The following is a 72,089-nucleotide window of genomic DNA, read 5'->3' as shown; positions in this document are numbered from 1 at the left end:
ATCCATAAGCTTCACTGTTGTCTATAAAATTCGAAATACAAAAGCAGGAACATATAACTGGGATGAACCGGACTAACCGTATGAAGGGATTTGTGTGGACTCGGCGTTGGTCAGCGAGGGTGAGATCGTAGAGTGAACTTGGTGAAGGTAATCAATCGAGTGGGAGTTATCCTAGCACTGCTAGCTATAAAGCCGAGTGCACCATAGGAACATACATGGGCTCTGTGAACACAAACGCGAGAGTGGAACTACCTGTGCATACATGATACAGTCAGTTTGGCTAATAACCAGGGAGGCTATCAGTGCTTTTACCGAGCTCCATAAAACACCGAGGGACTACAGGTTTATATCCAACGTTCTTTTGCTTCTACTGAGGTCGAATGAGCTGGTGCAAACATGTTTGGAGCCTGGACGCGCGCCAGGGCACATGGACACCACGTCACAGAGAGCACACAGTAAAGCTGGACCTGGCCGACACCTCCCCTCACGTAGAAACTACTGGACAACGAACCACCGGCTTGGATAACCATTTCCCCCCTTTTCTTTTGTTTTTTTGGGCAGTATTTGTACCACAAATTATCCATTGGTAACACCCAATCACTAGCCATACATATCCTTACGTAAGTTCAAAACAGCTGGAAACCGAATGGGATAATATCCTTTTACTAGATGTTTACAGCAGTGTACTACCAACTAATCAACTCTGGACCTTTCTTTTGTTTTGTCTTGACTGAACCTCTAGTGTTCACGTCCAGTTTCTCAGAAATTTCTAACGGTAGCTGCCCCATCTAGCCGGCTAAACATGTTTCCCTATGTTGACACCTTTTTCGGGCGCCAAACACTCAACAAGAACCGGCGGCGGTGCTCTCTGCACAGGCGCGGACGGTCCGCGACCAGGGACCGGACGGTCCGCGACCTGGAGCAGGGGCAAAGGTTCCCTGCCTGACGGCCGGACGGTCCGCGCCTACAGGCCGGACGGTCCGCGCGTGCGCAGGGGGCGGCGAAGGTCGCCGGCGGCGCCTGGATCTCGCTCCCGGGAGGGACCCCGTCGGGGAGGAGAGATCCTAGATGTTGTCTAGGCTCGGCATGCCGACCTAGACTCCTCTAATCGACGTAGAGTCGAAGAGAGGCGGAGAATTTGGAGATTGAGAGGCTAAACTAGAACTATTCCTAATGCGTAAGGTAAAAACGAGAAATAGACTTGATTTGTTCGATTGTTGGGGGGTTCAATCGGCCGTAGCCCTTCATCTATATAAAGGGGGAGGTCTGGATCCGCTTCCAACTGATTTCCGAGTTAATCCCGTGGTTTTAGGTAACCAATCCCGCGAGAAACTAGGAACCCTAACTGATTCTGCGCACGCGCGGACCGTCCGCGCCACCACCGCGGACAGTCCGGACCGCGGACCGTCCGGCCTCAGGGCCGGACCGTCCGCGAGACACATTTGGTGTCCAACATATGCCCCCCTGCCTTTTGGTGAAGGTTGACGAACCAAAAGCATATGAACTAAACCTGATGTAAGTCACCGGTTTTTCAATATTGAGATTATTTAATAAAGCATCAATGTATAACGGCCGTTTCAGATTTTACCTTTCTCGGCCATGACCGTCTGATCACTGAATCAAAAGGAATAGAATGGAGGTGCCCCCCAGTACGGATAGACAAAGGGACTATACATGTACCATGGATTCATCATCGTACCATTCCATGTTTGAACAGGATAATATACTGACGATGAGTAAACGGGTGGAAAGTACCCTGGTCTCATAGGATGAATAGGCGATGCTTGTTGTGTCGCCTTTCGGGCCGTTTTGTTTACCCGTTTCGTTTTAGTAGGTGACCGAGGTTTCTTCGTTGACCGATCACGTAGAACGGTCTTCTCGCTAGTATTCTTGGAGAGCAACTGATCAACAGTAGAGTCAGCTTTGATCAGCCGACCATTTGTGCTTCGCCGTTGTGTCTCCTTCCCTTTTAAGGTTTTGTGTGGAGGCTGACACCTTTGGGCATAGGCGGACTGTCCGGCAGAGTTAGCCGAACCGTCTATCTGAACACCGGACCGTCCGCACGTAGGTGCCAGATCGTCCGTGATGCTCAGGACAGGCTGTCGTGCTTGACTCATTAATTGTGCCTGCCCCCCGGTGCCTCCGGACTTTTTAGCCTTATCATCCGGAGACTTTCGAACAATCTCCTTTTGTGATATATTCGACGTGCGAGGACTACCAATGATGATGTCTTTGCTTTTGCCTTTATCGGCCATTTCGGGCCGAACTAAGATCTTTTTGCATGCGATATCTATTGTATTAACAGGAAATGGTTGTGTGTCCACTTGCATTTCCTGAAAAGTCAATCGGCCCTCATTTATGGCCGATTGTACCTGTCGACGAAAAACATTACAGTCATTGGTGGCATGAGAAAAAGAATTATGCCACTTACAATAAGCACGTCTCTTTAATTCATCTATAGGAGGGATAGTATGAGTTAATTTAATGTTGCCATTTTTAAGTAGCTCATCAAATATCTTATCGCATTTGGCAACATTAAAGGTAAATTTAATCTCTTCTTGCCGATTCTTTTGAACCGGCTGTAAGGAAGAACATGCTGAAGATTTGGCCTTTGTTGGCCAAATAAACTCAGCGGTATATACATCTGCGGATTCATCATCCGAACTATCACGCTCTATTAGATGTATAGTACGGGCGGCCGATTTTGATGTCTCTTTAAATCGGCTTTCACAGGCTAAAGCCCGCTGATGTAGCTGGGCTATCGAAAAGAACTGGGTCCCATCTAATTTGTCTCTTAAGTAGGATAGCAACCCATTAAAAGCTAACCCTGCTAGTTCTTTGTCTGCGACATGGATCCGAAAGCATCGATTTCTAGTGTCCCGGAACCTCCGGATATAATCATTAACCGATTCTTCGCGTCCTTGTCGAACTGAAGCTAAGTCAGCTAGTCCTAATTCATATTCCCCGGCAAAGAAATGTTCATGAAATTTACTTTCTAACTCATTCCAGGAATTAATGGAATTAGGAGGCAGGGCGGCGTACCATGCAAAAGCGGTACCAGTAAGGGATAGAGAAAATAACCGAACACGAAATGCTTCTCCATCGGCCAATTCACCTAGGTGTGCTAGGAACTGGCCTATGTGTTCGTGTGTGCTCCTCCCATTCTCACCAGAAAACTTGGAAAATTCTGGTATCCTTGCCCCTTGTGGATATGGGACATTGTCAACCCGGTGATTATACGGCTTTTGGTATGATTGCCCTACTCTAGCTACACTAACTCCGAACTTATCTCGAAATAGTTCAGTCATCTCTTCCCTAATTTTTTCCATTGCACCCGGTGGCAGACCACCGGATCCTGGGCTATGGGGCTCATTTGGTCGGGTATTAGTATACCGACCTTCTTGTCGTGACCGATCGATAGTGTTGATCGGTCTGTGGTTGTATGGTACGTTATGGTTTAAATATGTAGAGGGCGAAACATACTGCTGCTGTGGTGTGTAATAATTTGGTGCATGGTGTGCAACAACAGGTTCTGCGTATGCATATCCAGCTTGCCCGGTGGTAAATCCGAACTGACCGGTTGCGTTCGCCATTATCGGGACGCCATGTGGTAGTCCTGGTGCGGGCCCGGACTGTCCGGCAGGGAAAGCCGGACGGTCCGCGTAAGGGCCGGACGGTCCGGGCAGAAGCTCGGATGGTCCGACCGCGTCCAGGGTCACCGGTCTGCCAAGCAGGGATGGCGGTGGTCCTAAGGCGGCCCCAGACTGTTCGGCAGAGCAAGCCGGACGGTCTGCATATGGGCCGGACGGTCCGGGCAGAAGCTCGGACGGTCCGACCGTGTTCATGGGTGCCGATCTACCAAGCAGGGATGGCGGTGGTGGTACTTGTCCTGTATATGAGTTCATCGGCATACCATATAATGGCTGGGGCTGCAAATCCCCATTTGTTGCCGATGTATTATACATAGATATCCTGTTACTAGTCTCATATGATGGAAAACTAGGAGCAACAGTCTTCTCCAACGTACGCGTTAATTTTCTAATTGACTCTTCTAACCCTACAATCTGTTGTTTCATTTGATCCTGCTGCTGATCTACATACTGTTTAATAAATTGGATGTCATCGGGTTTACTTACGTTGGGGACTTGAAGCGAAGATAGAAGAGATGCGATGTCGGTCTCTCCATGTTTGACAACTTTCTGGTGGCGATCCACCGTGTATTGTGATAAGAATTTCTCCCTCGCTTGACGCATGTAGTCCTCGTATTGCTGTTGCTCATCGGCCGTCAGACTTTCAACAGCCGGCTTCAGGATATTGTCCGGGGAGATATCGGTGTGATCTTTAGAACCGGCCATTTGAGGGCCTGATTTTTAATAGATCTAAACACCTTCCCCAGCGGAGTCGCCAAAAAGTATGTTGACACCTTTTTCGGGCGCCAAACACTCAACAAGAACCGGCGGCGGTGCTCTCTGCACAGGCGCGGACGGTCCGCGACCAGGGACCGGACGGTCCGCGACCTGGAGCAGGGGCAAAGGTTCCCTGCCTGACGGCCGGACGGTCCGCGCCTACAGGCCGGACGGTCCGCGCGTGCGCAGGGGGCGGCGAAGGTCGCCGGCGGCGCCTGGATCTCGCTCCCGGGAGGGACCCCGTCGGGGAGGAGAGATCCTAGATGTTGTCTAGGCTCGGCATGCCGACCTAGACTCCTCTAATCGACGTAGAGTCGAAGAGAGGCGGAGAATTTGGAGATTGAGAGGCTAAACTAGAACTATTCCTAATGCGTAAGGTAAAAACGAGAAATAGACTTGATTTGTTCGATTGTTGGGGGGTTCAATCGGCCGTAGCCCTTCATCTATATAAAGGGGGAGGTCTGGATCCGCTTCCAACTGATTTCCGAGTTAATCCCGTGGTTTTAGGTAACCAATCCCGCGAGAAACTAGGAACCCTAACTGATTCTGCGCACGCGCGGACCGTCCGCGCCACCACCGCGGACAGTCCGGACCGCGGACCGTCCGGCCTCAGGGCCGGACCGTCCGCGAGACACATTTGGTGTCCAACATATGCCCCCCTGCCTTTTGGTGAAGGTTGACGAACCAAAAGCATATGAACTAAACCTGATGTAAGTCACCGGTTTTTCAATATTGAGATTATTTAATAAAGCATCAATGTATAACGGCCGTTTCAGATTTTACCTTTCTCGGCCATGACCGTCTGATCACTGAATCAAAAGGAATAGAATGGAGGTGCCCCCCAGTACGGATAGACAAAGGGACTATACATGTACCATGGATTCATCATCGTACCATTCCATGTTTGAACAGGATAATATACTGACGATGAGTAAACGGGTGGAAAGTACCCTGGTCTCATAGGATGAATAGGCGATGCTTGTTGTGTCGCCTTTCGGGCCGTTTTGTTTACCCGTTTCGTTTTAGTAGGTGACCGAGGTTTCTTCGTTGACCGATCACGTAGAACGGTCTTCTCGCTAGTATTCTTGGAGAGCAACTGATCAACAGTAGAGTCAGCTTTGATCAGCCGACCATTTGTGCTTCGCCGTTGTGTCTCCTTCCCTTTTAAGGTTTTGTGTGGAGGCTGACACCTTTGGGCATAGGCGGACTGTCCGGCAGAGTTAGCCGAACCGTCTATCTGAACACCGGACCGTCCGCACGTAGGTGCCAGATCGTCCGTGATGCTCAGGACAGGCTGTCGTGCTTGACTCATTAATTGTGCCTGCCCCCCGGTGCCTCCGGACTTTTTAGCCTTATCATCCGGAGACTTTCGAACAATCTCCTTTTGTGATATATTCGACGTGCGAGGACTACCAATGATGATGTCTTTGCTTTTGCCTTTATCGGCCATTTCGGGCCGAACTAAGATCTTTTTGCATGCGATATCTATTGTATTAACAGGAAATGGTTGTGTGTCCACTTGCATTTCCTGAAAAGTCAATCGGCCCTCATTTATGGCCGATTGTACCTGTCGACGAAAAACATTACAGTCATTGGTGGCATGAGAAAAAGAATTATGCCACTTACAATAAGCACGTCTCTTTAATTCATCTATAGGAGGGATAGTATGAGTTAATTTAATGTTGCCATTTTTAAGTAGCTCATCAAATATCTTATCGCATTTGGCAACATTAAAGGTAAATTTAATCTCTTCTTGCCGATTCTTTTGAACCGGCTGTAAGGAAGAACATGCTGAAGATTTGGCCTTTGTTGGCCAAATAAACTCAGCGGTATATACATCTGCGGATTCATCATCCGAACTATCACGCTCTATTAGATGTATAGTACGGGCGGCCGATTTTGATGTCTCTTTAAATCGGCTTTCACAGGCTAAAGCCCGCTGATGTAGCTGGGCTATCGAAAAGAACTGGGTCCCATCTAATTTGTCTCTTAAGTAGGATAGCAACCCATTAAAAGCTAACCCTGCTAGTTCTTTGTCTGCGACATGGATCCGAAAGCATCGATTTCTAGTGTCCCGGAACCTCCGGATATAATCATTAACCGATTCTTCGCGTCCTTGTCGAACTGAAGCTAAGTCAGCTAGTCCTAATTCATATTCCCCGGCAAAGAAATGTTCATGAAATTTACTTTCTAACTCATTCCAGGAATTAATGGAATTAGGAGGCAGGGCGGCGTACCATGCAAAAGCGGTACCAGTAAGGGATAGAGAAAATAACCGAACACGAAATGCTTCTCCATCGGCCAATTCACCTAGGTGTGCTAGGAACTGGCCTATGTGTTCGTGTGTGCTCCTCCCATTCTCACCAGAAAACTTGGAAAATTCTGGTATCCTTGCCCCTTGTGGATATGGGACATTGTCAACCCGGTGATTATACGGCTTTTGGTATGATTGCCCTACTCTAGCTACACTAACTCCGAACTTATCTCGAAATAGTTCAGTCATCTCTTCCCTAATTTTTTCCATTGCACCCGGTGGCAGACCACCGGATCCTGGGCTATGGGGCTCATTTGGTCGGGTATTAGTATACCGACCTTCTTGTCGTGACCGATCGATAGTGTTGATCGGTCTGTGGTTGTATGGTACGTTATGGTTTAAATATGTAGAGGGCGAAACATACTGCTGCTGTGGTGTGTAATAATTTGGTGCATGGTGTGCAACAACAGGTTCTGCGTATGCATATCCAGCTTGCCCGGTGGTAAATCCGAACTGACCGGTTGCGTTCGCCATTATCGGGACGCCATGTGGTAGTCCTGGTGCGGGCCCGGACTGTCCGGCAGGGAAAGCCGGACGGTCCGCGTAAGGGCCGGACGGTCCGGGCAGAAGCTCGGATGGTCCGACCGCGTCCAGGGTCACCGGTCTGCCAAGCAGGGATGGCGGTGGTCCTAAGGCGGCCCCAGACTGTTCGGCAGAGCAAGCCGGACGGTCTGCATATGGGCCGGACGGTCCGGGCAGAAGCTCGGACGGTCCGACCGTGTTCATGGGTGCCGATCTACCAAGCAGGGATGGCGGTGGTGGTACTTGTCCTGTATATGAGTTCATCGGCATACCATATAATGGCTGGGGCTGCAAATCCCCATTTGTTGCCGATGTATTATACATAGATATCCTGTTACTAGTCTCATATGATGGAAAACTAGGAGCAACAGTCTTCTCCAACGTACGCGTTAATTTTCTAATTGACTCTTCTAACCCTACAATCTGTTGTTTCATTTGATCCTGCTGCTGATCTACATACTGTTTAATAAATTGGATGTCATCGGGTTTACTTACGTTGGGGACTTGAAGCGAAGATAGAAGAGATGCGATGTCGGTCTCTCCATGTTTGACAACTTTCTGGTGGCGATCCACCGTGTATTGTGATAAGAATTTCTCCCTCGCTTGACGCATGTAGTCCTCGTATTGCTGTTGCTCATCGGCCGTCAGACTTTCAACAGCCGGCTTCAGGATATTGTCCGGGGAGATATCGGTGTGATCTTTAGAACCGGCCATTTGAGGGCCTGATTTTTAATAGATCTAAACACCTTCCCCAGCGGAGTCGCCAAAAAGTATGTTGACACCTTTTTCGGGCGCCAAACACTCAACAAGAACCGGCGGTGGTGCTCTCTGCACAGGCGCGGACGGTCCGCGACCAGGGACCGGACGGTCCGCGACCTGGAGCAGGGGCAAAGGTTCCCTGCCTGACGGCCGGACGGTCCGCGCCTACAGGCCGGACGGTCCGCGCGTGCGCAGGGGGCGGCGAAGGTCGCCGGCGGCGCCTGGATCTCGCTCCCGGGAGGGACCCTGTCGGGGAGGAGAGATCCTAGATGTTGTCTAGGCTCGGCAGGCCGACCTAGACTCCTCTAATCGACGTAGAGTCGAAGAGAGGCGGAGAATTTGGAGATTGAGAGGCTAAACTAGAACTATTCCTAATGCGTAAGGTAAAAACGAGAAATAGACTTGATTTGTTCGATTGTTGGGGGGTTCAATCGGCCGTAGCCCTTCATCTATATAAAGGGGGAGGTCTGGATCCGCTTCCAACTGATTTCCGAGTTAATCCCGTGGTTTTAGGTAACCAATCCCGCGAGAAACTAGGAACCCTAACTGATTCTGCGCACGCGCGGACCGTCCGCGCCACCACCGCGGACAGTCCGGACCGCGGACCGTCCGGCCTCAGGGCCGGACCGTCCGCGAGACACATTTGGTGTCCAACACCCTAACTTAAAATTATCAGATTACTACCACAAAACTGAAGTCGACTTTCATGGAACAAAACTACAACCGCTCAAAGTAACCCCGACCTCCTAGCTACCAGCTTCCGCTAAACTAAGTCAGAACAATAATCTGACAGGAAGTAACTTAGGACCAGATTATTTTTCACTTTATACCATACCAGCCCACCCCCTTCAAGGGAACCTGCTCTCTATTCCCTGGGCTAGCCATTTGCTACAAAAGTCTCAACCCGACTATCCATGAATTAGTCGCTACAGTGCCTAAACAGAACAAAACGCTACTAAAATTCAGTACTTAGCCATTGCATTAAGTCTGAATCTGGAACCTGATGATCCACTTTTGGACAACCTGCCCTTCACTTTTCGATGTGGAATCAACGCAAACCCACTGAAGGAATCTTGTTCTCCTATATATGGTTCACCAATTCCCTAAAGATTATCTAGTCCAAAATTGCACGGATTTGCCACAATAACTCTCCGAAGTTGCGCCAAACTCACCAATTTCAATTCAGGGCACTATTCCCCATCTGAAATTTCAGAAGTCCATCTCCTATCTTTAAGCACCATTTACTCCATGTTTTATGTAGTACCAAGTCCACCACCCGTAAAATTATAAGGGTCTAATTACAACTAGATGCTAATAAGTTTAGGGATCGAAATCCTAAGTCAAAACTAACTTGCGAGTCTTTCTCCCCTTTTTCTATCCACGGATTATCCCATCAGGTTTAAATTATTTTTATATTTTTTAGTCCTAGTGATCGCATTCTAGGTGTATTACAACACAACCATGCCAATGCACATGATGTTATGCCAAGTTTTAGTTCTAGTAACACTAGGGGTGTCACATATATCTCCCTTTCAGTCAGCTTTGAGCAAAATTTTGATTTGAAAAGATAGTAAAGGCAGTGTCACACAAACGTGTGGGTGTCAAAACCTGTCCCAATACGTAGATTGATGCTCTTATGGAAAGTACCGATCAGTATATTGCAAGTTTCCATTCAGTTATATTTATAACAAATATTGTATCTAGATCAAACAATTCTCTTCTGGAGGTTGGGTTTCCTTCCCTGTTCGTGCGGAGGTGCTCTTGTTTGTTGGAAAACTTGTTTCGACGGTGCAGCCGCTAGGCACTTGCTACTTACATTTATGTTCGATTTGTGCCGCTATTGATCACCATTTTTGGTTCTGATGTTTACATTGAGTAAACAAATTCTGCTAGGTTCAGTCAGTTTTGGGATGAATCAACAAAGAACCACCACATATTGGAAGATATTTGCATCCATATTTGTAGACTTGTTTGGAGTCTGTCCAACTAGTCTAAGTCATAGTTGTTGATTTTTTAAGATTTCCAACTCAGATTCCCAAACTAGCTCAAACTTGGCACCAAAACGCAACTTTTTCCAAAGTCTGACTTTTCAATCTCTCTTAGGTGCTCAAAAAACATTCTTAAGGGCATTTAAAACTTATTCAAACTTATGAATTACTCATAGTTCAACATATCCAAGTTTTGCCCTTTCTAGCCTTTGTTTGAGCCAATTGTTGCATTGAATCCCTCAATTTGATTCTCAGGAACCTACATTCACATACTTAGCATATTAGTTAAATCACAATGTTGTGTTGGTCATTAATCACCAAAATCAATATAGCAATGACATATAACACATTTCCCTTTCAGCTACCTGGTGTGCATGGGCAGTAGCGGGCGAGCGATGGAGCATGTCACGGTGGTAGGGGCGGGCACAGTGCAACGCGCGGCGGTGATCAGCTCGACGAGTGTGCACCGTGTGGTAGCTGGGAACCAAATGATAATGAGCGGGCACATGGGATGGCCATCTAGAGGGGGAGGAGTTGCGGCGTGACGTCACGATTCCATGGCATGGAGGCAGGGCAACACAACAAGGGCTAGAGATGGGATGGCACGACCGGGGTGAGGGAGGAGGCGAGGTTGCAGCATTGGTGACTGGGTGGCAAGGTGGCAGCGTTAGCAACATGGGGAGTGAGGCTGGGATTGGAGGAAGCGCTAGCAGCATTGGAAAGATGCGAGTAGTCACGAACAAAAAATGTTATATATGCTTTATTTTGGTTACGGGTTGCTACTCTATGTACGCTGAAAGTAAGTGTATTATTGTTTGGCTTCCATGCACAACTGTCAATAATAAAGTGTATTATTTTCTAACAATAGACTAACAGGAAAGCACGTTGTCATTTCAGCCCCTTCATTCTTAATTTTTCCTTCATGTCATACAACATTAGCACTAGGCAAAAAAACACTCTTCATAGATGGATATTGATGCATTATAGTTTGCATGCTTCGTAATAGTAATCCAAATTAGGATTATCTACTATTGTATATATACTTCTACACACTTGACCTTTTTTCATACCCAGATTTAAGGGCAAATCCAGGCGCGAATCAAATGCGTGCTAGGATCAAGTCTCACACATATGATGACTCATGCTACAGAAACGAATGTCACATCTTTACTATATAATAGGAGTTCTGTACAAAATAGCTAAATAATTACATCATATGAAGACAACGATCCCGCAACCATAGTTGATTGGGAGACGACGGCCCAGACCTCTCACGAACTCATCATGACCTCCTTCATGCTCCTTATCTTGCAGTACCTGTCCTTGACCTGGGGATATGAGTACAACATGGGTGAGCTCACATACGTTCATCGCTCAACAAGTTGTGGGGAATAATGTGCATGAGCTCACTTACGGTGGGGGCTCATGTGAAGTGTAAGGCTTACCAAATAAGATGGTTAAAGCTGAGTATTGCTTTTAAAGTTGGTCATAATTTTATTAGCATTTACTAAGTATAAGTAGATATCATCCAAATAAAATAAGATATCACAATTAATAACAAATCCCACAATGCAATGCAAATGACAAATTAAATTTAATTCCAAAAATTAATCATGTAAGGGTTTGAGCCGCTCATGACTGTGAGCACAGCTGATATACCAGTTTTACACTCTGCAGAGGTTGCTGCTGGTCATCTCTGTTTTTTACGATGAAACAGAGATCTAATCAACAAACCGGAAGCACGGTGACGAAGCTCTCACCGAGCTGGTCACGACGATGTTCTGGGGAAGATGAATAGACAGAGAGAAATTCCTCGCTGGAGTTGTCGCTAGAGTTTGGGCGGGAGTCAAACTTCGGCGAGTTGATCATGGAGGCTTATGGCTACGAGCTTAATTGACGGCGGGCTGTTGTGGCTTGGATGGCGGCGGCGCTGCTGCGAGGCTATAGAGGAGATGAGTCTATGGTTGAGGGCTTGAGGTGTTATGGTGACATGTACTTATATAGGTGGGGAGATGGGTGGTTACATGACATATCTAATCAGGTGCTTATTTGTTACAATCTGAACCTATCTGTTAGGAACTTTAACTTATCTCTTTTATTCCAATAATATTGTTGTTAATTTGTACTAATCATATTATACCTTCAATTTAAAAAATCTTAGAATTTATTTTTATTTAATTTTTTTAATTAAGTTTTTGGGTGTTACACGCGAGCTAAAAAGAGTATTTTCTTAAATATCTTATTGCGATATCCTAATTTGTATCGATTTTACCTAATGGACGTCGTGTACAAACCAACCAACCAAACACACATCGATCCATTATATTAGCTTATATTTCTAATTTCTGCTTTATATTTTAAATTTAAAATTTTAGTCTAATTTAGAGCTAAGTTAAATTTTTGATTTCAAGCATATATTGCAACAAACAAAAACTCAACATAAATGCAAAGCATTTTTATTAATTAATTTATCCATTTAAGCAAATGAAAATAAGTAGGAATAATTTATGTAAGATGTTTTATAATAATAATTATTAAAGAAAATAATTCAAACACATAACCACAATTTAGAAGTACAATAAAATAAATCTATAATCTATACTAATCTATTAAAAATTTAATATGGGCACCTAGTGCTACCACGGCTTCACCTTCCGAGCTGACACTCTAGGCCCGTCCTACGTGCCCCAACTGGTTCTCCTACCCCCACGTGTCTCACCTCGGCGTCGTGTCCACGCAACGCTCTCTTAGAGACTGCCCTATGGACCCTAGTGCCCACTTAGCCAGCTACTGCGCCTGCTCAGCACCCGACCCAACCCACGCAAAAAATAGTGTAGCGAGCACTCGAACCCACACCCTCCTGCTCTAGAAATTTAGGGCTAACTACCAGACCACACATACCTTAGTGTTTAGAAATAAACAATAATTATATTTGAATAAATATCTCAATACATATTTATATGATATATAACAACAGTAGCAAAGCACTAGCAACTGGCTAGTCTTCACATATTTATTTAAAATGATATAACTTCTTATGTAAACTCTATTAAGAGATAGTTTAACTTAAATCTTTTTTAGAGAATAGATCTTTAACACAAAGGATAGTTCACATAAAACTATTTTAGGTAAAATATTATTTGAAAACACATTTATTTAAATCACGAAATGAGTTTCCTAATTTATTCAGAATGTGATTTTGGAGTGTTACACCTTTCATAGCATCACAAATGTTGCAAGAGATATATGAACTTTGCATTTTGCAGCTATAAATATATGTTGAGCAAAACTCTAAACTATTGGAGAAAACCAAAACACCATGTTTCGACTTCCACGTGTAATTGATGAGTAACATGATAAGGAATTTCACAATATTAGAACAAAACAACTATATTTGTTTCTCTATCGCCTCCAAAAAACTGAAACTCTATTATGTATACCTTTTCAGTAACGTACTCCTTGGTTTATACTCTTTTAGAGAATGAAGAAGGCGCTGCAGGTGTCGAAGTACCCGAATCCAACGGAGCTAGAAACGACGCTCAAGACGATCCAGGCCTTCTCGCTGATCGTCTTCGCAAGGGAGGCACGACACCTAGAGGAGTGCCTCGTCGATGTCGTCGTGGGTCGTGCCTTCCTCCTCTAGGGCGTCGACTACGCCAAGAGCTTTAAGGAGCTCAACATTGACAACATTTGTGGCAGCATCTGTGTCCTCCTTTAGATGTTCGTCATGCTCACGTTCGAGACCCCAATGCACATGAACTGTGGTCAAGGTACCTCATCTACACCATGATCAGAGACAACATGCAAAATGAGATTCCTTTCGCTTTCGATCAGACAATACGCTAAAACAAATTCACTTCCCTTTGAACTGATGGTGCCACGTGTTTCATAGTGAAAAAATGTGGCCAAGTAATAAAATCCCATGGTTGTCGTGATCAGACAATAAAATTCTAGAATAAATTAACTAAGTGCATGGAAGATTTTATTTCACATGTCGCCCTACTCGCTATGTGAAAGGGAAATGTGCCCTTGGGCCATTCCTATATTGTTTTGGTGATTAGATGCTCAACACATTTTGTTTTGACTAATATGGGCTCAGAGTTAAAGAGAAGCAAATTGGAGAAACAAAGGTATGATTCCAACACTTAGTAAATTGTTTTGGTACTAACTACTTTCTATCAAGTGCTAGGGATCCTCTCAAATCAAGAGAAATTAAATTGGAGAAGTTTGGCTAACTCCAGCCAAACTCGCACAAGCCTGTGCTGCACTGGACTGTTCGGTGCCAGGCTGCACCCTCAGTGAATAGGCCGCTCTCGGGAATAAGCCGCGGTGCCATGACTATAATTCATCAGAATGTCTAGTGTACCAGCCGCGTGCCCAGCCAATGGTCGACCTCGTGATCAGCGGGCCACATGGCTCAGCAGGTGGCACCGAACTGTCCGGTGTGCCACGGGGCCAGTGGCTGGCAACAGTCGGCTTCGCCAAAAAAGGAAGGAAATCAAGCATTGTTCACTGTTTGATGGTGCACGGGACTATCTGGTGTGCCCACGGACAGAAGGCAACCAAAGCCTACCAAATGGAGATCCAACGGCTTGAAGGTCCCTTAGGGCTATAAAAGGGATCCCTTGGCGCATGGAGCAGAAAACCAAGCACCCATTTGAACATCCTACAACGCCGAAACTTTACAAGCACGCAATTGTTTCATTGTGATAGAGATTTGAGCACTTCTTTGAGCTGTGACTCCGCTGTGTTGTTTCGTGTGCATGTTGTTGCTGAACTCTAGTTCTTGTGTGTGTTTCTGCTCCCACTTACTCTTGTGTTCATTTGAGATCATTTGTGTAAGGCGTGAGAGACTCCAAATTCTGGAGATTCCTCACAACGGGATATTGTTGAGATAAAGAGAACCATGGTATTCAAGTTGATATTTGGATCACTTGAAGGGGGTTGAGTGCAACCCTCGTCCGTTGGAACGCCACAACGTGGAGTAGGCAAGTATTCTACTTGACCGAACCACGAGATAAAAATCGTCGTGTTACTTATCTCTATCTTACTGTGATTTTTTTATTCACTTCACCTACAAAATTTCTCTAAGTTTAATACTCAGTGAAGAGCAAATAAGTGAAGAAGTTTACTCCTCATTTGAACTTGGTTCTTGCTTTCACTAATCCAATATTAGTACAAGTTTTTGTTGTTGAGCTGTTTTTACAGGATCACCTATTCACCTCCATTCTCTTTATCAAGGGACTAACCGCCTAAAGAGATGGATCCTAAGGGCAAGGGGATGGTGATCAACGACAAGGAGAAGGAGACTCTCTATGTTGATGAGCCAAAAGGTGACAAGGCCACCGACTCAGGCTCAAACAACAAAAGGAAGGATGGAAAGAAGAAGAGGCGCATCAAGAAGATCATCTACTACAATAGCGACACCTCCTCTTCTTCACCAAGGGATGACGACGATGAAGACTCTTCATTGAAAAAGAAAACAGTTAATCAAAACTATTATTTTGATTATTCATGTATCCCTTATAATTCGAATGCACATTTATTGTCTATTCCACTTGGAAAACCCCCTCACTTCGATGGAGAAGATTATTTTTTCTGGAGTAATAAAATGAGTAGTCATTCATTTTCTCTCCATCCTAGTATTTGGGAGATAGTGGAAAATGGAATGTATTTCGATAGTAGTGATAAGTCTGTACTTATCAATGAACAAATTCATAAAAATGTCCAAGCTACTACTGTTTTGTTAGCATCTCTATGTAGGGATGAGTACAACAAAGTCAGCGGCTTGGATAATGCCAAGCAAATATCGGACACCCTCAAGATTTCTCAAGAGGGAAATGACACCACCATGATCACCAAGATGGAGTTAGTGTAAGGTGAACTGGGAAGGTACGCCATGAAAAGGGGAGAGGAGCCAACTGAAACCTACAATAGGCTCAAGAACCTGGTGAACAAAATCCGAAGCTACGGGAGTACAGGATGGACAGATCATGATGTCGTTCAACTCATGCTAAGGTCATTTACCGTTATTGATCCTTATCTTGTAAACCTCGTTCGTGAAAATCACAGGTACACCAAGATGACGCCTGAGGAAATTCTCGGAAAATTTGTAAGCGGGCGCATGATGGTGAAGGAAGCGAGGTATGTGGATGACATCGCAAATGGACCGCTTCCTCTCTACGAGCCGCAACCCGTTGCTCTCAAAGCGACAAGCAGCAAGGAGGTGCTACCTAACAAGGTGGCACAAGTGGAGGCTGCCAGACTCAACAAGGAGGAAATGACGCTTGTGATCAAGCGCTTCAAGACCGCATTGAGGGGACACAAGGAATATCCCAACAAGAGTAAATCAAGGGGAAAGCGCTACTGCTTCAAATGTGGTAAGTCTGGTCATTTTATAGCACAATGTCCCAATAATGATAATGACCAGGGACAAGAAAAGAAAGGGAAGAAGGAAAGGAAGAATAACTACAGGAAGGCGAAGGGAGATGCGTGCATTGGCAAAGAGTGGGACTCGGACTGCTCTTCATCTGACTTTGACGATGAGGGACTTGCTGCCTCAACCTTCGACAAGTCCTCCCTCTTCCCCAACGAGCATCACACATGCCTCATGGCTAAGGAGAAGAAGGTATGTACTTGAGATACCCCTAAGTACACTTCTTCTAGTGATGAGGAATTTGATGATGATGTAGATTGTATTGATGTCTTTAAGGGTTTAGATGGATCTTAATGAGAAGGATAGGTTGTTAGAAAAACAAGATATTCTTTATGAAGAACATGATAAACTTGTAAGTGTTGAAAAATCTCTTTCTTTAGAGATTAATAAAAATGAAGTATTGTCTTTTGAATTGTCTTCTTGCCATGAGTCTATTTCTAGTCTTAAGAGATCAAATGCTGATTTAAATGCTAGAATAGAAAAATTAGATATTGCTAGTTCATCTGTGGAACATGTTTCTATTTGCAATAGATGTAAAGATTTTGATGTTGATGCTTGCAATAATCATGTTTCCACTATCTCTAAGTTGAATGATGAAATTGTTAATCTTAATGCTAAACTTAAAACTTGCAAAATTGAGTGTGAAAAAATAAAGTTTGCAAGGGATGCCTACACCATTGGTAGACATTCCTCTGTTAAGGATGGACTTGGTTTCCAAAAGGGAACCAAGAACTTAACAAGCCAAAGGACTTCCAATCTCATCAAAGAGAAAGGGAAGGCACCTATGGCTAGTAGCTCTCATTATTTTCATGACAAAAAGAATCATGCCTATTTGTATGCTCATGTTAAGAATGCCTCTGATATTGTGCATCATGATGGTTGTTATGATCATGTTGTTTTTCCTGTACGTCATGATGTTGTCTTTAATTCTCATGCCATGTTTGCATCTTCAAGTTCTTCGCATGTTCATGGTAGTAGTAGATCTAGGCGCCGTGTTCTCCATGTTGTTTTTCATGCGCCTAGAAATGCAACTATGGCTCAACTATGCTTTATCATACTTATGATGCTTCATATGTGCTAGTTTGTAAAAATGATAAAGTTGTTGCTAGAAATGTGGGGCCTAAGTGCAAGGGAGGCAAGACTAATTTTGGTTCCAAAGTCTTATGTGACTAACCTTGTAGGACCCAACAAGAGTTGGGTACCTAAATCCCAAGTTTAAATCACCTTGTAGGTTTATGCATTCGGAGGCACAAACTAGATTATTGATAGCAGATGCACAAACCAAATGATGGGGGAGAAGAAGATGTTCACCTCCTACGTCAAGAACAAGGATTCCCAAGATACAATTATCTTTGGAGATGGGAATCATGGCAAGGTCAAAGGTTTGGGTAAAATAGCCATCACTACCGAGCATTCAATTTCCAATGTATTCTTAGTAGAATCGCTTGGTTACAATTTGCTTTCTGTAAGTCAATTATGTCATACGGGCTATAATTGTTTGTTTACAAATATTGATATATCTGTCTTTAGAAGAAGTGAAGGTTCATTAGCTTTTAAAGGTGTATTAGACGACAAACTTTATTTAGTTGATTTCGCTGAAGAGAATGCCGATCTAGATGCATGTTTAATCGCTAAGACTAATATGGGCTGGCTCTGGCACCAGCATCTAGCACATCTTGGAATGAAGAATCTTCATAAGCTTCTAAAGGGAGAACATGTGTTAGGACTAACCGATGTTTGTTTTGAGAAAGACAGACCTTGTGCAGCGTGCCAGGCAGGGAAGCAGGTGGGAACTACTCATCCAAGCAAGAACGTGATGACAACGTCAAGACCACTGGAACTCCTCCATATTGATCTGTTCAGGTCTGTTTCTTATCTAAGGTCTAAGCATAGAGGAAAGTAAGTATGGTCCTGTAATTGTTGATGATTTTTCCTCTTCACTTAGGTATTCTTTTTGCAGGATAAATCAGAAACCTAAAGTACACTAAAACGCTTCCTAAGGAGAGCCCAAAATGAGTTTGAGCTCAAGGTGAAGAAGATCCGGAGCAACAATGGATCTGAGTCCAAGAATCTTCAAGTGGAAGAGTATCTTATGGAGGAAGGCATCAAGCATGAGTTCTGTAGCATCCCAAAAATTCAAATCCTAAAATTTTCTCAAACTCCCTCTAAATTCAAAATGAATTTCAAATTTTGTTTCAAAATGTTTGTTTGCAAGTTGATATCAACAAATAAATTATAGTGGTCTATATTCTCTCCAAAATCCTCCTCAAAATATCCTACAAATATTTCCCCAATGATCACCTTCAAATTCTTTCCAGAAATACTGCCCAGATATTTCCCTAGTGATCCCCTTCAAGTTCTTTCCAGAAATATTGTCCAAATATTCCACCGATAATTCTCCAAGTATTTTCTTCCTCAAAAATACCTTCCGAATCATTTTTGAAGTCCCCACAAATATTTTCTTCATAACTTTCCTCATGCTCATACGTATACGTATGCCCCCAGTGTCATACGGTGAGCTCTACAAGCAAACCTCACTTATACAAGACAAATCCATGCTAATCTCCCACTAATCCTCTCATCCTCCCACTAATCCTCTCATCCCTCCCCCTAATCCCCCCACCATGGCTATAAATAGAGGGGCAAGGGCATCCTCTCATCCCACCCCAAGCCATTTCATGGCAACTCTCTCCCCCCCACACACACCCACTCCATGTTCCACACAAGCACACACTAGCACAAGGATCGTTCGATCGTTCTTCGATCGTTCGTCCCCTGTTCTTAGTTTGTTCGTTCGTTCGTCCGATCGTTCGATCGTTCGTCCGATCGTTCATGGTTCGTTCGTCCGATCGTTCATGGTTCGTTCGTCCGATCGTTCGATCGTTCGTCCAAATAATCTTTTTCCTACCGTTATGCTGCCGAAATTCCGATCGTTCGTTCATTCGATCATTCGATCGTTCATCGTTCGTTCATAGTTCCTATTCATCGTTCATCGTTCGTTCATAGTCCCTATTCATCGTTCTTCCAGATAATCTTTGTCCTGTCGTTATGCTGCCGAAATTCCGATCGTTCGTTCGTTCGATCATTCGATCGTTCATCGTTCGTTCATAGTCCCTATTCATCGTTCATCGTTCATTCATAGTCCCTATTCATCGTTCTTCCAGATAATCTTTGTCCTGCCGTTATGCTGCCGAAATTCCGATCGTTCGTTCGTACGATCATTCGATCGTTCGTCCGTTCGTTCGTCCAAATAATCTTTTTCCTGCCGTTATGCTGCCGAAATTCCGATCGTTCGTTCGTCCGATCATTCGATCGTTCGTCCGTTCGTTCATAGTTCCTATTCATCGTTCATCGTTCGTTCATACGAACTATTCACTATCACTATTCACCATTACTATTCTCCATTACTATTCATCGTTACTATTCACATACACTATTCATCATCGTTACTACTCATCATCGTTACTATTCATCGATGCTATCTATAATTTCTTTTCCATCGCCACTATTCATCGTTACTAATCATCGTTACTATTCATCGGTCATCTAGTCATCCCAAATTTCAACTACTCATCCATCATGCTGTCCAGTCCACCTAAGACCAGCCAGACCCATGTTCCAATCATACGAACTCCGGTGACTGTGGTTTTCCTTCCAGTGGGAACTTCCCATCTGGTCACCCATCTCAGGTTTCCCCAAGTTGAGCACACTTGACTTTGAGATTCCTTCGAACTAGGCTTCCAAACTCAGATTCCAATAATTCTTGTTTCTAAATTCTTATGAAACTATTCCCTATCCAACCATGTCATCTCTTAAGCATGGTTCATATTCCAGAAGACTCCCAAAATACTCTTGTCCCATATTCTGCCTATAACTCTCTTGTTCATACTAAGTTAGACGATTCATTCATCACTATTCTCACCAACAGTGAACTTCACTGTGCTACACCACATACACCCAGCTATAAATACACCCAACTACCCTCTCCCTCTCCACACACACTCAACACCCTCAACCAAGGCAAATACCCCACCCACTCAGTTACTCCGCTCTGCCGGCTACACGCATAGTGTCGCTTCGCCTCCAGTCCACCCTCCTGGTAAGCACCTCCGCTCCACCACTAGTAGTATCTCAACACCACATGACATAGATTCTACTCAAGACTCTATCCATCCATATATCGCTATTCTGACCACTATACTAAATATTTGTTGGTATACTTGCTGGTTTGTATGTTTGCTTGTTCATGTTGCATAGTTATCGGAGCGTTCGTGCCGTCTCGTGGAGGCCAGATCCGCAAGTCTACGCTAGGCGGTGGAGCCAGAAGCCAGTTCCGCGAGCTCCCCTTCCCTCTTCGCCGAATAAGCACGGCAAGCTCACTGGATCTCTTTGATGCATAAATTACCTATGATTTTTCAACCACAACCCTCAGCCTGTTATTTTATGCATGATATGATTTTGAGACAAGTTATTATGGCCACCCAGCCGCTTGCCGCAATCAATCCCTGATATATATGTTCCAAATGATTTGAGAACAGGTGTGAGTTTTCAAAACAAAATGCTTTTCAAAATGTGTGTGATGAAGGGTTTTCACCCTTATCACCTTTGAGTAGGGATGATCAGGGACTCCCTGGTTTAGGGGAGGGCCTAAGGTGATGGCTCAGCTGGTTTAGGCGTGAGCAGAAGGATTGTCCCCTCGTATAAGGACCGGTTTGTCATCTTTCACTACCTGTACTCATGATAAGTACAACCACTCGAGACTGTGTGGGCAGTCACTCAATCTGAACTCGTACGGTCCAACCCCAGGGTTATGAAGGCTGGGAGCACCGGGAGGATAAGGAGGGGGAAAGTTTTGTCCGGTTTGGACATGGCGGTGGCCTGACTCCTTCCGGATAACCGTTAAGGTTAGGACGTGCGAGGAAAGAAAGAGATTCGGATTCGGATCTCATTGATCATGAGATCGCAGAGCCGAACTAGTGGGTAAAGTGTACACCTCTGCGCAGAGTTTGAAAACCTATTCGAATAGTCTGTGTCCACAGGAATGGATGAGTCTGGTATGGTATGGCAATTAATGTTTTGTTTCCAAAAAAAGGGTGCATTTGAGAAAAGTGGTTTTTAAAAGGTTCGGCGGTTGAGCCATGAGCTATGGTGGACGGGAAGTCCAGTAGCTGTTTTTGAAAAGGAAAACCAGTGGGAAACTGCTGAGACACCTGGATGGTTTAGTCCAGGGGATTTTGTTATAATACTGAAAAACTTCCTGCTCCTTTTGGAGAGGATGCGTTTTGCAAAAATACAAAATGTTTTTCAAAACAACTCTGCATAAAATATTGCTGTTTCTGCAAAATATCCTAAGCTCCACATATTCCATGCATTATATCTGATTTCCCCATTCCGCGGGTGAAGGTGGGCTGCTGAGTACGTTTGTACTCACCCTTGCTTATTTGTTGTTTTTCAGAAAAAGGAGATCGGGTAAGAGTTACGACTGTTCCCAACCTTGCCTGTGGCTGTTGGACCGCTGATTTGCTTCACTGCGTATATCGGGCTGCTTCAGCCCCACTCTGATGATATGTCCCGAGTTGTGGACCAACTCTTAAAGTTGTTCGCCACCTTTGTAGGTTTGTCTCGTTTAAACAGATCTGGAATCATCTGATGTATAAATGTGTTTACTAGCCTCCTGGGACTAGTAATTGTATCACATTTGAGTCCCAGAGGATTGGGACGCTTCAGGTGGTACCAGAACTGTTAGGTTGGCCGCAGGACGTAACCCTTAGCCTGATCAAAAGTTTTTGAGTCCAAACTATTTTCTTAAGAAAAATTCTTGCTCTCATCCCTTCATTTCAAAAATGTTTTCCCCCTTTCCTTCTCTCAGAAGTCAGATGGAGGTTCAGTGTCAGACCGGCTTCTGCCAGAATGAAGATGGTTTCCCCAAGATGCTGAGAGCATGCACAGTCCGCCTCGGAATAAGGAGCCAGCCAGAGTATGATGGTCGTGAGTTCGTCGAGCATGGCACAGAGAAGTGTGTCGTGACTGTATACATTGGATCCAGTCCACACCATGTGGAATGGAGTGTCACTGCTGCTGGGCACAGATTCAAAGACACCTGCCAAGTCGTCGCTCGTAAGGCATTGAGGGCCCTGTGTCAGATCTACGAAGAAGAAGTGGCCGACACTCCGCTCAGATTCTTTCCGCCCTTTCAGAGAGACCGTCCCGCTTGGATGGCCAGGATGCGTGCATTGGAAGGGCAGCGGCTGCTTGAGGATGACCCCACAGTCGTGTACCTCACTGCATACCTGCTCACCCTTGATGCACAGTATGATTTCTTGGCTCGGCACCACCGTCAGATGATTGCCCGAGCAAAAGATGCAGAGAAGCGCAACCGTCAGCTGCATGTGGATCTCACCACAGCTCAAGCCCGTGCAACTGCCTTGGAGAGTCGTGAAGTCATTGCTGTTGAAGCCCTGAAGCAAGCCAAGGATGAGCACGTCCAGAAGTTGATGGAGGCCTACTTGGTAACCCACAACCAACGTAGAGCCCTGCGGATCCAAGAGCCCGCTTCATCCAACCCTATTCAACCCATCAGAGCTGAAGACCCCCAGATTCTTGAAGGTCACCCGGTCTCTATCAGAGGAGATGAGAAGTCTTGGGAACTACCGGAAGGAGCCATAGTCTTGGAAGGAATTCCAGTCTTCCCTCAGACTATGAATAAGCAAGAGCACCCCGAGTCCTCCCAAGATCCCCCACTAGAGTTGTTTGAGCCCCTCACCATGGAGAAGATTCCAGCACCGTCACGTGAGATCAAGGAAGAAGCTGCAAGCATCCCGCCAGCACCGCCGCCCTCTGAGGAGCTACAAGAGCCAGTCCCGCTTGAAGAAGAGTTCGACCCTGTCCTGCCATCTCAGTCACCGCCAGAAGAAGTCATCAACATCAGCTCCCTCTTGACCCATCCAGGAGATGTCTCAGATTGAAGTTGTGTGCAAGCCTCGCTAGAAGAGAAGCTGCCAGATCTGAGTTAGTTATGCCCAGTCCTCTGCATGCATTAGGTAGTGAAGTTTTTCTTCACTTTGGCCAGAGCCCTGCATGTATGAGAGGTAATCGTGTAGACTCGTGTTTTGCAAAACTCTAATTGTGTGGCCCCCTAGGGCATTTCAAAATGAATTTCGCTTGATGTTTTCTCCCCTTTTGAGTGCATATGTGATGCTTTAACGTTAGTGCTCATAAGTCGCATTTAGCATAATTCTCAATTCAGGAGCTGAGCTATAGTAGTTATTCTTAGCCCCCGAATCCAAGTAGTTCGTGATTTGGAAAACTCTATTCCTCCCTTATTCAAAACATTCGATTTGTTTGTGCTTATCATTGTTGAGCTTGTGTGTTTTCTTTCATTTTAGTAAAGGTTTTCTCTAAAAACATAGATCACAAATTAGAGCTAATCCTCATCTTATGCTTCCATTCTCCCCTTAACCCATCTCAAGAAAAAAGTGCCTTACCCAAGAAGATACCGGGAAGCTTACCCTTGAAGCCTGGAATAAGCTACAGAAGAAACCAGTCCAGCCGCTCAGTCAAATGGACCGACCGTGAGAATCAAAGCACTGCCCCTGAGTCAAAGTAAACAGGAAAAGAGGACAGAAGGAGTTATTACCATACAGAGAGGCAAAGATTCTTGGAACCAGAGACCACAAACATCAGGGTCATTGACCCCACCACTCACCCGTGCCCCTCGCACGCGTGCCCGCCTCCATGCGCACTACCGCCACCCACGCCCCCTTTGCAGCGCACTACCGCCACCCACGCCCCCTCTTGCAGCGCACCCACCGCCATCGTCGCCAGCAACAGGCCCCCCTTCCCCTTGTCGCACCTGCTGCCTTGAGTCGCCTGCTCCATCACTACCACTCCACCCCCCCCCCCCCCCCCCCCCCCGAGCACCCCCGCTCGCCTATAAAACCCCCCATCGGCTCCCTCAACTCCCATCTCGCTCAAAGCAAAGCACACTCCAGATAAACCTCCCTGCCAAATAGCAAGCAACTCCATTTTCCCACTCCCTCGCCCCTAAGATCACAATGCTTGGTGATTCTTGGGTTGAAGACTGTTGTACATGGTTCATAGTCTTTGGTTTCCTCTTCTGTATGATGGTAATACTCATCGATAGACTCCTCCAGTGGGAAGAGCAAAGAGAAAGAAAGAGGCAGTGAAAAGTGAGAAGAGAAAAGAAGATAGTGAAGAGAAGATAAGAAGGTTCTCCCAGAATCAACCCTGTGCCAGTCATCCCTCCGCAGCCAGCTCAAGCAGCAACAGCAGCAGAAGGACCCGTAACACCCTTGTTATGTGGTACTTCAAGGAGTTCAAATCCCCAAGATTCAAGAGTTCTACCCTCATTCTTTTTAAGTGGGGTAGTATTCCAGTAAGGTTCCTGCTGTGGAGAAAAAGGGGAAGACTTGTAGCAAGCTTGTGGAGGACCAGATCATCAAAGCATATAAGTTTCTGGATGAGAAGTGGTCACCCAAGTTTTGTTGATGAAGCACCAGAAGACCAATCAAGAAAGGAATCCATGTGGGAGTTCGCAAGAGAAAGGTTTGCGTGTTGGCGTCAATGCTTCTTCAATAAGCTAGCTGCCAAGCGAAAGCCAGAAGCCTGAAGATGATCTTGAGTAGCCAGAATCAGCGTTTGCAATCGGCAACCAGATGCTCCTCAAAGGCCAGATTTTGTTGAAGTTCCATCTCCTCGAATAGTCTGCAAAGTGAAGATATGTAGCTGAAGTAAAGCTATGCCCATAACCCTTCTAAGCCGAATCTCGAGGACAAGATTCATTTTAAGTGGGGTAGATTTGTAGCATCCCAAAAATTCAAATCCTGAAATTTTCTCAAACTCCCTCTAAATTCAAAATGAATTTCAAATTTTGTTTCAAAATGTTTGTTTGCAAGTTGATATCAACAAATAAATTATAGTGGTCTATATTCTCTCCAAAATCCTCCTCAAAATATCCTACAAATATTTCCCCAGTGATCACCTTCAAATTCTTTCCAGAAATACTGCCCAGATATTTCCCTAGTGATCCCCTTCAAGTTCTTTCCAGAAATATTGTCCAAATATTCCACCGATAATTCTCCAAGTATTTTCTTCCTCAAAAATACCTTCCGAATCATTTTTGAAGTCCCCACAAATATTTTCTTCATAACTTTCCTCATGCTCATACGTATACGTATGCCTCCAGTGTCATACGGTGAGCTCTACAAGCAAACCTCACTTATACAAGACAAATCCATGCTAATCTCCCACTAATCCTCTCATCCTCCCACTAATCCTCTCATCCCTCCCCCTAATCCCCCCACCATGGCTATAAATAGAGGGGCAAGGGCCTCCTCTCATCCCACCCCAAGCCATTTCATGGCAACTCTCTCCCCCCCCCCACACACACCCACTCCATGTTCCACACAAGCACACACTAGCACAAGGATCGTTCGATCGTTCTTCGATCGTTCGTCCCCTGTTCTTAGTTTGTTCGTTCGTTCGTCCGATCGTTCGATCGTTCGTCCGATCGTTCATGGTTCGTTCGTCCGATCGTTCATGGTTCGTTCGTCCGATCGTTCGATCGTTCGTCCGTTCGTTCGTCCAAATAATCTTTTTCCTACCGTTATGCTGCCGAAATTCCGATCGTTTGTTCATTCGATCATTCGATCGTTCATCGTTCGTTCATAGTTCCTATTCATCGTTCATCGTTCGTTCATAGTCCCTATTCATCGTTCTTCCAGATAATCTTTGTCCTGTCGTTATGCTGCCGAAATTCCGATCGTTCGTTCGTTCGATCATTCGATCGTTCATCGTTCGTTCATAGTCCCTATTCATCGTTCATCGTTCGTTCATAGTCCCTATTCATCGTTCTTCCAGATAATCTTTGTCCTGCTGTTATGCTGCCGAAATTCCGATCGTTCGTTCGTACGATCATTCGATCGTTCGTCCGTTCGTTCGTCCAAATAATCTTTTCCTGCCGTTATGCTGCCGAAATTCCGATCGTTTGTTTGTCCGATCATTCGATCGTTCGTCCGTTCGTTCATAGTTCCTATTCATCGTTCATCGTTCGTTCATACGAACTATTCACTATCACTATTCACCATTACTATTCTCCATTACTATTCATCGTTACTATTCACATACACTATTCATCACCGTTACTATTCATCGATGATATCTATAATTTCTTTTCCATCGCCACTATTCATCGTTACTAATCATCGTTACTATTCATCGGTCATCTAGTCATCCCAAATTTCAACTACTCATCCATCATGCTGTCCAGTCCACCTAAGACCAGCCAGACCCATGTTCCAATCATACGAACTCCGGTGACTGTGGTTTTCCTTCCAGTGGGAACTTCCCATCTGGTCACCCATCCCAGGTTTCCCCAAGTTGAGCACACTTGACTTTGAGATTCCTTCGAACTAGGCTTCCAAACTCAGATTCCAATAATTCTTGTTTCTAAATTCTTATGAAACTATTCCCTATCCAACCATGTCATCTCTTAAGCATGGTTCATATTCCAGAAGACTCCCAAAATACTCTTGTCCCATATTCTGCCTATAACTCTCTTGTTCATACTAAGTTAGACGATTCATTCATCACTATTCTCACCAACAGTGAACTTCACTGTGCTACACCACATACACCCAGCTATAAATACACCCAACTACCCTCTCCCTCTCCACACACACTCAACACCCTCAACCAAGGCAAATACCCCACCCACTCAGTTACTCCGCTCTGCCGGCTACACGCATAGTGTCGCTTCGCCTCCAGTCCACCCTCCTAGTAAGCACCTCCGCTCCACCACTAGTAGTATCTCAACACCACATGACATAGATTCTACTCAAGACTCTATCCATCCATATATCGCTATTCTGTACTATACTAAATATTTGTTGGTATACTTGCTGGTTTGTATGTTTGCTTGTTCATGTTGCATAGTTATCGGACCGTTCGTGCCGTCTCGTGGAGGCCAGATCCGCAAGTCTACGCTAGGCGGTGGAGCCAGAAGCCAGTTCCGCGAGCTCCCCTTCCCTCTTCGCCGAATAAGCACGACAAGCTCACTGGATCCCTTTGATGCATAAATTACCTATGATTTTTCAACCACAACCCTCAGCCTGTTATTTTATGCATGATATGATTTTGAGACAAGTTATTATGGCCACCCAACCGCTTGCCGCAATCAATCCCTGATATATATGTTCCAAATGATTTGAGAACAGGTGTGAGTTTTCAAAAGAAAATGCTTTTCAAAATGTGTGTGATGAAGGGTTTTCACCCTTATCACCTTTGAGTAGGGATGATCAGGGACTCCCTGGTTTAGGGGAGGGCCTAAGGTGATGGCTCAGCTGGTTTAGGCATGAGCAGAAGGATTGTCCCCTCGTATAAGGACCGGTTTGTCATCTTTCACTACCTGTACTCATGATAAGTACAACCACTCGAGACTGTGTGGGCAGTCACTCAATCTGAACTCGTACGGTCCAACCCCAGGGTTATGAAGGCTGGGGAGCACCGGGAGGATAAGGAGGGGGAAAGTTTTGTCCGGTTTGGACATGGCGGTGGCCTGACTCCTTCCGGATAACCGTTAAGGTTAGGACGTGCGAGGAAAGAAAGAGATTCGGATTCGGATCTCATTGATCATGAGATCGCAGAGCCGGACTAGTGGGTAAAGTGTACACCTCTGCGCAGAGTTTGAAAACCTATTCGAATAGTCTGTGTCCGCAGGAATGGATGAGTCTGGTATGGTATGGCAATTAATGTTTTGTTTCCAAAAAAAGGGTGCATTTGAGAAAAGTGGTTTTTAAAAGGTTCGGCGGTTGAGCCATGAGCTATGGTGGACGGGAAGTCCAGTAGCTGTTTTTGAAAAGGAAAACCAGTGGGAAACTACTGAGACACCTGGATGGTTTAGTCCAGGGGATTTTGTTATAATACTGAAAAACTTCCTGCTCCTTTTGGAGAGGATGCGTTTTGCAAAAATACAAAATGTTTTTCAAAACAACTCTGCATAAAATATTGCTGTTTCTGCAAAATATCCTAAGCTCCACATATTCCATGCATTATATCTGATTTCCCCATTCCGCGGGTGAAGGTGGGCTGCTGAGTACGTTTGTACTCACCCTTGCTTATTTGTTGTTTTTCAGAAAAAGGAGATCGGGTAAGAGTTACGATTGTTCCCAACCTTGCCTGTGGCTGTTGGACCGCTGATTTGCTTCACTGCGTATATCGGGCTGCTTTAGCCCCACTCTGATGATATGTCCCGAGTTGTGGACCAACTCTTAAAGTTGTTCGCCACCTTTGTAGGTTTGTCTCGTTTAAGCAGATCTGGAATCATCTGATGTATAAATGTGTTTACTAGCCTCTTGGGACTAGTAATTGTATCACATTTGAGTCCCAGAGGATTGGGACGCTTCAAGTTCTCCGCTCCCTACACGCCACAACAAAATGGTGTAGTAGAGAGGAAGAACAGGACGCTCATCGACATGGCAAGGACAATGCTTGGAGAGTACAAGACACCGGAGCGGGTTTGGTCAGAAGTTGTAAATACGGCTTGCCATGCCATAAATTGGCTCTGTCTTCATCGCCTCCTCACACTACTAGAAATATACTTATTTAAGACACACATTTTAAGACAGATACATGTGCATTTTATAGAAGCGTCTTTTATCATATGGTGATGAATAAGGTAAGACAGTTTGTTGGAGATCCGTCTTTAATAAAAAAGTGTTTTGAGACGGTTACATCGTAAGAAATGTCTTATGTTGATTTAAGACGGATTGTTATTGAAAACCATCTTAAATAAATATACCTTTTGATTCATTATAATTTTAAGAATTGTCTTAGATTTTGCTTAGTATATTAGACACTTCTATATATAAAACCATCTCAAATAAAGATATTATTAGAGTCGTCTAGACTATAAGAACTGACTTAGATGTTAGTGGGTATACTAGACACTTCTAAATATGAAACTATCTTAGTATGATATTTTTGATAAGTCGTATAGTGAAAAAAACATAGTGAATAATGAATTCGACTTAATTTGATGATATATATGACATGAAATGTAAAACTTATCTATGTAAATAATTCCTTCTAATCTCTTTTATTAAATCCGGGGAGGATTTTTTATACCCGCTCGCCTCCACCTTGTCACGACCGTGGCATGAGTACGGATCCAACTGAGGGACTGTTCAGTTAGTCTGGATTGCAGTTATGAATTGTTCCAGCTTACAGAATTATATAAATTATTCCATTTGTTCTAAAATATAGTTCTTTCTAGCCTACTTTTTCTATCTACATTCATTCAAATGATAATGAATATAAACATACACGCAAACTACATTTATATATTACTTAATAAATATATAATTAGTCTAAAATAAATTATCTATACTACTTTACTACTTATTAAGGCTGCAATAGTAGTTTGCCTCATCTGGTTCTGTCGTTCTGTCGTTCTGCCTCCCCTTAATCCGCACCATCCATCTTATTGCCCGCATCATCCACCATCGTCCATCGCAACCCCACGCTCGATCCTCCCGACCCCACGCTTGATCCTTGCCCTACCGGCCGCCAACCACCCTCGTCCGTTTGCCCGCACAACCCACCTCTGCCACGCCCGTCCAGCCGCCGCCGGCGAGCTCGTCCGTGATGACCACCGCCAGGGCGCCGCCCAAGCGGTGCTCGGTGACCGAGACACCCACATCTCGCCCTACTTGTCGAGAAGCGACCACCCCTCTGCTTCTCTCTTGAGTCTCATTCACCCCCTTCTCCCAAAACCCTAACCCCTAGACTTCCCAATATGGCGTCGCATCCCCCATTAGCCGTCGTGGCATCCGGATCGCAGCCGCCACGGATCCAGTTGGCAGCATCAGCCCCGCGGTCGTGTCCACCACACTGCCGGTGGTCGTCGTCAAGTTCGAGACGCCGTTCATGCTCTTGGCCCAACCTGCCGCGACGCTCCAACTGGGTACGCGACGTACTTGTCCATCTTGGAGAAGCCCCCGCCGTGACCTCTGCCGCACCCTCAACACCCCTCCCCGCGCGTGATAGGATCTGGGAGCGGCAAGAGGTCGCCCCCCATCTTCAGCAACGAGCTCGTACCTTCCCCTTCCTCCCCTCCCCACCACCATCACACCGCCAAGCGTGCCCACTGCTTACTCGTTTGTTTTTTTACAAGTTCAGATCCACAAGCATACTCACATAGTGAACATACCCACATGATTTTGTTATGCACATGTGTAACCAGCATAAGAATTAGGAGCAAGCTTTAATGTTTATGCTCATTTTATCTATGAAATTCTTACACTAAAAATGCATGTGCTATTCTTGCTTGAGAATAACAGAATCTATTTATCTTATACTTTTTTCATAGGTTGTTATTGTCAAACCAAATTATGTGCCTATATAAGTTGCACTTATGGATTATGCGTTCGAGTATAAATTGCACCTGCATTTTGGTATGTCGTTGCTTATTTTGGTAATTTATCATCCTATTCTTTCTCTTTGTGTTCATTATGTGCGCCCTCATTTCTGCTTCTATGACCCTGCATGTTCTCGATGGTGTTCAATAAGGATTTGGTCATCAGCAATGATGTGTTTTAAGTTTCTCTTCTCTTGTATGTCCACGTGCATCGACTCAGGTATCCATTTCACTTGATTGTGCTCCTACCTGCTCTTTTTGGCGGAGATAGGTGCCTTGGAATGCCATTACAAAATGCATTTCCATGGTCTTTCCATGTTCTCATTTGTTTCATGCCTACAAGTGCCTTGTCCGTATACCGTTTCACGCTGATTTGTTGAGCAACCTGTCTTTGTATAGCCAGCCATCTTTCAATGCGTTGTGAGTGGATGCTCATGTCATTCTCCCAATTTTCCTTGTTGAATTTTACCATGCCCTTGTATTACAGTTATTTATACATTCCTATGTCTTGTGACCTGTAAGTAAAGTCTACATATGACAATTTCAGTACATTAGTTCATACTAAAAAGAAACGTTTGGACCATAGAAAGCTTTCTGTTAGCCACATGTTACCTTTTGGTAGATCTACTACGTTCTAGTACTCTGATTTGTCAAACTAACGACATAGAATTTAACAGATTTTAAAGATCATGTGATTGAGCATTTAAGTTATTGCCTTTGAAGAAGATTTAAATTTTGCGACAACAGCCCCATCAGAGGCATGAATCCTAAAGACCATGCCATCAACTCCTGTCGTACTACCGTGTTCTTATAAATTGTGTTTTCTCGATGTAACATTGCTCTGATTTATGTGTACTAACTAACACTAGATTATTTTTTATTCCAATCTATTATATATGGTTATAAATGTAACATAATTATATCTGGTAGATTGGCCTATAGATTTAACACTTGACACACGAACTCGGTGAAAAATATCTGTCTATATGCATTATGAGATGATATAGTGACACTTAAGATATTTTTATGGAACTGAAAATCTAACATTATTATTTATTCATCAACTCATATGTTACATGTATTGATAAATCATTTATGTTGCTTGCTGAAATGTTTATTTAGTAACATGTGCACCTTGTTTTTGCCAAGGTTTTTTGGTAGGATCCATCTTCTATATTTGCATTTTTTGCTTGTATGTGCAATCTATCCAAGTGCGCTGCAACAGCATACAATAGGTTGATGAATAAATATTTCCATTGTTGCATCAGTATAAAGCATAACATTGTTCAAACACCTAAAGTAGTTATATCTTTGCTCAATTGTTCCCATAGCTGTGTGAGTATGCCGGTGCAGGGGCCAAAATCTTTTCGCCGCATAACAACAGTGGCATTCTTGATGTAGGGGATATCGAGTTAATGTCTTTCATTGAAGCATCAGGTAAATTTTCATACCGTGTTGGTAAGAAAACAACAACTCTTTTCTAAGCACAAATGTTACCTTTTAGCCTGGTCCTTTACTCCTTTTACTATTTTTTATTTGTAGTCTGCTCATTCCTACTTTGTGTTGTATCACCTAGGAACTTCTGTCTCGTTCATGCTAGTCTTGTTTCAGATCTAAATGTAGACGGTGAGTAGGTAAATTTATCATGTATAATTGCAATTTGGCTTGTAGGAAAAAAGTTTTAAAATAAAAGAACTCTGTTAATTACTTTCATGTAGTTAACAGCATGTTACATTTGTGTAGAAAACTAAGCCTACTGCTACACAACATATTGTTCGAGGACTTGGGTTAGTACCTGATGTTTTAGCATGTTGCAGCACTGAGGTACACTATATAGTCACCTTCCTCAAGTTCCAGTCCTTCGAAGCCTCCATTTTGTTGTTTGTCGGTGCTGAAAACTGAATCTCCGACGCACATTTTTGTATCCTCTGCAGCCATTGGAGGAACATGTGAAGGCCAAGCTTTCACAATTTTGCCATGTCCCATTAATGATAATGATCGTCCCATTACAAGGCCCCTTTTGAGTTTTTACCCTTGTTCTTGTGTTGACAACACAACTTGTGTAGCAGGTCTCAAATATAGTGAACCTCCATGACGTGACAAACATTTGGCACATCCCCTTACTGCTAAGGGTAGGGTATTTCTTCTCTGATGTAATGTTTACCATAAACTCGAAATTCACATCTTATTTAACCGTCCACAATGGAACTCTTTTATAGGACCAAAAGGCCGATGAAGCTATTCTGGAAGTTTTAGACCGTTGGTAGTATGTACTTTTGCATGATTACATCAAATGTTCATAATGTAGTTTGAACATAACTCAAGAATTTTCAGTAGTATTTTACTGTAATATAAATTGCATCACTGGTGTTGTTTCGTGTGTATCACCAATAACTAAAAGTAGAGCAACAGTTTTGGAGAAGCTGACATCATCATTATCTTCTGATGACCCGTAAACCATTATTCCCCAATCTAGAGTTATCATTGCAGTGGAAAAGTCAATGTGACTACCTTCAAAAGAAGGTATATATTTGCTGTTCGGGTAAACTTTCAGTGCAACAGTAAAATAAAGGACTAAACCTAAAGTTGTTCTCTTTTTGTGTCACTCCTTTTTGTTTGTAGCATACTTGTACATATTCTTCTTGCAATGTTAGGATCTGCATGGAAATCTGCATGAGTGAGTACACCTTTCATTACCTTGTCAATTTGTAGAAACTATTGTTCTCTCACCTGTCAAATCTATATCCCTAAATAAAATATCAGTTCAAATTAATCTAGATCCACCCAACAATTGACCCTCACTGAGATGTGTTTTTTTGTGCACCCCATTTTGTACACATAAGAAATCCTTATCTATCACATTGAATCATCTAGATCTCTTCTCCATTGTTTCTCTCACTCACATCTATTAAGGTATGTAAACATTCACTTTAGTAATGCTAACAAAAGAATAAAATAACAATTAGTGTTTTGTATATCAATGTATTTTGTCATATTGATTTGTAGGTTGTTGAATGGCTTGAATATGTCCCCATCTTTCTTTTAGGCTTTGAATTTGAAAATGCTTGCTTATTCATCGATGGATTCTTAGCCTCCTAGACCTTTCTGGTTGGTCATGGCCTCACAATTGCTGACATTGTAGTTTGGTCAAATCTTGCTGGCGAGGATGGCATCCCACATTGGATGATGCGACAGGCAGGGCGGTACATGGCGAAGTACCAGGCATCGACTAAGGGGAAACCCACATTCGGCCATCGGGTTCGGGGAGCTCCCAGCTGCGAGGTTTTGAGATTTTGACCTCAAGGTCCAAGGAGATGCTTATGGCGTCGATGTCAGACATCAAGACAACAAAACGGGGCAGCATGTGGGAACTGGATCAGAACCTTGATCAGCCCAATGACAAGGATGTCAGTCAACTGAAGGACATGTACAGATAAATGGTCAAGGTGAGATATGACGTCCTTGTATGTTACAATAATCTGTTGGCTCTTATGATTTTTTGGTAATTGCAAAATTGTAATGGTTCTTGTTGCATTTACACATTTGCAAAGTATGAGCTGATAGTTCACAGATATTTTGTTGATTGCTCTATCCAAATGCCATTTCACTTGGTAAAACAAATTAGTTTTCCTTGACCAAATGTCAACCATTGCAGGTCCATGCACTGTGTCACTGTCTGTCTTAGAAAAAGGTAGCCATGTACATCTCCAATAATGCAATATGTCACATAACGAAGGAAACAATGATTATACAACTACTTATGCTAGTTTCAGACACTCATGTATTTAGACATCTCCAATAATGCAATATGTCACATAACTTGATTTTATCTTTTGGTCATGAGGTAGGTTGCACTTGTTCAAATGAGTTTTTGTATTAACAAACAATATGGTTTCAGATGATTACTCTTGGAGGTTCTTCTGAACTGGACTTGTTGATTACATGGACCCATTTTCAGAAGGTGTTGTTTTCAGTGTGAGGCCTACAAAGAAAAGTTGGAAAACATTTCCAATATATCTTGTGGTGAGAAGGTATGTTCCATCCATGTAGTGTTGTGTTATTGTCTTTTTAATGGCCAAGGACATTCCACAAGAATAGTTTCATTCATTATCTGCAAAGTTGTCCCTTATAGCTGTTAATGACCTTATAGCTCGATGGTATGTGTTGGGGACTTGTTCTCAAATGCTAAAAATTAAGAACAAGGCAACATAGAAAATGTTAAGTGTAAAAGTCCTTCGTCCTCCATAACATTATATCCCTTTGGGATATAAAGCATCTCGGACGAAGGTTACGAAGGACGTAGCTTCGTAAGCGTGACAATGAGGAACGAAGCATTCATATAAATCATGAGATATGAAAATACTTAAATGTTATCATAAAATCATCTCCATTTTTATTATTATAAACGAATGTAAATGACTCCAAATTACAAATGTACCTTCGGTCTTGAAGAATACAAGTGTGATGTGAAGGCAAATGACAGGTTCGTGTGAACAGTACGGGGGTACTGTTCATCTATTTATAGACACAGGACGCAGCCTGTGACGAATTACAATTATGCCCTTTACAAAAGTTTACAACATTATCTTAGACCTCTATGGATAAAAAGGTCATTCTATCTTTATGTCGGTTTGTAACGCCGAAGCTCTATAAAAAGGAACCTTCGGCCATTTCCTGGGGACGATTTCAGCCGAAGCTGCTTCTTCACGCAAGACCTTCGGCGCAACGAAGCATGGCCCCAACAGTAGCCCCTTTCGCGGCGCTAGATCGTTTTTCGTAACGAGCTTGAACCGTGAAAAAATCCTCTCAAGCTTCGGGAAGCCGAAGGTCCAAAAAACACCTTCCCTGAGCTCGTTGCCGAGAAACGATTCATTTCCCGAGATCGTGTCGGTCCCACCTTGCAGAGTCACTGTTTGGTCTTTGCGGTCCACTGCGCAGCGAGTACAAGTTACTGCCCGCCTGGTGTAAAAACCCTGCCGCTTCGCCTTCTTACCTGCAGCACTATATAAACAGACGAGTAGGTGTGAAGTTACCACAGCATTTACTGCTATTTGCACTGTTTTGCTGCCAAAATTTTTAACCATCACCGAAGCTTGTTTGTCAGGTTTGAACGAAGCTCCATCTTGAAGCCTGCTTCGGAGAAAAAAGTATTAAAGTTTCACAAGTTCATAATTAAATGGCCAGAGTTCGCTCTACAGCTAGGGTTGAGCGTGAGGGGGACGAAACTGAAGCTTCGGAGACTGTGCCCATCTCCGAAGCGATGCAGCGCTCCGGACTGGTGACTACGGAAGAAATAGCTGCTGCCGGAGCAAACCCGACAGCTGCCGAAGGAGAAGGGAACATTGAAGAAACCGACTCCGAAGATGACTACCGTATTGCCATGCCCAGCAAACCCAGCCACCTAGACTTCGGAAAATCGACTGTTTCAAAGGTTGATCTCGCCAAGATGGTGAAAGCAGGTTTTTTCAGTGAAGATCAGAAGAAGCTACTTCGCTTCGGGGGAGAAGAGACCACCCCGAAGCCAGAGAAGGACGAGGTTGTCATCTTCAAAAGCTTTTTAAAGGCTGGGCTAAGATTCCCTGTTCACGAGATTGTTGCGGAGATATTGAAGAGGTTTGGCATCTACCTTCACCAGTTAACTCCTAACGCTATCGTTAGGCTTAGCGTTTATATTTGGGCCCTCCGAAGCCAAGCAGTGGAGCCTTTTGCTGACAGTTTCTGTCGAGTTCATGAATTGCATTATCAAACAAAGGCCAGAAAAGATGGGCTTCATGAAAACTTCGGTTGCTACAATTTTGCCTACCGGAAAACCGCAAAGTTTCCTGTAATTAGCTACCGAAGCAAATGGCCGGCAGGCTGGAAATCAGAATGGTTCTATGTCAAGGTTGATGAGGACAAGGAGAAGCTTGTGCAAAGTCCACTCGAGCTAACTTTCGGAGAAACCCGACCCCACTGCAACATGACACCAGAGGGTCAAACTCAACGGGCAATGGATGAATTCAGAATCATTGCAGAGCATATTGGTACCAGGGATCTGGTTCAAGAATTCTTAGCATTCAAAGTCTTCCCTACTCTGAAAAAATGGGAAATGCCAAAGTTAAAGGGGGAGAAGAAGGAAGGGGATCTTGTCCGGCTTCCTTACCACTTCAAATTCAAGAAATATTTTAAGAAGCCCTGCCAAGAGTGGCTGGACACAGTTGAGGTGATGTGTAATGAAATTCTTGGAAATTATTCGAAAAAAGAAGATCAACTGATGACAGCAGCCTTCGGTACCCGTCCGAAGCGAAGGCTGAACCGAGTGCTTGATGCACTGGGCTTCGAATATCCTGACTATGCGCAGCTGAACAAGGATGCTGAGGGCCAGAGAAGAAAAAGAGAGGCCGAAGCTTTAAACAAGGATGAAGAACAACCACCAAAAAAGAAGAAAATTGTCAAGAGAAAAATATCAACTCCAAAGCGAAAACTATCCGAAGGAGAGTGGACCCCCACACCACCTTCTACCAGCGACGTGGAGGAAATTCTAAAGGTAATGACTGAACCCATGCCCACGAAGCTAAGTCCATTAGGGCCTCGACTGACGAAGCTTTTTCAAAAGGTGGCGGAGCCGGAAAAAACGAAGATAACCAAAGCAAAAAGGCAAAGAATTATTGCCGTAACAGAAGTTATTGACAAGACGCCACCGAGAGCATCAATTCAGAAAACAGCAGCTGCTGAAGACACAACAAACGTCGAAGTCGCACCTTCGGAGGTCGCGGCTACCGAAGCCGCTACAGCCGAAGATGTGAACTTAGAGACTACCATTGAGAATATCGACAAAATTTTAGAAGACATGGCTGCAGAAGAAGCTGCCGCTGCTGCTAAAAAAGTCATGGCCGCAGTGCCTGAGAAGGGGAAAGAAATAGCCGAAGTCGCTTCGGACGACGAAGCCTACACATTTCAAAATTTAATTGGGCAAAAACTTTCGGAGGACGAAATAGAAGAGCTAAAAGACTATGCCAAATCTTGCGGATACAGGCCAGGAGCTCTTCTATTCGGAGGTGTGGACGATGAAAAATTAGGCTGCATTCGAGACCAAACCGGAGCTAAGGTCATCGGTACTCTGTCAAAGAGTATCGGTTTTCCGAAGCTAGAGATAGATATCAGCCGCTACCGACGACAGCATATCGTCGGCAGCTTATTTTATTCCAATTTCAAGGTAAACAATCTTTTCTCTGTTCCTTATTGCTTTGGATAATGAAAATGTTACTAACGAAAACTGTTTTTGTGCAGAGCATGCTACTGAGCAAAGCTCTGAAGATGCAGCAGGATTTAGAGGACAAAAAACACGAAGCTATAATTGGAAATTTAGAGAGCAAAATAAAAGAACAATCAGTCATCATTGAAAAGAAAGACTTCGAACTTCAATCAACCGAAGGCTTGCTGGCAGAGACCGAAGCTAAAATATCAGAATTGAATTCGAAGCTTATCGGTCAATCAAAACAGTTTGAACAAGAAAAGCTAGAGCTTAATTCTAAACTTGAAGCCGAAGTCCAAGCCAACTCAAATTTGAAGAAATCATTAACAAGCCTTCAGGATAAATGTTTGAATTTTAGCAACAATTGTATCCAACAACTAAAGAAGATCTTTTACTCAGTTGGAGCCAGCAGCGGGAAATTTACCCCTTCGGATGAAGATTTACCAAAAGCCTTCGATCATATCGAAGCTGAAATTGAAGAACTTGACGAAGTTATAGCTGGGCACGGTGACTTCTGTGCCTGGGTAGCTTCTCGGGGTACTGCTGCAGCATTCCTGAAGGCTGGCTGCGAGCATGGAAAGATCGTCAACAGGCCCAACTTCACCCTGTCTCCATCAATCCTGGACGATATACCTGACCTCGCCCGAAGTATCTCAAATAGATTTATAAAAATGATATGGACAAAAGGCGGGCGGGAGAAGGCTGGAGACGAAGCTCGAAGTCATCTTGAACCAGTAAGAAATCCTACTTTGTACTTACCTTCTCCTTCATACTTGATTTTTACTCTGGATACCTGGATTCATGTAGGATGACGAAGCTGAAGGTGATTAAAGAATATGCCGCCGAAGCGGGAGCCTGAAGAAGATTAGTAGTAGTAGGCTAGAAAATTTGTAACAACTTGTTGTAAATACAATTAAACCGTTCTCAAGGAACTTTGTACATACCTTGTAATATATCCTTACCCTTTTATTAAGACGCTTTGATGTGGACGAAATCAATATTTTGAGCCGAAGGCGAAAAACACCTTCCCTTCTTTTCGTACACAACGAAGCATTAAAGACTGCTTCTTCTTTCTGCGGAAGCTTTGCTTTTTTGTACAAAACATAAAAGACTACTTCTTCTTTCTGCCGAAGCTTTTCTTTTTTGTACACTCCAAAACGTAAAAGAATACTTCTCCTTTTTGCCGAAGCAACCACTTAGTAACACAGATGCCATGAATGAATGCTTATGAATGCAAATGCTATGATGTAATGTGATGTGCGAATGAATGTCCAAAACATATAACCGAAGCCACACTCAACCATTATTTCCTTGGAATCAACCACACATCAGCTCTGCATTCCCTTAGGAACGACTTTGGAGCTTCCTCGTCTTTTACTTAGGCGGTATAAACTCTGCATTCCCTTAGGAACGTCTTTGGAGTTTCTTCGCCTTTTACTTAGGCGGTATAAGCTCTGCATTCCCTTAGGAACGTCTTTGGAGCTTCTTCGTCTTTTACTTAGACGGTACCAGCGTTGACTTTTCGCTGAGAGCTCTGCATCCCCTTAGGGACGTCTTTGGAGCTTCTTCTCTTTTTTCTTTTTCAGTTCCTGCACTCGATGGTGCGTTCTCAGCTGTTACATTTACATTTTTTGGGGGATTTTGCTCTTATAAGACTAAAAAAGGAAATTACACATGATGGCCCCATTAAAAACCTTTCTCCCCCTTCGGAAAGGAAAAGGGTGCCATGAAAAAGAAAAGAAAAAACATAAAAAATTACATCATGTTATACATAGTATCGCCGAAGCTCATCCGCATTTCAAGACCTTGGAATTTCGTTGCCATCCATGTCCTTCAATCTGTACGATCCAGGCCTTGACGAAGATACTACTAAGAATGGTCCTTCCCATTTCAACTGTAGCTTACCCACTGTATCTGGGTTAGCCACTCTCCGAAGCACCAAGTGTCCCGGCTCAATATTTTTTAACCGGACTTTTCTATCTCGCCATTTAACTGTTTCAGCCTGATATTTATTGATATTCTCCACGGCCTGAAGCCTGATCCCTTCTAAAGCATCCTTTTCCACAAGGCAAGCATCTTCGGGACCTGATTCTGCCGAAGCTACTACTCTTATTGATCCAGCTTTGGCTTCTTCCGGGGTTATTGCTTCGTCTCCGAATAATAACTTGAATGGGGTAAAGCCTGTAGATCTTGATGCTGTTGTATTGTGGCTCCACACCACTTTGGTTAACTGGTCTGGCCACTTTCCCCTGGGTTGATTGAAGATTAGCTTCATTATTCCTGTCATTATAATGCCGTTGGCCCTTTCAACAAGCCCATTCGACTCCGGATGCCTGACTGATGCAAAATGGATCTTCGTTCCAATTTGATCACAAAAGTTTCTGAAAGCTTCGGAGTCAAACTGCGTTCCATTGTCTACAGTGATGGCCTTCGGTACTCCGAAGCGACAGACAATGTTCTGCCAGAAAAACTTTTGGACAGTGGCCGAAGTTATTGTAGCTAATGGCCTCGCCTCAATCCATTTGGAAAAATACTCCACAGCTACTACAACATATTTTAGATTCCCTTGGGCCGGTGGTAATGGACCCAACAAGTCAAGGCCCCATCTTTGCAATGGCCAGATGGGTTGTATCAGCTGTGTCAAAGACGAAGGTTGCTTTTGATCTCTTGCACATTTTTGACAACCTTCGCACTTTTGGACTAACTCCGCTGCATCCGAAGCTGCCTTCGGCCAATAAAAACCTTGGCGGAACACTTTTCCAAGTAACGGCCTGGATCCGATGTGGGATCCACACAGGCCTGCATGTATCTCTTTCATCAACTCTATACCTTCGGCTCTAGATAAGCACTTGAGCAGCGGAGCGCAAACTCCATGTTTGTATAATTCCCCTTCTATCATGACATATGGACGAGCTCTTGCCTCTACTCTTTTATTGTAAGCTTCGTCATCTGAAAGGAACTTACCCTGAAGGTAAGAGATTATTTCAGTTCTCCAATCTTCGCTATAAACAGGAGATATGTTGAGGACTGCTCTTTCAAGGAGCTCCACTGAAGGTGCCTTTATTGTTTCGAAGAACACATCCGAAGGTAACGGCAGCCCCTGTGCCGCAGACTTAGCTAGCAAATCAGCATGCTCATTTTGTCCTCGAGGGATATTCTTGACAGAGAATCCTTCGAAGGATGCTTCGATCCTTCGGACCGTATCTAGGTATTTTTCAAGCTTCGGATCTTTAGCCTTGCAACTTTTGTCAACATGACCCGAAACCACCTGGGAATCAGTTTTAAGAATTGCCCTTCTGATTCCCATTGCCTTTAATTTCCGAAGGCCCAGAAGCAGGGCTTCGTACTCAGCAATATTGTTTGTGCAGCTAAAATCAAGTCTTGCTGCAAAACAAGTTTTGACCTTGGATGGTGAAACCAACACAGCAGCTGCACCTGCTCCGAAGATTCCCCAAGATCCATCACAAAATACTGTCCACACCTCGGCATCTTTATTTGCTTCTTCATCCTGAGCCCCTGGCGTCCAGTCGGCAATGAAATCTGCCAATGCTTGAGACTGGATCGAAGATCTATGCACATAATCAATGTAAAATTCGTTGAGCTCTGCAGCCCATTTCCCAATCCGTCCAGTAGCTTCTCTATTTCTCATTATATCCTTCAACGGCTGCGAAGAAGGAACAATGATATTGTATGCCTGAAAATAATGCCGAAGCTTCCTGGATGCCATTAAAACGGCATATAATACCTTCTCCAGCTCTGTATAATTTTTCTTTGAGACACTAAGGACCTCAGATACAAAATACACTGGGACTTGCTTCTTGAGCTGGCCATCAAGCTTCTCCTGGACAAGTGCCGCACTTACTGCTGAGTGCGAAGCTGCCACATATAACAACAGAGGAGCCCCTGGCGTTGGTGGAGTTAATGTTGTGAGATCTATCAAGTATTGCTTCAACTCTTCGAAGGCTTTTTGTTGACTTGGGCCCCATTGAAAGACTTCGGCTGACTTCAGCACCTCGAAAAATGGTAAGTTTCTTTCTGCTGATCTGGATATAAATCTGTTGAGAGATGCCAGCCTTCCTGTCAATCTTTGGGCCCCTTTTCTTGTAGTTGGTGGCTCCATTCGAAGTATAGCTTCGATTTTATTTGGATTAGCTTCGATTCCCTTTGTTGAAACCAAGCATCCAAGAAATTTACCCTTCTTTACTCCGAAGACACATTTCTCTGGATTCAGCTTCAAACCAGCTTGTCTGAAGCTGGCGAAGGTCTCCTGCAGATCAGCAATATGATTTTCCTGCTTCGTGCTTTTGACGATAATGTCATCAACATAGGTCAACACATTTCTGCCTATTTGAGACTGAAGAACCTTCGCAGTCATTCTGCTGAAACTTCCTCCAGCGTTTTTGAGCCCTTCAGGCATCCGAAGATAGCAATACGTGCCACTTGGAGTTATGAAGCTAGTTTTCGGCTCATCTTCCTTTTTCATCCAGATTTGATGATATCCTGAGTAACAGTCCAAGAGACTCATGAGCTCTGAAGAAGCTGCTGCATCGACTAGAGAGTCTATCCTTGGCAACGGGAATTCGTCCTTCGGACAAGCCTTGTTGAGATCTGTGAAATCGATACACATTCTCCACTTGCCATTGGCCTTCTTCACCATAACAGTGTTAGCTAGCCACTCTGGATACTTCACTTCTCTGATAACTCCTGCACTGAGGAGTCTTTTTACTTCATTGCGAGCCCCTTCGGCCTTGTCATCAGACATTTTCCGAAGCCTCTGCTTTCGGGGTCTGAAGGATGGGTCAACATTGAGCGAATGTTCAATAACATCCCGATTTACTCCACAGAGATCATTAGCCGACCATGCAAAAACATCTTTGTTGTTGAATAAAAACCTTATCAAGGTTTTCTCCTGGTCTTCAGATAATTGCGAGCCCAACAGCACCTTCTGCTCTGCTATGTCCTCACACAATAGCATGGGCTTCGGCTGATCTGCTGAAGCTGCCTTCTCCCTTCTGAATTTGTACTGTTCACAAGCTTCGGCTCCATCTATATTATGGATTGCTTTGGAGTCAGTCCAGTTACCTTCGGCCCTTCTTGCGGCTTCCTGACTTCCATGGATAGCAATGGGTCCCTGTTCCGAAGGTATCTTCATGCAAAGATAAGCAGGATGAAGGATTGCTTCGAAGGCATTAAGAGTACCACGACCAACAATTGCATTGTAAGGATATTCCATGTCAACAATGTCAAACACAACTTGCTCAGTTCTAGTGTTGTTGATGAATCCGAAGGTCACTGACATGGTGATCTTGCCCAGTGCTACAATCTGTCTTCCTCCGAAGCCACAGAGAGGATGTGTAGCATCATGAATCTTATCTTCTGGCTCTTGCATTTGTCTGAAGGCTTTAGCAAATATGATGTCAGCTGCACTGCCTGTGTCAACCAAGACATTGTGGACCAGAAATCCTTTGATAACACAAGAGATAACCATGGCATCGTTGTGTGGGTAATCTTTGAGCTGAAGGTCCTCTTGGGAGAAGGTAATAGGAATGTGAGACCATCTTGTCTTGATGAAGGGTCCTTGCACCCCAACATGCTGTACCCTCCTCTGTGCTTCCTTCTTCTGTTTCTTGTTAGCTGGCTCTGAGGACGAGCCACCTGTGATCGGTAGCACCAGCTTCGGGTCCGAAGCAGCTCCAGCTCGGTTGTTGAACGAAGCCATCAGCTCAAAAAGTGGAAGTGAGTTCACCGGAGGTGGGCGCCAATGTTGGGGACTTGTTCTCAAATGCTAAAAATTAAGAACAAGGCAACATAGAAAATGTTAAGTGTAAAAGTCCTTCGTCCTCCATAACATTATATCCCTTTGGGATATAAAGCATCTCGGACGAAGGTTACGAAGGACGTAGCTTCGTAAGCGTGACAATGAGGAACGAAGCATTCATATAAATCATGAGATATGAAAATACTTAAATGTTATCATAAAATCATCTCCATTTTTATTATTATAAACGAATGTAAATGACTCCAAATTACAAATGTACCTTCGGTCTTGAAGAATACAAGTGTGATGTGAAGGCAAATGACAGGTTCGTGTGAACAGTACGGGGGTACTGTTCATCTATTTATAGACACAGGACGCAGCCTGTGACGAATTACAATTATGCCCTTTACAAAAGTTTACAACATTATCTTAGACCTCTATGGATAAAAAGGTCATTCTATCTTTATGTCGGTTTGTAACGCCGAAGCTCTATAAAAAGGAACCTTCGGCCATTTCCTGGGGACGATTTCAGCCGAAGCTGCTTCTTCACGCAAGACCTTCGGCGCAACGAAGCATGGCCCCAACAGTATGGCTTCCAGAATCAGTTAGGAATTAGATTAATAAGTGGACACTAATCTATGTCAGAAATTATGGGAAAAATGAATACAGTGAAGACATGGGCACACACGCAAGAACAATTTTCTTTAAAGTTCTTCTCCATCAGTTTTAAACATCACCATTTGGAACCAGTTTGCTACTAAATTTGATCAGTGTGAGTGGTTAACCTGGCAACCTAAATAAGCATTGTTTGTTATTACTGAATACAATATCTTTTGCAACAAAGAACACTAACATAAGCTGTTGTGGCTATTGTGTTGTTGCAGCTACAGCCGAAGCAGTAGCCAGCTGAACATGTTGACATGTTATTGCGGTGGTCAAGGCTCAGGATTCAGAGCAGAAGATGCACATAAATACTGGTGAATGATGCCATCGACGATGATGAATTGATGAAACGATGGATGATGCCATCGATGAAAGATGGAATGGAACTCAAATTTTGGTGGTCGCACAAGTGTGGAGACATGAATTTATATATACTTAGTTAGGCTCAATGTTAGCACAAATAGTTGATGAGCAAGTTTAAATTTAGAGTACACTTATGTATGAGTTATTTGACAATGCTTATTTATGAGATATTGAATGTTATTTATCTATATTATATTAATTATAGTGTTATTAAATATATGTGTATGCATTTTTCTCTTTTCAATTATTATAACGTGGTAACTGAAGAATATACTGCCAAGTAAGTCGTTTCAAATCTTAATAAGACATTTCTCAAAACGTCTAATATCAGTATCCTAAATAAGATGGTTTTTAAAACGTCCAATATCAGTCTCCTAAATAAGATGGTTTTTCTCTTGCGAGTGTCTATTATTATAGGATATTCTAGTCAGTTTGATAAATATTTTGTGACTTATAATGTTCGCATTTTCGACAGTTATTTAGAAGAAGTGTCTTAAACAAAACCTAATGTAAGACAGTTTATTGGACAAAATGACTTAACAAATTCCTTTTTAGACGGTTATAAATTAAAAAATGTCTTATTTAATATCTTTTAAGACGGTTTATAACCATCTTAAAAACGTAACATATTTTGCGACTCCATCAAATTTGGACACTTCATAAGCATCTTAATAACTAAAAATTAACCATCTCATATAACACGATTTGTAGTAGTGTCAAGAAGACGTCTTACGAGCTTCTAACCGGTAACAAACCCAATGTGTCATACTTTCGTGTCTTTGGAAGAAAATGATACATCTTAGTTAAAAGAGGTAGACGTTTAAAGTTTGCTCCCAAATGATACATCCAGGTGTCATGCCTCCCTTACAAAGACAATCGGCAGGAAGACCTTGATCGTATTGAGCATCATCTTCAGCTCCGTCGGCTTTAGGTAATCCGGCAGCTGTAGCGCCTTCTTCATACCCTAGAAAAGTATAAATCAAGCAGTAGGTTAGTGAAAAGGTATAAATCATAGAGTTTGAGTTTTTTTGTAGGCGATGGAGAAACAAATATAGTTGTTTTGTTCTAATATTGTGATATTCCTTACCACGTTACTTGAGATGCCCTCAATTCTACATGTGAAAATCGAAACATGGTGTTTGCTTTCCTCCAATAGTTCAGAGTTTCTCTCAACATATATTTATAGCTACAAAGTGCAAGGTTCATATATCTCTTGAAACATTTGTGATGCCATGAAAGACCAAGTGTGTATAAGTATATATATAATATTAGATAGTCCTAATTTAGATTATTATTTATAAGCATGCAAACCATGTTGCAAGTCATTCAACAACTGATGCACCATTAATTTATCATGTATACTCTAGAACCATCATGCATCAATGTCGATCTATGAAGAGTGTTTTTGTGCCTAGTGTTAATGTTGTATGACATAGAGGAAAAATGAAGAATGATTGGGTTGAATTGACAACGTGTTTTCCTGTTAGTCTATTATTAGACTTAATTTACCATGCTAGCATGAATTTTTTTGTTGTTGCTATCGACAAATTATAATGGCTATGTAGAGAAATGAAACCAATCAATAAAGAATTATGTGGTTTTGCTATATTCAATAAGATGAAAACAGCCACCCAATATGGCTAAGTGCATGACCATAACTCCCACCTAACTCATTGAGTCAAGTTCACTTTCTCGTAAGTAATATGAAGTCACTATAGTAAATCAAGAAACTTTAGGAAGTCACATTAATATCTGATAGCTCCATAGTAGTCACCCAAAAATAAGCATATTATTTTTGGCGGCTAGAGAGAAGCTATCAAAAATATGTTTATTTTATAAGGCGGCTCCCTAGCTACCAAAAATAATCGTATTCTTTTTGGTGGGTACTCCCTAGGAGCCAAAAAATACACTTTTATTGACAGTTGTGCCTGGAAGCCAAACAATAATACACTTATTTGTAGTGTACATAGAGTAGCAACCTGCAACCCAAAATAAAGCATATGTAAGATTTTTTTGTTCGAGCCTACTTACATATTTCACAATGCATCTAGCACTTCCTCCAATCCCAGCATCACTCTTCATGTCGCCAACACACCGCCACCTTGCCACCCTAGTCACCAATACTACCACCTCGCCCCCTCCCTCGCCCCGGTTGTGCCACCTCTTCCCCAGCCCCAGTTGAGCTGCCCTACCTCCTTGCCACCAAAATCGTGTCATCACAACGCAACTCCCCCTCCTATCAGCCATCCCATGTGCCCTCTTATTGTTGTTTGCTTGCCAACTGCCACACGGTGCACACCCATAGAGCTGATCGTTGCCGCTCGTCGCACTGTGCTCGCCCCTACACCATGCCATGCTCCAGCGCTCGCCCTCAACTGCCCTTGCACACCTGGTAGCTAAAAGGGAAATGTGTTATATGTTGTTTCTATATTGATTTTGGTGATTAATGACCAACACAACATTGTGATCTAACTAGTTTGCTAAGTATGTGAATACAGGTTCCTGAGAATCAAATTGAGGTATTCAATGCAACAACTGGCTCAAACAAAGGCTAGAAATGGAAAAACCTGGATAAGTTGAACTATGAGTAATTCATAACTTTGGATATGTTCTAAATGCCCTTAAGAATGTTCTTGATCACCTTAGAGAGATTGAAAAGTCAGACTTTGGAAAAGGTGCTAAGTTTGAGCAAGTTTGGGGATCTGAGTTGGAAATCACCTAAACTCAACAACTATGACTTAGACTAGTTGGACAGACCCTAAATAAGTTTGTCTAAGTTATAGGAATGCTCTCAAGGACAACAAAATTGAATCGAAGAACAAAAGCCAAAGAGTGTCAAGATCTAGTTGGTCTACGGTGCACCGAACCGAGTACGCAGAAATGTGTTCTTAAGAGTTCAGTGGCCTGGCGCACTAGACTAGTCCATTGGTTGTCCAGACTGCTTCTACATAAAGTATAGTCCGTTGGCCTAGTCCACCCAAACCAGTCTGTTGGTGTGCCAGACCACTTCTGCAGAGATGTATTCAAGACTTCGGTGACCTGACGCACCAGAACAGTCTAGTGGTGCGCCAGACCACTTCTCTAGAGAAGGCTGCAAAGAGAAGCTCAAGGACTTCAAGGGACCGGACCAGTACAGTGTGCACCGAGCCAGTCGGGTCCAATGGATACTTCAGGGTTTAGACTCCAATGGCTAGCTGACTTGACAGGACACGTGGCAAGGTCTGGTGGTCCACCGGACTAGTCTGGTGCCACATGGCAAGGCAAGTAGACAGTTAGATCCCGCTTATTCTGTAGACCGTTGGAGGTCTGGTTGTAACACCCCATCCACTCCCGGACCGCAATGTACTTACTCCTGGCTGCCCTCTAGGATCATAGACCATCCCTACAGACCAACGCGCGGCTTTTGTGCACACTTTGTCCTCACTCATGCATACCCGAGAAGACTTCCTGGACGGTCACCCATCCTAAGATTGCTCTGGGCCAACCACGCTTAACCTCGAAATTCTTTCGAAACAGGCTTCCGAAAAAGAAGATGCACCTTGTTGGTATGAGTACTCTATTAATTCTATTAAGCATTGGGCCAGAATATGACCATCCATTTGGGCCACGATATCACAATCCACCCCCCTTAGAAGATCGAAGTCCTTATTGGTCAACCCCAAGCCAGGAACCTCCACTCTTGGCCACGTCTGTATGTCTATTGTCGTCATATGCCATGCCATGTGACCACTCCGGGCCCACATGCACCATGCGCCATATACCCAAACCCCTAGTACACACACGCTTCTAAAACCGCGAGGGTCATTTCTGATACCAATTGTAACACCCCGTCCACTTTCGGACCAGCGGTACTTACTCCTGGCAGCCCTCTAGGATCATAGATCATCCCCACAGACCAACATGACTCTTTTGTGTGCACTTTGTCCTCACTCATGCACACCTGAGAAGATTACCCGGTCGGTCACCCATCTGAAGATTGCTCAAGGCCAAGCACGCTTAACCTCGAGGTTTTTTTGAGACAGGCTTCCGAAAAAAGATGCACCTTGTTGGTATGAGTACTCTATTAATTTTATTAAGATTTGGGCTAGGATATCACCATCCATTGTGGCCAGGATATCACACTGGTGGGGCAGCGAACCAGTCTGGTGCACACGAGGAAAGAACAGTTTTTGCTGGTTTTTATCAATGGCTAATTGAGGGGTTTGGGGCTGTAAATACCCCACTAACAGGAAAATTACAAGAAACAAGAGTTGTGCAAACATTCTCATACACTAGTGCAACACCTCCGCTTCATCCCAAGAGATCAAAGTGCCTCAATTGAGTATAAATATTCTTACTAGTGAAAGAGAAGGCTAGTGTGCTTGTGTGATCTGAGTCTTGGTGTTGTGTTGTGCTCTGGTGCTATTGTGTTTTGTATTATCTTGTAAAGGCTAGCAAGAGTCTCCGAGTTTGTGGAGTGCCTTGCAGAGACAAAGTTTTCACATCTCAAGATCTAGAGGGCTCAATCTTGATCATTGTGATCGCTTGAGAGGGTTGAAAGAGACCCTATTCTTTAGGACACCTCAATGGAGACATAGATTCTTCGAAATCGAACTCCGGTAAAAAAGAAAAAAAAGGAAAAAGAGCTTTTGTAGGCCGAAACCTGCTAGGCCCGCTCGCCTCCGCCCACCGCTGGCCCAATAGCGTCCAGTCCTCCCTCCCCCACACAACCCACCTATTTCCATATCTGGCACGGCCATGTGGGCGTCCTCACCATGTGGGGCCCGCTAGATAGACTCTCACTTACCTTGCACGCAAAAACTAAGCAGCTGATGGGTGGGCCCGCGTTGTTAGCCGTTTGTTTTCTGCTCATAAAAAAACTTCGGACAGTTGGGATCCTCCATGATCTTCACCGTTGTAATAAACTTTAGGACACAGTTGGGTTTCTTTTCCGCTCACAAGAAACCGAAGCAGCAAGTTGCCTCCATGAGAACACACTCCACTGACCGTAGAGAAAAACAGTGGGAAGTTGTCGCTCTGAGGACAAATCGCGCCATTGACGACGACGTGGTTTTGACGAGCACAGGGGGATCATCGTTAATGGAACTGTGACCTCAGAAAATGACGAGAATGCAGGAGGCTTCTCGGCGAGGTGGGAGACCTCGGCGGAGAGCTGCCACCGTCGACCTGTGGCTGCAACATCGAATGAAGGAGGATGTTGGGCCGCCATTTCACGTAGCCGCTGACTTTCATCACTGCCTCGATCACTGGTAATCTGGTGCCCATCGAATTCGCCCCATTCTCTAGCTTTGATTACACCAAGTCTTGTCTAGGGCGGGTCACTAGGGTGTCAGGGTGTGTGTCTGTGAGGGTGCTTGCTGCTACAGGTCAGGGGCTACCGCTGTAGGTGTTGAGGTGGGGAAGAGACGTCCCTGATCGTTGATCCAGGGATAGACGAGTAAGATTAGAAGGGGCATAATGGTTCAGCAAGAGTGAATCCAATACGGAGATCAGCAGATGAACGACTTTGAGTGGTCAACCTTATACGTTCATCTAGGTTTTGCTAAAGAGTCATGGTAGAATTTTGTAAGGCCCAAAATTTGGGTTGTGAGTTGCTACTCTAGGCACAACTGTCAATATAAAGTGTATTATTTTTTACTAGTAGAGAGTACCCGCCAAAAAGATACGATTATTTTTGGCAGCTACGGAGCCGCCATAGAAAATAAACATATTTTTGGTGCCTACTCTCTTGGCGCCGAAACTAATACACATACTTTTGGCGGCTACTATAGAGCAACTGAATATTAATGTGGCTTCTTAAAGTTCCTTGATTTATTGTAATGAATTCATATTACTTATGAGAAAGTGAACTTGACTTAATGAGTTAGGTGGGAGTTATGGTCATGCACTTAGCCATATTGGTTGAAGTCCTCATTAACTCAAATTTGGGTGGCAATTTTCATCTTATTGAATATTGCAAAACCACATAATTTTTTCTTGATTGGTTTCATTTTTCTACGTAGCCATTAGAGTGTGTCGATAGCAACTACAAAAAAATCATGCAAGGTTGGTAAATTAAGTCTAACAATAGACTAACAGGAAAGCACATTATCAATTCAACCCCTTCATTCTTAACTTTACCTTCATGTCATACAACATTAGCACTACGCATAAAAACAATCTTCATAGGTGGACAATGATGCAATATGGTTCTAGAGTATACATGATAAATTAATGATGCATCAGTTATTGAATGACTTGCAACATGGTTTGCATGCTTATCAATAGTAATCTAAATTAGGACTATCTACTATTATATATATACTTATACACACTTGGCATTTCATGGCATCACATATGTTCCAAGAGTTATATGAACTTTGCATTTTGTAGCTATAAATATATGTTGAGCGAAACTCTGAACTATTGGAGGAAACCAAAACACCATGTTTTGACTTCCACATGTAGAATTGATAAGTAACATGGTAAGGAATGTCACAATAATAGAACAAAACAGCTATATTTTTTTCTCCATCGCCCCAAAAAACTCAAACCCTATGATTGATATCTTTTCACTAACCAACTTCTTGATTTATAGTCTTCTTGAGGATGAAGTAGGTGTTGCAGTTGCTGGAGTACCCAAACCTGACGTAGCTGGAGACGACGCTCAAGACGATCGAGGCCTTGCTGCCGATCGTCTTTGCTAGGGAGACACGACACTTGAATGAGTGCCTCGTCGATACCGTCATGGGTCGTGCCTTCCTCTTCTAGGGTGACAACTAAGCTGAAAGCTTCAAAGAGTTCAACATCGACAACATATGTGGCACCATCTGCGTCCTCCTACAGATATTTGTCGTGCTCACGTTCGGTACCCAAATGCCCGTGAACCGTGGTCAAGATACCCCATCTACACCATGAGCAGAGACAACACGCAAAATGAGATTCCTTTCGCTTTTGATCAAACAATACGATAAATGAAATTCGATTTGAACTGATAGTGCCACATGTTTCATAGTGAAAAAATGTGGCCAGACAATAAAATCTCATGGTTGTCGTGGTCAGACAATAAAATTCTAAAATAAATCAACTAAGTGCATGGAAGATTTTATTTCACATGTCACCCTACTCACTATGCTCGTTGACATCAAGGTTCCATTGCGTTACGCGCTGAATGTCATCTAGCGTAATGTCTAATTGAAAGGTAAAACAATCTTGTTTTGCATGTTGTCTCTGATTATGGTGTAGATGGGGTAACTTGACCACGATCCATGGGCATTTGGATGCCGAAGGTGAGCACGACGAACATCTACATGACAACGTAGACAGTGCCACAGATATTGTCGTTGTCAAACTCCTTAAAGCTCTCTATGCAGTCAGTCAGTCACTGTGTTAGGGGAGGAAAGCGTGACCCACAACGACATCGATGAGGCGCTCATCCAGGTGCCATGACTCCTCGTCGGGAACGTTCGATCGTCTTGAGCGTCGTCTCCATATCTACCAGGTTAAAGTAATCCGGCAACTGCAGCGCCTTTTACATCCTCTAGAAGAGTATAAATCAAGGACTAGGTTAAAGAAAAGGTATAAATCATAACGTTTGAGTTTTTTTGGAGGCAATTGAGAAACAAATATATTTGTTTTGTCCTAATATTGTGACATTCCTTACCATGTTACTTGAGATGCACTCAATTCTACACGTGAAAATCGCAACATGGTGTTTTGCTTTCCTCCAATAGTCTAGAGTTTCGCTCAACATATATTTAGAGATACAAAGTGCAAGGTTCATATATCTCTTGGAAAATTTGAGATGCCATGAAAGACCAAGTGTATAGAAGTATATATTTATATATAATAGTAGATTGTCCTATTTTAGATTATTATTGATAAGCATGCAAACCATGTTGCAAGTCATTTAACAATTGATGCATCATTAATTTATCATGTATACTCTAGAACCATCATGCATCAATGTCGATCTATGAAGAGTGTTTTTATGCCTAGTGCTAATGTCATATGACATGAAGGAAAAATGTAGAATGATGGGACTGAATTGATAATGTACTTTCCTGTTAGAACCATCAGCCATCCTAGCATGAAACTGTGACCTCAGAAAATGACGAGAATGCGGGAGGCTTCTCGACGGAGGTGGGAGACCTCGGCGGAGATCTGTCACCGTCGACCTGTGGCTGCAACATCGTTCGGGGTCCGGGAAGGGGCACAAAGCATAGCTAGAGTTCGTGGATCTCCCCGGAGTCTACACATGTGGAGGCTGACTGGATCTCGTGGGATTGCTCACCATCGAATGAAGGAGGGTGTCGGGCCGGCATTTCAGCTAGCTGACTTTCATCACTGCCTCGATATGATCACTGGTAATCTGATCCCCATCGAGTTCGCCCCATTCTCTTTACACCAAGTCTTGTCTAGGGCAGATTACTGCTACAGGTCAGGGGCTACCACCGTAGTTTGGTGTCAAGGTGGGGAAGAGACGTCCCTGATCGTTGATCCAGGGATAGACGAGTAAGATTAGAAAGGGGATAATGGTTCGGCAAGAGTGAATCCAATACGGAGATCAGCAGATGGACTCTGAGTGGTCAACCTTATACGTTCGTTTAGGTTTTGCTAAAGAGTCATGGTAGAAATTCCTAATCAACTCGTGTGGTCTATATATATTATAATCAAAGCGGTTAGGTCTTATTTTTATTGGATTCGACCCTAAGCTAACTGAGAATAGTGCAAGCAGTCCAGGACAGAAAAAATAATCATACAAATTAATTCTGGAATTACTCTTTAAAACAAAAATAGTTGAAAAAAGCTTATTTAAATAATAGCTGCTTCATTTTAACCTCGATTTTTGTGGTTCTTGAATGTACAGATTCATTGCGGCACATAGAATATTTTGTGTAGTTTACTTCTCTGTTTGGTGTAATGATATTTTATTTATTGTTTGTTTGTATTGCTACGAATAGACGAACTATTTGTTTGTATTGCTATGAATAAACGAACTAGTGAACGGGGATTTTGAAGCCCAATAGTTTGAAGGATATGAGTAGGAGCTCGCAGTTAAAGGCAAGTTGTGTCCCTTGATCACATTGTTGACCTAATAATATTAACTTCTATATTCCTCACCCTTCCATGTACTGTTAGGTTAAATTAATGTGAGCTCAATAGGTTACTTAGTTTGCTTTACCCTACACCTTGCTTAATAAAAAGTGTATTGTTTTCGGTCTAGCGTACTCGCTAAAAAGAACACGATTATTTTTGATAGGTACCTAGCCGCTAGAAAATAAACATATTTTCGACGGCTACTCTCTAGCTGCCAAAAATAATACACTTGTTTTTGGCAGCTAATGTAGAGCTACCGGATAATTAACGTGGCTTCCTAAAGTTACTTGATTTACTGTATTGAATTCATATTACTTATGAGAAAGTGAACTTGACTCAATGTGTCAGGTGGGAGTTGTGGTCATGCACTTAGCCATATTGGTTGAAGTCCTCATTAACTCAAAATTGGGTGGCAGTTTTCATCTTATTGAATATTGCAAAACCACGTAATTCTTTATTGATTGGTTCCGTTTCTCTACATTGCCATTAGAGTTTATCGTAGCAACAACCGAAAATTTCATGCTAGGATGGTAAATTAAGTCTAATAGTAGACTAACAGGAAAGCACATTGTGAATGCAGCACCGTCATTCTTCATTTTTCCTTCATGTCATACAACATTAGAACTAGGCATAAAAACACTCTTCATAGAAAGACATTGATGCATGATAAATTAATGATGCATCAGTTGTTGAATGACTTGCAACATGGTTTGCATGCTTATCAATAACAATCTAAATAAGGACGATCTACTATTATATATATATATATATATATATATATATATATATATATATATATATATATATATATATATATATATATATATATATATATATATACTTCTACACACTTGGCCTTTCATGGCATCACAAATGTTGCAAGAGATATATGAACTTTGCATTTTGTACCTATAAATATATGTTGAGCGAAACTCTGAAATATTGGAGGAAACCAAATCACCATGTTTCGCCTTCCATGTGTAGAATTGATAAGTAACATGATAATGAATGTCAAATTATTACAGCAAAACAACTATATTGTCCCTGCATCATCTTCAAAAAACTCAAACTCTATGATTTCTTCGTTTTCGCTAACATACTAATTGATTTATACTCTTCACACTAATTTAGATTATTGACCAAGAGAACTAGCTATCACCATTTCTAAATCCACTATTTTTTACTTTGAAAACTCAATGCTAAAAGGAGATCAACAGAGACGACATCTATGACAACTTATGTGTTCTCCTGCAGATGTAATACATGCTCACGTTCGGCACCCAAATGCCCGTAGACCGTGGTCAACGTACCCCATCTACACCATGATCAGAGATAACATGCAAAACAATATTTCTTTCCCTTTCATTGAGACAATAAGCTAAACAAAATTGCCTTCACTTCGAACTGATCTGTTTTTTCAAATGGTGACTTCCATGTGTTCGATTGTTTGAGGTTAGGGACGACGTGAACCTTCCAAGCTATCAGAGTGAAAACATCAATGACAAGACATTCGACGAGAAGAGTCATGTCTTGGACCCATACAAGATGCTTTATGAGTACGCTCAATCCACTGTCACGCTCAACCTACTCTACGCCTTCTCCACCGGCGGCTACGCCAACATTCAACGCGTCACACAGTGGAAACTTGATGTCACCGAACATAGCAAGTAGGGTGACATGTGAAATAAAATCTTCCATTCACTGAGTTAATTTATTCTATAATTCTATTGCCTGACCACAACAACCTTAGGATTTTATTGTTTGACCATATTTTTTCACTATGAAAGACATGGCGTACAATCATAGTAAGAGTTCAATAAAATTTCCTGTTTGATGAGCTACATCCCCACGTATATCTCCCTTTCAGTCAGCTTTGAGCAAAAATTTGATTTGAAAAGATAGTAAAGGCAGTGTCACACAAACGTGTGGGGTGTCAAAACCTATCCCAATACGTAGATTGATGCTCTTATGAAAAGTATCGATCAATATATTGCAAGTTTCCATTCAGTTATATTTATAACAAATATTGTATCTAGATCAGACAATTCTTTTCTCGAGGTTGGGTTTCCTTCCCTGTTCGTGGGGAGGTGCTCTTGTTTGCTGGAAAACTTGTTTAGACGGTGCAGCCACTAGGCACTTGCTACTTACATTTATGTTCAATTTGTGCCGCTATTGATCACCATTGTTGGTTCTGATGTTTACATTGAGTAAACAAATTCTGCTAGGTTCAGTCAGTTTTGGGATGAATCAGCAAAGAACCGCCACATATTGGAAGATATTTGCATCCATATTTGTAAACTTGTTTAGAGTCTGTCCAAGTAGTCTAAGTCATAGTTGTTGATTTTTTAAGATTTCCAACTCAGATTCCCAAACTAGCTCAAACTTGGCACCAAAACGCAACTTTTTCCAAAGTTTGTGAAAGTTTCCTAGAGGGGGGGTGAATAGGCAAGTTAAAACTTTTTCAACAAAAACTAGAAGCAAACTGGGTAAAACTGAATTGATCCTGAAATTCACCCAGTTAACTTTGGAAATGAGATGTTCTAAATGATACACAGGGTTCAAAGTAGTAGATCTGAGAAGGGCACTTCTCAAAATCCACACACCAAAAAGATATAAACAATTTTTCACGGAATGGTGAGAGAGCGAAGAACACGAATAAGCACAATGAACAAGAACACAAGAGACACAAGATTTATCCCGAGGTTCGGTCACACCACTAAGGTGCCCTACTTCCTTGTTGAGGCGCCCACAAAGAGCCGGGTCTCTTTCAACCCTAATCCTCCCTTTGTCGACCACAAAGGTCAAGCCCACACAATAATCTTTGCTCAAACGAGCGGGTAATACAAACTTTCTTGTGGTCTTCCACAAGATTTGGAGACTCACAAGAGACACCTAGTCGTCTAGGAGCTAGAAGCTCCAAGAGTAATGAATCCACAAAGAACTCGATGTAGTACCAAAGCTCGAATCAAGAAGAGCAAGAGAGATTTGGAGATGAAGTACAAAAACTGCAGCTCTCAAACTCACTCAAAGATTTCTCTCCAAAGATTTGAAATGGGAGAGGCAAGAGGTGTGTGAGAGAGAGTGGGAGGTGTTTCTCAGGTTAGGAATGGAGTCCAAGTCGTGCTCTGCTGTGGGGAGAGAGGTAGGAGTGAGTATATATAGGTGGGGCTCCAAAACTAGCCGTTTTTGACTTTTCTGCCCAAAAACCGGTTGAACCGGTCCCAAAACCGGTTGAACCGGTTTTCAAAAAGCTGCGTACAGCTTTTTGGCTGACACAGCAGACTGGCAGAAAAAAGTGAACAGTGCAAAAACCGGTTGAACCGGTTTTAGAACCGGTTGAACCGGTTTCCACCAGACAAAAACCGGTTGAGTGTCCGGTTGAGTGTCCGGCTGAACCAGTATTTTGAAAAAAGGTGAACAGTGCAAAAACCGGTTGAACCTGTTTTAAAACCGGTTGAACCTGTTTTTCCAAAAAGCAATTTTGGCCAAGATAGACTTAAAAAGGTTGTACTACATACTTTCACTAAGGATTATCAAGGGTAAAATGGAAGTTTTAGATCAAGGATTTTGAGCTTTAGTACCAACACCAACCTTCTTTATGGACCCCCCTTGATAGTACGACGATTCCTATACTCAAGTTAAATAAAATATAATTAAGTAAACTCCTTGAGTCATTGGTGTCTCAAGTGTGATTTCTCCATGGTGTTGCTTCATAAGGATCACAAACATCTTTGTCTCACCTTTTGAAGCAAACACAAATCGAGCCTGTGACTTGTGCCATTTCACCATATATGATTTCAAATCATGGCTTCAAGTCACCTTACTGATGCATCAGCATGTTGTAACTCTTCATAGCTGATTAGTTCATCGACTTAGTGCAAGTACTCTCTTCTTCACCTTAGCCATGGTACCTCGGTCTACAAGCCGTCGCTTGGCCTTCACCTTCGCTTAGTTCCTCGAAGCCCTTTCCTTGCTATCTTCACCCTATCAAGCCATTCTTGAGTCACATCCTATTGAGCATCCATTGAGAGAATCATTTCTTCAATATTGTGAACCTTGCTTGGATGTCATCTAGATATAACTGCTAAGATCAATCAAGCTCTAGTTTGATTCTCATATATTCATATATGGACTAATAGTAATATGGTCAAGCCAATTCACGATTCCTCATATCTTATTCACTTTGGCTTGACCAATCCTCTTAATCACTTCAACCTCTATTATGATCATATTTATGCATAGTGATTTCTCAGGACTTGTCCATATATTCAAACCAATATAGAGACCATATTATATCCATTTGCATTGTCTCACTGGTTATTTGACCTTGTGTTGAACCTTGTTCACTGATCATTATACACTATTCAAGTATGTTCATCATACTAAATTTCCTGTTCAACACTTAGCAAACTTGTTAGACCTTTACATGTGTTGTTATCCAAATCACCAAAACTCACAAAAGGGATGAATGCACTTTCAATCTCCCCCTTTTTGGTGATTGATGACAACACATTTAAAGCTTACATAAGATTTGATAAATAAGATTTTGAATCCTATGATATAGTTTCCTCCCCCTAAATATGTGCATTTCAGAAAATACCAATTTTGTACTCAAATACCAAAACCACATATTTGGGTCAAAGAGTGAAGACAACTTATATCATACTATTCATAGGGTGCTTTGTGTCATAAATAAACGTGATGCTCATGACATATTATGCACTCATCAATTTCCTTTATCTTATGTTTTACTTATGATTCAACCCCCTTTTGTCAATTATTTCTCCCCCTTTTCAAAAGTCTTCTTACACTTAGTTACATAAGACTAAAGGTAAGCTTTAATGCACAATTTCTCCCCCTTTGTCATAAATCTCCAAAAAAGATATAAAGAATATAAAGGGTAGAAATTATGATTAATCAAGATTTGAACACACTATCATGAAAAGGGTCCTTATATGGCACAAAGGTAATGGAGAAGTGTCATAAGTGATGTACCTTTGTGTTTTACCTTTTCAAAGGGGTGTTCCACACTTGTGTTGTATTTGGTTTAGAGTTCATTTTGCAATCTCTTGTTGGCATAATTGTGACATAGGTCCAAGATATCAAATGAATATTGTCATACTAATTGAAAGATAAATCTTGATACCTGGAGTCTAGATGTCACCTGGCATTTTCTTATCATAACAAGAGGCAGCATGAAAATTGCACAAGTATGAATTATGCAACTAGTGATCATGTACGAAAAATATCAATTGAAAACCACCAATTGATACAATTTGATAGATAATCAGATCACTAATTGCATATTACACTAAGTTCTCCTCAAGTTTTAGTGCACACATATATATGAATTCAATTGATACCTGTTGAGAGTACTTATTTGCAACTTAAAGTACCATTGGCATAAAAGGAGTATCAATTGAACATAATCATGCAACATAAGAAACATGTGCACTATTTAATCAATTAAGTTCTAGACAGGAGAATCTATAAGCTATGCTACTTCAGATATTTGTAATCCAAAACGATGTGATACATATTTACCAATTTTAGATGACGTTGGAGTAGCATATACAAGAGAAACTCATTCTCTTATGAAATGTATAGAAGATACATTTATTGGAGCAAAGAATCTTTGATACCCATCAAAATTTGCAGTGGAAGCGATTGTCTTTGCTTGAAGATTCCTTTCTAATTTGAGACTACACACATAATAGACTTGAAAATGAAGTTAGTCTCAAAGATTCAAATTATAGACCATTCTTCCCCTAAATGTATGCATACAAGTGATGAATACTTGTTTAGCTTATACACTTGGACTTGTGAGGCCAGGGGATTAAGTTCTACAATTTGAACCTTGGTACAAATAAAGTATGAAAATATGAAATTGCACCAATTTAAGGAATTACTCATAATCAAAAGGTATACTAATAGACATGATATGCAATATTTTAAGCCAAGATTCAAGTGCAACCTTATGATGTGACTTAAGATATTGCATTTACATGCATACACTAACTTGTAAGAGCCTAGATACACAAATATAATACAATAGTTCATGGAGTGACACACCTTTGTTCCATGCCATATGGTCTTCATTATAATCATGAATTTCTATCTTAGCTTTTGATAGGCTTGACATTTCAAAGAGAAACTTATCCTCTTTAAACGATCAAGAGAAACTCATTCTCTTCAAAGAACTACACAAATTTACTAAAAGAAAATGTTAGTCTTTAAGGACACAAGATATCGAATGAGCTCCCCCTAAATGTATGCATCAAGTACTCGAATTACTTGTAACATGCACTTGATTCAATTAAGATTCTTAGAGGAGTTCATCATATATCTTGGTCAAGGCATAATATATTTGAAACAATTGAATTTATGCTAGAGAACACATATCGTTCCCCAATAGAACTAATCCATGGGGTGACATGTGGTAAATATTTGATCATTTCCTTGGAACCACTCATCCTCATTTGATGTTCTCCAAGGTGTGAGACTACACAACATGAACTTGAAAGAAATCATTAGTCTCACAAGATATAGGCTAAACTCTCCATCAATTTGTGCATGCAAGAGTACACAAAGTACACTTATGCACATCAACAATACGAGGTTAAAGGAGATGTTTGCACTATATCTTGGTTTAACATAACATGCTTTACATAGATGATGAAAATTATACCAATTAAAAGTTTAAGAACTAAAAGTATATCAATTGAAATCTTGAAGGGTAGAGCATGCTAATATGAACCTCAAACCTCATAATGAAGGATATCATATAAATATGTCACTGCATCTTCATTATTTGGTTGACAAAAAAATGTAACTCCCTTCTTGAATCACTGTGATCTCTTTTCTCTTTACAATTTCATCCAACCAAGTGATCTTGAACTTCTTTCATCTTTGCTTGGTTTTGAATCCATCTTGAAAGCTCTTGGAAGGACCTCGTTGTAACACTTAGAAAAGAGAGCATTAAAAACACAAGAGAGGGTTTCACAAATGATGATCCTTATATGTGGATGGCAAATGAATCATCATTATTGAAACCCAAAAGGATAGACTAAATTCCTTTAAATTAGTGCACACATATAGTTGATGTCAAAGTTATATGCACTACTGAACATTTTATAATGCAATGAATTTAACCTATACTATGGTACATCCCACTAAGGATAGAATACTAATACAACTGAAGGAGAGGAAGTTTTCATACCTTGGCCTCTTATCAACTTCTTCTTACTTTAGTTGAATAGTATCCTTTAAGCTTGTGATTTATCCAATTTAAAAATAAGCACCATCTCTCAACATAGATTTTCTATGGATAAACTCAACACAAAAGATGGCATTAGTAGCACAAGCACTAGTTACTTATTTAGCAACCCTTTATATGTGAAAGTCAAACGAGTTGCTAAAATAGAGAAACCTCATAATATGGACTAAATTTCCCTTGAACCCTCATGCACAATATATTTTGAATGAGATGGATAATATGCATGGTTGTTCAATGAAGTTTAAAGGGCTGATTTAATCCATATTATGGTGAGTGTCTAATATAGAAGAATCAAATCCAAATTAACTAGATAGAGAATATGTCACATAATTTTGGATTGTTGACCATATGATAATATTCATTCATCTTCCAATTTGACCTTTATTTCATAATCAACAACTGATGTGTATCCTCAAGTGCTTCTTCTTCCTTAGTGGCTACACAAGTCACAAAAGATATAAGATTTGAAAATAATATGCACTTGAGATTCAGTTGTTACCACCCTTGCTACTATCTCCAAATATGATTTCGAGCACCCAACTTGATCCATTGAAGGAGTGATCCTGCAAAACAAGTTTAAGCTTCATATCTTGGTACCCAATTTGAATTGGGTCCTTTGAGATTAGTGGTAAGAGCCTTGAGTACCCACACAATCTTTATTGTGGCCTTTCTCTTTGTGTAGACACCCACATATACTTGACAACCATCTTACATGGTTTCAAGTCAATATTTAATTGCATAGATAAAAACTAGAGTTAAGAATAGGAGCCTTTTCTCCTTTTATTAATACATCATTGTGTCGCCTTCTTGATGATGAACCTACCTTGACTTTGGGTGCACCTAGCTTATCAAGGTTAGTCGCACAAGCATTCATATCATAAAGACAAGTTATGCATGGAATTTACAACTTAGTGATCCAATTCAATGTGAAGCATATGATATCGATTGAAGTAGATTTCTAAGATATCAAAATATGGGTTTCCAAAATTTAGAGAGTACGGATCACTAATTGTACCTTTTACAGTTTAAAAATCATATCCATGTTAGTGCATATGTATGTGATGAATATCAACAAAAAGGATTCTTATGCACTTTTAGAATTAACGATAAGGGAATTTTAAACTGCATCAAGAGTAGCTATTTAGAAAACAAAGTTTACAATCCATATGAATGAGATACAAATTTATCATTTTGGATTGTCTTAGTATAGCTTACTCAAGTGAAACTTATTCTCTATGACACAAGATATATAATGTTCTCCCACTAGATATGTGCATCAAGTATTTGAATGACTTGCCACATGCACTTTCAATTCAGTTAAGAGTCTCAAGAGGAGTACATTACATATATTGGACAAGGCATGAAAAATTTGCAATGAATTAACTTATGCCTAAGAATACTTACCACCATATAGAATGTACCATTTGTTATATCAATTGAAAGATCTTACTATATGAGATGGTGTCATCTAAGTATTCTTCTTTTCTTCAATTGTGGAGACTTCCTTCTTTAGCTTGTTATCTCTTTACCTTTTAAAACTAGTCGAAAAAGCACTTCGAAAAGAGATATTAGTGATACAAGGAAGTATTTAATGAATGATGATTTTTATATATGAATGGCAGACAAATCATCATTTATGAGGCATAAAGGCATAAATTAAATTCCTTTTAAGTTAATGCACATGGAGGAGTGAATTAACAATATGCACCAATTTACAAATGTAAGCCAAAGGAATTTAACCTTCATATTGACATTACTTTCCATAGAATAGATTATTACCAATTGAAAGAATGTCACTTGAAAGGAACTATTATTGGTCACATACCAAATGAAACAACTAGTTCCATACCTTTGCCTTGAGCATTCCTAATCTTTATTTTAGGTGAAGATTAACCTTTAAAACTTGTGATTTTACCAATTGAAAGAGCACAATCTCTACTTATGAATTTCCATGAAATATCTTAAAAGAGATTGTATTAGTAACACAAGCGATAGTTTCCTATTTAGCAACCTCTGGTATATGAATGACAAGAAGGTTACTAAAACAAGGAAACCTCATGATATGAACTAAATTACCCTTACAAGCATCATGCATAACATCAATTGTAAAAAAATGAAAGTAGCATGATTATTTAATTAAGTTTACATGGCAAGTTTAATTCATAGCATGGTGAGTGATTAATGTAGAAGACTCAAAACCAATTTAAACAAGAATGAATACTTCACATAGTATTGGTTCAATCTTCTTTGAATGATGAATGGCACACTCCATTTGGGAAACACATTCTCATGTTGTGAAACTACATAAATCACTTAGATAAAAACATTAGTCTCACAACTCTAGTCATATAGAGAATTCCCCATTTGGTAAGTGCTATAAGAATTTGAATTTCTTACTTAGCACTCTATTCATTTAAGAACATGGGATAATACTCTTTATGTCTAGGTCATGGCAATAATATGATGATTAACTTGAAATATGCCACAAGATACATACAATCAATTAAAGCATGTAGATTGTCACAATATAAAAATATGAACTTGCAATCTACCATATAATTAGAATTTTTCCAAAACAAGGTAAAATATTTTAAGTTCATTCTCAAGTGCTTCATTTTTCTTATGTGGCTACAAAAGACACAAAGGAATATACTAATTAAAAACAATGTGCACTTAAGATTTAATTGTTACCATCCTTTGGATATCACTTGGTTGTAGGCCTTTTGCTTGATTCCCACAAAGATTAATCCTTATTCCCTACAACACAAGTTCTTGCTAGAGATGAATATGAAGTTAGTGATATAACAACTCAATTCATCTTTGGGTCAATCTTAAAGGATAGACAATGTAAGATTGATAGCTTGAGATAAGAATTGAGTTAAACCGCTCAAGCACCCCAAAGCTTCATATCATCTCTGGGTACCTGCAAAACTTATTAAGTACATTTTGGTACCCATCTCATGATAGGTCCATCAAGGTTAGCCAATAAGGACTTAGGCACCCAAATAGCCTTGGTCCTAGGATGTGGTGAACTCATCACCTTTCTAGTACAAGAGTCAAATTTGGGTCTCCGAAGCATATTTGAATGTATTGACAAGTTAGGCTTAGGAGTTTTACCCTTTGGACAAACCTTGAATAGATGACCTTTTTCACGGCAATTGTAGCAAATGCGATGCTTGTCCTTGCAATGCATTTGCCTTTTGCTTTCATCCTTTTTTATGGTCATCTTTCTTGATTGTGCAAGGTCTTGATTCTTCATGTGGGGGCATGAATCAATTTCATGGCCCTTCTCCTTGCATCCATAGCACCTCCTATCGCTTCTCTTTGATCTTTCTTTGTTGAAGCACATAGGTACATTGTTAGAGCAAATCATATGAGCATTAATTTTCTCACCATGGATTTTGCTCATGCCCTTCTTGGAAAGCTTGGTATTCTTTTGAAGGGGTTTTGTGCATGCTACGGTTGTCTCCTTCTCAAGCTTTTTCACCATATTATCACGGTTATCTTGAGAAGGTTGAGCATGACACTTTCCCTTCAAACGAGTTAAGCTCCTTCTTAGCATTCCAACTTCTTCCTTGAGCTCTTTATTTTCTTGTGTGATAGAAATATCACTAATTCCTGAAATTTCTAGCTCAATGGAAGATTGGCTTGCTTGATAACAACAATTGTTAGCACATGGTAATATAGTTTCAATTTCAACACATGTGCACATGTGAGGTTGGTATGATTTCAAATTAGTTAACACAACCTCATGAGCCATTTCTAACATGATATGTGAATCCATAAATTTATTATGAGAGCATACAAGCATATCATGTTTTTCTTGTAAAGCTATATTTTCAATGTTTAGCTTTTCTACCGTGTTCTTGAGCATAGCATTTTTATTTTCTAATTGAGCAATATATGATGAATGATTAATAGCTTTAATTTGCTCAATTGAAATGTCTTCATACCTTTGGACCAAATCATCATGAGAGCACTTTAGCTTCTCATGCTCTTTGGTCAACTTCTCCAAGTCTTTGATTTTTTCGATGAGGATATCTTCTTGCTTATGAAGCATTTCCTTTTGTTCTTCCGCTCTTTTCATGAGTTTGAGCAAGCTCATCCGGTTCTTCTTACTTAGTTGAGCGAAGAATTTTTGAAGATCATCCTCATCTTCACTATCACTTTCATGCTCCTCCTCATCCTCACTTTCGCTTTCACTGTCACTCTCATTAGCAACAAAGCACATATGAGAAGTGGATTTGAAAGACGAACCTTATGAAGAGGTGGATTCGTCGTTTGGTCTCCATCGATCATTTTCTTCTTCTTCAATAATGTTCTTCGCCTCATCTTCCTTCATTTTGAGGAACATCCTTTCGGCGATTCTCATGGCAAGGTCTATTGCCCTAGGATCAACATCTGCACCAAAAGATGAAGTCGAGGCAACCTCAACTTTTTCAAGCTTAGAAGCACTTCCGTTTCTTAGTCCCCCCGACATGATCTTTTCCTCACGCGGTTAAGCGTTAGAATGAGGATTAGGCTCTGATACCAATTGAAAGTTGCCTAGAGGGGGGGTGAATAGGCAAGTTAAAACTTTTTCAACAAAAACTAGAAGCAAACTGGGTAAAACTGAATTGATCCTGAAATTCACCCAGTTAACTTTGGAAATGAGATGTTCTAAATGATACACAGGGTTCAAAGTAGTAGATCTGAGAAGGGCACTTCTCAAAATCCACACACCAAAAAGATATAAACAATTTTTCACGGAATGGTGAGAGAACGAAGAACACGAATAAGCACAATGAACAAGAACACAAGAGACACAAGATTTATCCCGAGGTTCGGTCACACCACTAAGTTGCCCTACTTCCTCGTTGAGGCGCCCACAAAGAGCCGGGTCTCTTTCAACCCTAATCCTCCCTTTGTCGACCACAAAGGTCAAGCCCACACAATAATCTTTGCTCAAACGAGCGGGTAATACAAACTTTCTTGTGGTCTTCCACAAGATTTGGAGACTCACAAGAGACACCTAGTCGTCTAGGAGCTAGAAGCTCCAAGAGTAATGAATCCACAAAGAACTCGATGTAGTACCAAAGCTCGAATCAAGAAGAGCAAGAGAGATTTGGAGATGAAGTACAAAAACTGCAGCTCTCAAACTCACTCAAAGATTTCTCTCCAAAGATTTGAAATGGGAGAGGCAAGAGGTGTGTGAGAGAGAGTGGGAGGTGTTTCTCAGGTTAGGAATGGAGTCCAAGTCGTGCTCTGCTGTGGGGAGAGAGGTAGGAGTGAGTATATATAGGTGGGGCTCCAAAACTAGCCGTTTTTGACTTTTCTGCCCAAAAACCGGTTGAACCGGTCCCAAAACCGGTTGAACCGGTTTTCAAAAAGCTGCGTACAGCTTTTTGGCTGACACAGCAGACTGGCAGAAAAAAGTGAACAGTGCAAAAACCGGTTGAACTGGTTTTAGAACCGGTTGAACCGGTTTCCACCAGACAAAAACCGGTTGAGTGTCCGGTTGAGTGTCCGGCTGAACCAGTATTTTGAAAAAAGGTGAACAGTGCAAAAACCGGTTGAACCTGTTTTAAAACCGGTTGAACCTGTTTTTCCAAAAAGCAATTTTGGCCAAGATAGACTTAAAAAGGTTGTACTACATACTTTCACTAAGGATTATCAAGGGTAAAATGGAAGTTTTAGATCAAGGATTTTGAGCTTTAGTACCAACACCAACCTTCTTTATGGACCCCCCTTGATAGTACGACGATTCCTATACTCAAGTTAAATAAAATATAATTAAGTAAACTCCTTGAGTCATTGGTGTCTCAAGTGTGATTTCTCCATGGTGTTGCTTCATAAGGATCACAAACATCTTTGTCTCACCTTTTGAAGCAAACACAAATCGAGCCTGTGACTTGTGCCATTTCACCATATATGATTTCAAATCATGGCTTCAAGTCACCTTACTGATGCATCAGCATGTTGTAACTCTTCATAGCTGATTAGTTCATCGACTTAGTGCAAGTACTCTCTTCTTCACCTTAGCCATGGTACCTCGGTCTACAAGCCGTCGCTTGGCCTTCACCTTCGCTTAGTTCCTCGAAGCCCTTTCCTTGCTATCTTCACCCTATCAAGCCATTCTTGAGTCACATCCTATTGAGCATCCATTGAGAGAATCATTTCTTCAATATTGTGAACCTTGCTTGGATGTCATCTAGATATAACTGCTAAGATCAATCAAGCTCTAGTTTGATTCTCATATATTCATATATGGACTAATAGTAATATGGTCAAGCCAATTCACGATTCCTCATATCTTATTCACTTTGGCTTGACCAATCCTCTTAATCACTTCAACCTCTATTATGATCATATTTATGCATAGTGATTTCTCAGGACTTGTCCATATATTCAAACCAATATAGAGACCATATTATATCCATTTGCATTGTCTCACTGGTTATTTGACCTTGTGTTGAACCTTGTTCACTGATCATTATACACTATTCAAGTATGTTCATCATACTAAATTTCCTGTTCAACACTTAGCAAACTTGTTAGACCTTTACATGTGTTGTTATCCAAATCACCAAAACTCACAAAAGGGATGAATGCACTTTCAGTTTGACTTTTCAATCTATCTTAGGTGCTCAAAAATCATTCTTAAGGCATTTAAAACTTATTCAAACTTATGAATTACTCATAGTTCAACATATCCAAGTTTTGCCCTTTCTGGCCTTTGTTTGAGCCAATTGCTGCATTGAATCCCTCAATTTGATTCTCAGTAACCTGCTTTCACATACATAGCAGATTAGTTAAATCACAATGTTGTGTTGGTCATTAATCACCAAAATCAATATAGCAATGGCATATAACACATTTCCCTTTCAGCTACCTGGTGTGCATGGGCAGTAGCGGGCGAGCAATGAAGCATGGCACGGTGGTAGGGGCGGGCACAGTGCAACGTGCGGTGGTGATCAGCTCGACGAGTGCACACCGTGTGGCAGCTGGGAAGCAAATGATAATGAGCGGGCACATGGGATGGCCAACTAGAGGGGGAGCAGTTGCAGTGTGACGTCACGATTCCATGGCATGGAGGCAGGGCAGCACAACAAGGGCTAGAGATGGGGTGGCGTGACCGGGGTGAGGGATGGGGCGAGGTGGCAGCATTAGTGTCGGTGTTTCGAGACCGGGGGGTCCCTGGGCCGACGAGTGAATGTCGCCGCGTGCCCCAGCCCAGATGGGTCGAGCGCGAGGGCGAGCGCGAAGGGGGGAGAGCGAGGCGGCCGGAGACCGGCGTGAGAGAGGTGGGAATCCCGCGGCCTTCGTGTTCGTCCCGCGCCCAGGTCGGGTGCGCTTGCAGTAGGGGGTTACAAGCGTCCACGCGGGAGAGGGAGCGAGCGGCCCCAAGCGAGCGCCTGTCTCGTCCTCGTCCCGGCGCGTCCAACCCTCTCTAAGAGGGCCCTGGTCCTTTCTTTTATAGGCGTAAGGAGAGGATCCAGGTGTACAATGGGGGGTGTAGCAGAGTGCTACGTGTCTAGCGGAGGAGAGCTAGCGCCCTAAGTACATGCCGTTGTGGCAGCCGGAGAGATTTTGGCACCCAGCTGGTGTGATGTCGTGGCCGTCGGAGGAGCGATGGAGCCTGGCGGAGGGACAGCTGTCGGAGCGGTTGGGTCCTTGCTGACGTCCTCTTGCTTCCGTAAGGGGGCTGAGAGCCGCCGTCGTCACAGAGTATGCGGGGCGCCATGATTGCCTATCTGGCGGAGCTAGCCAGATGGGACGCCGGTCTTGTTCCCTGCGGCCCGAGTCAGCTCGGGGTAGGGTGATGATGGCGCCTCCTGTTGACGTGGCTGGCCTGCGCCCTAGGTTGGGCGATGTGGAGGCTCCTCCGAAGCCGAGGTCGAGTCTGTCTTCCGTGGCCGAGGCCGAGTCCGAGCCCCTGGGTCGGGCGAGGCGGAGGCCGTCAGCTGAGGCCAGGGTGGAGTGCGAGCCCTGGGGTCGGGCGAAGCGGAGTTCGTCGTCTTCCGGGACTTAGCCCGAGTCCGAGCCCTGGGTCGGGCGGAGCGGAGTTCGTCGTCTTCCGGGACTTAGCCCGAGTCTGAGCCCTGGGTCGGGCGGAGCGGAGTTCGCCGTCTTCAGGGACTTAGCCCGAGTCCGAGCCCTGGGTCGGGCGGAGTGGAGTTCGCCGTCTTCCGGGACTTAGCCCGAGTCCGAGCCCTAGGTCGGGCGAAGCGGAGCTTCCTATGGTGCCTTCGGTAGGCCTGACTGCCTATCAGCCTCACTCGGTCGAGTGGCACCGCAGTCGGAGTGGCGCAGGCGGCGCTGTCCTTCTGTCAGGCCGGTCAGTGGAGCGGCGAAGTGACGGCGGTCACTTCGGCTCTGCCGGGGGGCGCGCATCAGGATAAAGGTGTCAGGCCACCTTTGCATTAAATGCTCCTGCGATTTGGTCGGTCGGTGTGGCGATTTAGTCAGGGTTGCTTCTTAGCGAAGGCAGGGCCTCGGGCGAGCCGGAAATATGTTCGCCGTTGGAGGGGGGCCTCGGGCGAGACGGAAACCCTCCGGGGTCGGCTGCCCTTGTCCGAGGCTAGGCTCGGGCGAGGCGTGATCGAGTCGCTCGAATGGACCGATCCCTGACTTAATCGCACCCATCAGGCCTTTGTAGCTTTATGATGATGGGGGTTACCAGCTGAGAATTAGGAGCCTTGAGGGTACCCCTAATTATGGTCCCCGACAGTAGCCCCCGAGCCTCGAAGGGAGTGTTAGCACTCGCTTGGAGGCTTTCGTCGCACTTTTTTGCAAGGGGACCAGCCTTTCTCGGTTGCGTTTTGTTCCGGTGGGTGCGCGCGAGCGCACCCGCCGGGTGTAGCCCCCGAGGCCTCAGAGGAGTGGTTTCACTCCTTCGAGGTCTTAATGCCTCGCGTAATGCTTCGGCTGGTCTGGTTGTTCCCTCATGCGAGCTGGCCGTAGCCCGGGTGTACGGTCGGGTCCCAAGTTCTCAGGCTGGTATGTTGACGCTGTCAACGGTTCGGCCGGAGCCGGGTTTGTGAGAGCAACCCCCGAGCCTCTGCACAGGGCGAGAGGGCGATCAGGGACAGACTCGGCTTTTTTACATATGCCCCTGCGTCGCCTTTCCGCAAGGAGGAGGGGGGGAAAGCGCCATGTTGCCCTCGATGGGCGCCGAACATGGTGTCTCCGGTGAGCTGCAAGCGGGTAATCCGAGTGGACATCCGTGCCCCGTTCGTTAGGGGTCGGCTAGGGGCCCAGAGGCACGCCCAAAAGTACCTGCGGGTGATCTGCCGGACCCGGTCCCCTGGCGACGGGGTCCGAGGGCTCGATGCCTCCCTCTGATGGGATTCCGTTACAAGATCGCTCCCACTGGTCTCGGAAATGTCCTAGGGTACCTCGGGAGCGCAGCCCGAGCCTTGGTTATGTATCGAACGAACCCATGGTCATCCCTCGCTCGGCGTCTGAGGCGGCTGTGAACCCTTCGGGGGCCAGCCTTCGAACCCCTGATCAGTAGTGGGCGCGGAGCCCGAGTAGCCTGAGGCAGTCGTTGAACGCTTCCGAGGGGCCGGCCTTCGAACCTCTGACCAGTAGTGGGTGTAGGGCCCACGTGATCTGAGGTGACTGTCGAACCCTTCCGAGGGGCCAGCCTTCGAACCTCTGATCAGTAGGGAGGCTCGGAGCCTGGTTCCTTCACGAGGAAGGATCCTTTTCGGGGTTTCCCCCTTTCTCGATCCCTGTTGCAAGAGAGAGAAAGAGGAAAAAAGGAAAAGGATACGAAATCGAACGACGCGGCGTACCTTTTCTGACGCGGTCATTATGGCGAAGGCGAAGCGTCGCCCGCTTCTCCTGCCAGGGGCGCCGCTTGTCCCGCCGCGGAGTTAATGCGACGGGGCGAGTGGTTCGCGGGGCGGCCGTTGCACGTGCGCGAGCCGTTCGAGGAACGGAACACGGGCGCGTTGTCTCCACGCCGTGAGAGAGGGCTCTCTCGCTGCCCCCGGATGGGACGTGAGCTTGGCTGACGACGTGACTGCTGCTCCTGCCCGCCTGCCACCGTCATTACTGCCGGCCCTTTTTTGGCCGCACTGACCACCGCGCCAGGCTGGCGCTGCTGGGTCGTGCGCTGGGTCGCCTCGAGTCGCGGTGTTGGTTCCGCAGTCGAGGAGGCGCGGTGGTGGTGCAAGTGGTGGTGCAGTTGCATGCACGAAGCATTCGGCGCGCCGGTTGCATGACGCGTGGGCCTGGGCCTCCATGCTGGGCGTTTTGGGAGTCGGAGAAGGGTGCCCACTTGGCGCGGTTGCATGCCGCCTGCATGGCTGCCCGCCCCTTTCGCCCGTTGGTCTGGGCCAAAGTGGAGGGTCAGTTGTAACCGCTGGGCGGTTGCACACACCGCGCACGGCAGTTTTGCTTCTTCTGCTCTGAGCCGGCTTGCATGACATGTGGGACCCAGCCCCCGCGCCGCAGGGGAGGGCCTTGGAGTGTGTTGGAGAAGACTCAGCCCGCGACGGTCGGGGGCGCAAGTAGGGAGAGTCGCCTTTAAAAGGAGGGTGACCCCCTTCGGAAGGTGACCATGTCTTCGCTCTCCCTTATGCATCATGTCTTTCCACCTTCCAAGCCCCCGGATGGGGGATACCCACCGTCTTTTCGCCTCATCGTTGGAGGAACGCAACTCCGTGGGAGTTGGTACCTTTCAGCCATCGTTCGGCTTCAAGGATTTTCATCATGCAGCCCAACTGCACCCCTCCGCCGGCGGTCACCCAGGATCGTGACCTCCAGCTTGATGGTGGGGGAAAGCGAGCCGGGCTGCGGCCTCTTCCCCTCCCTCAGCCTCAAGGATTTTCATCACCAGGGCTGGGGAGGGGAGTGTGCCGAGTTGGGG

At 43.2% G+C, this 72,089-nt stretch overlaps 2 long non-coding RNA genes and 1 pseudogene across 4 annotated transcripts; 2 read left to right on the top strand and 1 right to left on the bottom strand.

Moving 5' to 3' along the window:
- Window positions 1–30,141: 30,141 nt before the first annotated feature.
- Window positions 30,142–45,076, top strand: LOC103640636 (uncharacterized). Of its 2 annotated transcripts, XR_002266262.1 has the most exons (7): window positions 30,142–32,296; window positions 32,436–32,485; window positions 32,603–32,683; window positions 32,794–32,991; window positions 33,079–34,305; window positions 34,758–34,890; window positions 44,736–45,076. It is a non-coding gene; the product is annotated as an uncharacterized lncRNA (long non-coding RNA). The 2 variants fall into 2 exon arrangements; XR_002266261.1 differs by having other exon boundaries at window positions 30,142–32,485.
- A 543-nt stretch (window positions 45,077–45,619) lies between these two features.
- On the bottom strand, window positions 45,620–46,111 carry LOC100277456 (3-deoxy-7-phosphoheptulonate synthase pseudogene; annotated as a pseudogene). Its single transcript, NR_157098.1, has 2 exons — window positions 45,965–46,111; window positions 45,620–45,841 (listed from the first exon to the last, which is right to left on the bottom strand). The product of NR_157098.1 is annotated as a 3-deoxy-7-phosphoheptulonate synthase pseudogene (transcript).
- Window positions 46,112–51,202: 5,091 nt separating this feature from the next.
- Window positions 51,203–51,844, top strand: LOC103640635 (uncharacterized). The gene is made up of 2 exons (XR_559790.1): window positions 51,203–51,341; window positions 51,455–51,844. It is a non-coding gene; the product is annotated as an uncharacterized lncRNA (long non-coding RNA).
- The last annotated feature ends 20,245 nt before the right edge of the window (window positions 51,845–72,089 follow it).

Source organism: Zea mays, chromosome 1 (assembly GCF_902167145.1).
Source record: "Zea mays cultivar B73 chromosome 1, Zm-B73-REFERENCE-NAM-5.0, whole genome shotgun sequence".
Lineage (NCBI taxonomy): Eukaryota > Viridiplantae > Streptophyta > Magnoliopsida > Poales > Poaceae > Zea > Zea mays.
Note: the sequence above shows the minus strand (reverse complement) of the source record. Positions and strands in the feature narration are given on the sequence as shown.